This window comes from Coenobita brevimanus, chromosome 28 (assembly GCF_032717465.1).
Source record: "Coenobita brevimanus isolate Jiangsu-jjx chromosome 28, ASM3271746v2, whole genome shotgun sequence".
Classification (NCBI taxonomy): domain Eukaryota; kingdom Metazoa; phylum Arthropoda; class Malacostraca; order Decapoda; family Coenobitidae; genus Coenobita; species Coenobita brevimanus.
In genome coordinates, this window is record NC_136981.1 from 20,669,101 (window position 1) to 20,741,189 (window position 72,089).

The window sequence follows — 72,089 nt, forward strand, 5'->3', positions numbered from 1 at the left end:
ATGTCGCCTGTATGTTTCCATGCTAATGTAACGCATGCCTCAGGTCTATGAATGCTTCTGCGAATCATAGCGAATCACAGGATGGGTTTAGGAAGCTACAATACACACTGTCAGCGGCGCCAGATGATTTTCTTCACATGTGTAAGAAAAATAAGTTGATTTATGAACAATGAGCAAATGGCCCAGAAGCCGGCCAGGAAAGCACAAAAATTTCTGAAGGCATGGCCGATGAAGGGGTTATGCTTTCTCCTTCCCTCTTTTAAAATTCTTCTAAACCTCCTGGACTGCCCCATTTATCAGTTCTTTAAAGCTCTACTTTGTTATCTTTAGCCCTCGTTTGTCCAGCTCGGCCTTTCTACCTTCCAATTATCTTGTCGTCACGTCAGGTTGTTGATGTCCTCATTTGTTATATTTACTCCCCTCCTGAGCCTTCTTGACCTCGCTCACCCTTATTTGTCTCCTCGTAAGTCTTTCTAATGCATTTCTAGCCCCCTTTTCCAAGCTTTTTACACGCCTCTTCCCCCTTCACTGCTCTCACCTTCGGGCATTTCTCACTGGTACTTATTCCCATTTTGGGCTTGTCACACACATGTAAAGAGAACTTGTACTACATCCGACGCTGCTACATATAGGCCTACTCCATAATGCTATAAATCCACCTGACGCCTGCATCCTTAAAAACTGATAGGGCCTTGGTCCGCGAGGCCCTAATTTCTTAATTACTGCCGGTAACATATGGAACATTTTAAAATACATGAATATATATATATATATATATATATATATATATATATATATATATATATATATATATATATATTATTTTATGCAAGAAAGAAGGAACCAAAGGCCAGGAGCCCGCAAGCCTTTCCTTCCAAGCAAAAACAAAAACAATACAAAAGAGAGCCAAATTCAAGAGTCATTTCGAGATGCCTGGACACAATGCGTTTAAAAGACTGGAGATCATAGGAAGTAGGAAATACAGACAAGGGGGGAGAGTTCCAGAGCTAGACCTGTTGCATAAATGAAAGACTGGGAATAACGATTAACTCATGCAATAGAGAGTTGGACAGAAAAGGGATGAGAATTTGTTGCTAAACGGGTGCAACGCACCTGTCGTAGAGGTGGACAGATGAAAGCAGACAGTTTAGAGAAGGAATGACAATTGAAGTAGCGACATAAAAGTGATAAGATGCAACAGTGCGGCGAAGAGACAGAGGTTGAAGGGAGCCCGTAAGAGGAGGAGAGTTGATGAGATGAAAAGCCTTTGACTCCACCCTATTGAGCAGAGCTGTATGTGGGGAGCCTCCCCACACATGAGAGTCGTACTCCAAATAGGGACGAATAAAACCCGTGTATAAAGTCAACATCTGTGCAGGGGTAAAGAAAGTACGGAGTCGGTTTAGCACACCTAATCTCTTGAAGCAGATTTTACAAAAGATGCAATATGATTTTTCAAGATAAGCCCCTAGAGAATGAAACCCCAAGCATGTTGAAGGATGATGCAGGATTGAGTTGGATATTTCTAAACCTTAGAGGGTACGCTTCTGGAAGATTGTGTCGGGTTGATAGGTGTAAAATCTGAGTTTTTTATGTATTAAAAACAAGATTATTTTTGCCCCAGTCAGAGATACGAGCCAAATCAGACATTGGGTGTGCCATAACCTCATCGCTTGTTTGTTGAAATAACTGCTGAGGTGGACGTTGCAGGAACCGAATGGAAAGGTTAAGGGTGGAATCATCAGTGTATGAGTGGATAGGGTTAGTTGTACAGCTTAGAAGGACAGTGATAAATAAAAGGAAGAGAGTTGGTGATAGGACAGAGCCCTGAGGAACACCACTGTTGATAGATCGAGGAGTAGAACGATGGCCGTCTGCAACAGCAGCTAGAGAACGACCAGAAAGGAAGCTATTGATGAAAGCATAGATAGAAGGATAGAAACGTAAGAGGGCAGTTTGGAAATTAAAGATTTGTGCCAGACTCGATCGAAAGCCTTTGAGATGTCAAGTGCAATGGGAAACCTTTCGCCATAGTACCGAAAGGAGGATGACCTGGGATCTGAAAGGTAGGTGAGAAGATTGCCAGTGGAGCATCCCTGATGGAACCCATACTGACGATCAGAAAGAAGGTTGTGATAGGAAAGATGCTTTAAAATTTCTCTATTAAGAATTGACTCAAAAACTTTTGAAATACAGGATGTTAAAGCAATTGGACGATAGTTAGAGGGTTGGGAACGGTCACCCTTCTTTGGGAATGGCAAAATGAGAGCAAACTTCCAACAAGAAGGAAAGGTACAAGTTGAAAGACAAAGGCGAGAGAGTTTACCTAGGCAGGGTGTAATCATAGAAGCACAGTTCTTGAGGACACCAGGAAGGACTCCATCAAGCCCATATGTCTTGTTAGTAGTGAGGCCAGTGATGGCAGAAAATACATCAGCTGAAGAAATTTTAATGTCAGCCATGAGGAAGTCTGAGGGGGGAATGATGGAGGAACAGCACCAGAATCATCTAAGGTAGAACTGGAGGAGAAAGTCTGAGCAAAGAGATCTGCCTTATCAGTAGAAGAAATAGCTACAGAGCCATCAGAATAGAAAAGAGGAGGGAAGTTGTTAGAAAGGTTTTTGGCAAGGTGCCAGAAGGAGCGGGAAGAATTCGAGTTGGAGAGTTGAGACCACTTAATACTGATGACATTATTTTTAGCAGTGCAAAGAACAGACTTAGCACGATTCCGGGCAGAAACGTAAAGAAGATGTGACTCAGGAGTGGGTTGGCTCTTGTACCTTTTATAGGCCCCTTGTTGAGGACAGCATTAGAACAAGCGTGATTAAACCAAGGCGTTCTTGCATTAGTCAAAGGATATGAGATAGGAATGTGTGTTTCCATGCCCGAGAGAATAACTTCCATAATGCGCAAGGCACACTCAGATGGCTCCCGGCCATGGAAGCAATAATCATTCCATTGAAAATCAAAGAAGTACTGCCTGAGGGCCTCCCAATCTGCAGCTCCTATGTGCCACAGAAGACGTTTCTTTGGAGGATCCACAGGTTGTACCGGAGCGATAGGATTGGTTAAGGTAATAAGGTTGTAATCGGAGGACCCCAACGGAGAGGAAAGATTAACAGTGTAAGCAGAAGGATTAGTTGTAAGGAAGAGGTCATGTACGTTGGAGCTGTCTCCATGGCAGTCAGGGATATGGGTAGGGTGCTGTACAAGCTGCCCTAGGTTGTTAAGGATAGAAATGATGTAGGCTTGTTCACCAGGTGGATCAGTGAAAGGAGAGGAGAGCAAAAGGTGGTGGTGAACATTGAAATCTACTAGAATGGAGATTTCAGAGAAAAGAGAAATGGATAGAATGTGTTCCATCATAGAAGTAAGATAGTCAAAGAATATTTGATAGTCAGTAGAATAAGGGGATAAGTAAACAGCGCAGATATATTTAGTCAGAGAATGACAAGAAAGCCGAAGCCAGAGAGCAGAGAATTCAGAAGAATCATGTTCAGGAACACGAGAGCAAGATAAATCGTTGCGTACATATACACAACATCCACCTTTGGCTTTGAAATGAGTATAGAGAATGTAGGAGGAAATAAAGAAGGGTTTGCTGTCAGTTACCTCAGACAGCTGAGTCTCTGTCAAGAAGAGATTATGAGGTTTACAGGAGAAGAAGTGGTATTCGACAGAGAGAAAGTTAGAGGAAATGCCGCGATTGTTGCCGAAATGAAGAAGAAGTGAGTCAGACAGTGGTTCCAGGCATGTCTCTGAGTTGTCACCGGGAGAGGGGCTGATGGTGGGGGAATTTATGGTCCCCCCCCCCCCGGGGACTCCGAGGCCTGATTTTCTGAAGCCATTTTACTTTTTTAATTTTGAAATGGAAGTGTAGTATGTACTGTGCATGTAGTTTGGTGTTGACAGATAGAGAAACTTGTACTGGAGAGCATGCTGGCCTACTCTCTGTGTTAATGAAACACTGAAAAAGTTCAGCAAAGGGGGATGGTCAGAAACTAGTCCCGAAGGCTGATGAAACGGGAGCTCAAGCTCTCCTTGTCCCCAGCTTTCCATCCACCTTGGGAGTACTTTCCTGCTCGACTGGTGTTACAGTCTACTGCATGCTGGTTGGCCCATTTTACGCAGTTCGTGTCTAAGATACGAGTACATTGCTGGAAAAAGATAGGGAAAACAGTGAAAGGAGCTCTCTTCCGTTTACCATAAGTACTATCCACAACTGACAGAGAAAATTAAACACACGCACACACACACACACACACACACACACACACACACACACACACACACACACACACACACACACACACACACACAATCCCGAATAGAAAAATTAGCAAGATAACTTCGTAGAAGAAGAAGGGAACACATGTTTTCCGTGCGATATCCTAGAAACATAAAGGGGAAATCATTTTGTTCTGAAAGTCTTAGTGACTGGAACGAGTTATAGCCTACTGAGGTCTTCCGAGTCGTATACCTTTTTAGAATATTCCAAAGACTCTCAGTCGACACAGCATCCACTACTAAAAACCCAAACCCTCCCTTACCGGCCTTGACAGTAAATACATACAGTATATCCACATTAGGAGTTACCTGTTAGTGTTGTAGGTGTGTTTATTTTGAAGGCTGCCAACAAGGATATATAATATTCTCATCCACTCAACCACCTTAATCGCCTCTGATTCAGCACTTTTCTAGTGAGTGCAGTTCAATTTGATTTTTTCGTTTTATTATAAAGAATTTCAAAAGCGAAGAATTATTCTAAACTTCTGCCAGGCACATTTTCGAAGGAATTTATAACTATTAGACGAACACCAAAACTGTAGCCAAGTTGGGCCATACTCAATATGGTAGTGTTACTTGATGTCCGTTTATCTTTTTCTACACTTAGAAAACAAGCCTTGAACAATATTTACTAAATTTTGTGCACTGAGACCATTTTACAGCTTTTGGGTTATTGCCAACCATAATTCCTTCAATTATTCACACTCTTATTAACTAATATCCATGTTATGTGATTTGTATACAGCGTCTCAAATAAGGTTGCTCATGTTAAGATATTTAATTATTCAGTTTGCCCAGCTTCTCTCAGTTTGTAAAAGTAACTTCTTTTTCAAGGCAAACGTTTGCAGGCCAAGGCAGAAACGCATTTATAAGCTTGACAAGAACGACAAACTCGTTGGGTATCACAACTTTCAGAAACGGGTTTGCATTATCTCTGCTGTATCTGTTATGAGGCACTGGAAAGGAAAGCTTTCACGTGTTGATACTGATGAGACAAAGCGACTCTACTACCCACTTATACAAACGTCCCTCAATTTCCTTCCTATCCCCCAAATTAAGAAGCATTGGCGTCATTAGAAGGACAACTTTAGCCTGCAGTCCACCGGGTAGACGCTTCTGTTGAACATATAAGGCTACATCCACTGCTACTCCACCTCTTCCTTTTCCTCTTCTTCCTCCTTCTCCTCCATTTCCTCCTTCTCCTCCTCCTCCTCCACTTCCTCCTCCTCCTCCTCCTCCTCCTCCTTCTACTACCACTACTACTACTACCATTACTACTAGTAGTATTCAAATTATAACGTTAGTCTTAAAATAACAGTTCCTTGGCATAATGTATGTACAGTAAATTTCATAAACATCAAAAAATTTGCTGATATCACAGACTTCACCTATCAGCAACATTAAATTATTATTATATTTCAGTAAAAGTGCCCAAGATTAAGTTACTGCATTGACACAGGAAACAAGCATGAGTCTACTTAGTTACTGGGCACAAGTAAAGAACAGGATAACTGTTTGGATTTATTCAGTGACTTGGAAGAACTAGAAAATTGATAGTCATGTCTATACTCGCGCAGTTGTCAATAATTTCAGTGTATATAAAACTATGCAGCAGGTGCACAGGTTAAGATATAGGAGGTGAGCTCGTGATCATCATATCGGAGCCAAGACGTGTGTGGCTGTGCGCCTAGGAAGATTATGATCTGGGCCGACACAACGTCCTTTGTGTGAAAGTGTCCGCACTCGAGCTTGTACATCGTCATCCACTGTGGTTTTTCGGTCACCTGATGAGCCTTTGAAATCACGGTAATTTTTTCTTTTACTTGTGTACATGGTTGATACGACGTTTTGCAAGGATATCCATGTCCAATCAGCCAAACATGAGGATCACTGGTGTTACAGAAAGCTTTACATACAGTAATACTGTTATGTATCTAGCCTTCCGAACAACTGAAGCAAGATTTCAATCCTTCCAACCAACCTACATATCCCTGAATGTTTAAAACGTTTTGATTAGGTTTTTGGCAGAGTATCGAGATGGTGAAAAAGAATTACTGACCGCCTTTAATCTTTGATATTGGTGGAGTGGAGAACCAAACACCACACCCACCTTTGCCACGAAATGTCTACCAGAAGTTTGATGAAAATTGTTTAATATAGTGGTAGGAAAAATAAAATGGAATACGCGTCACCGTATTAATGCGTAGAAAAATTAAGAGCACGATCTTGTAAATAAACTCTCGATTTGGACTGTCAGTTGTGGAATGTATTATTAAAACCGACCGATCTGGATCCTAAATATCAGAGTACATCCAGCCATGATGCATAAACGATTGATACATATTATCTTACTCAAGTATTTCTAAAATAATGGAGAAAAATAAGACGCTCACCTCTCCCTTCACAGTTAGAGCTCCATAATAACAGATAATTTTTGTTGATAATTTCTTCCTACCCTCAGATGCGCTTATTCAGTTTAGTAGAGACTTTTCAGACCGTAGGAGTAAGAGTTTAAGTCGATAACCTCTTCTGTACAAGGGATCTTTCCTTAAAATGAATACAATTAACCGGCTATAGTAAAATCAAACAAGGAGGAATAATCGAGTTAAGCATAATTATGGAGATCTGTCTTTTTTGAGTTTTACAATTCCTCGCTCTCCTTTCCAGTCTTTCACATTTCTTTTCCACCGTCTGACCACTCCACAATATTTCTCTCTCCCCCATACCAGCACAGCTGCTCCTTTCCACTGTCTCTAACAATTCTTTTGGTTTTCCTCTCTCTCTCTCTCTCTCTCTCTCTCTCTCTCTCTCTCTCTCTCTCTCTCTCTCTCTCTCTCTCTCTCTCTCTCTCTTTTAATATTTAACCCCAACAGACAGTCTCTTTTCAACTTAGGTTCTCTTCTCCCAGTTTTCTTAATGTTCTCATTCCTTCTTATCTTCTCTTTTTTCTTGTAAACGCCTTCTCGCTGCTTTACTTTCTCCCATTTGCTGTCCCTCACATTCCTCTTTATTTTGTCTTAACCATACATACCGTCACTTTTCAATAAAACTTCCTTCCTTCTCTCTCTCTCTCTCTCTCTCTCTCTCTCTCTCTCTCTCATGCATTTGGCCAGTCATCCAGCATAGGAAATCCTAGAATGTCTAAGCCAGACTAAGCGTCAATGAATAAAATATCAGACAGCCTAGAAAATTTGTCGAGAGTCGGTGAATGCCAAACTTGTATACAAATCAGTAGTTTTAGTGTAGCAGAACATAGCGGTTTAGTTGAAAAGTAAAGATATGAAAAGAATTAAAGAATGTGTTTCTCCACTGTAAGGATTTGTAAACTCATGTTTAGGTTTTTTTTACTGCCTTGCATAAAATGGTAGAATCTCATACCCCCTTAAAACTGAATATACATTTTCGTTGTATACAAGAAGGTAACATAAACATGAAATAACTGAAGGGAAGACAAAGAATAATTGACAAGCATGTAAGCCAATAGCTGCTACCTCGTGTAAGTTCCTATATTACGACCACAGCATTTGAATTTCTATTTTCCCTTAACTGGCCTTCTAAGTAGACCAACTGTGTTAATACTTTAGGAACTCAGGGGACTGACGGGTTTACTGTCCGGGGAGTAATACATTCCACATTCAGGTTTGGATAAAGAATCTTGCAAAATTCAGTGCCTAATTATTCATTTTATATAATTCTCTGCATAATTATTATGTACGTCATTCGATGGTATTACGTGATACAAGTACAGAATTTTTACCTTTTATTCACTGAGATTTCATTGAGCGTCTGGCAGTACAGTGCGTCCGAAGCAATCTGAAACTCTGCCATCGCTTCTTGGGGCGATTGTACACCACGATTCATGCCGCCCTTAGTGACTAAGTTTCATTTTTCCTCTTTTTTCTAAAGTTCCGCTTGTTACTCTAACTGCTTTCTTCGTTTCAGAAATTCTCCATTCACCTCCTTTTCCCTATATTTATACCTCAGTTTTCCTCCTTTCTTGTCATTTAATTGTTTCACCATAACATTCCGTTCTTTACTGGTCACACATTCTCTCTCTTCCCGACTGATTTCTCATCATCCTTCTTTCTGTATTATTATCCTTTCCTTCCCGTTTATCTTCCCTCATACCTCCTCTCCTTCCCTACCTCTCTCTTGCTTGTTTTTCTTTTTTTCTATCTCTCCGTTCCGCACTCCCACCACTTACCTCTCCGTTCATTATCCACCCTCTTACCAACCATTTTCTCCCCTCTCCACCAATCTATGCTAAGCTATATTTTTTCCCCTCGTAATCTCCCCGCTTGCATGCTACCATTTCATCCCCCTTTTCTGTTCATATTTTCTCTCTTCAGCCTCACACCTTAACCTTTCTTCTTGCAATCTGCACACATTTTTCCCGCACATACGTTTTTTCACCTCCTCTGTGATTACTACTCTCTCTTTTATATCTGACTTCCTTTAAAGATGGGGCAGCTTCCCTGGGAGTGCCCCTTCCTCCTGTCACTCACTAACGCTTCACATTCATAGGCTTTAAAAATTTTGTGAGGTCACACTCAACCATACGAGACTACACTACACAACAGACCATACCAACGTGTCATACACCACACCACATAAAATCACACTCCCACACCACACCACACCACATCTCACCACACTACACCATGCCAAGGTAATAAACGAAGGACCCTGTATTTGTTTCCCTACTACTCTGGTTCCTATTATTTCAACATTCATCTTATTTTGCATCAATCATTTATCACCCCCAACAATATCTTTCTCAGGTTTCATCCTTACCTCGTTGGTGTAGCCTATACACATGTTTCTTATTTTTTTCCACCCTTACATACTTCATAAACTCCTTCTGCCCCAACCTTCCACATTTCAACTTGCCTCCTATCTTACATTCATCTATCTATCTATCTATATACCTAGGCTGCTTCCCCCAAGGAAAGGGAGGTAGCCGAGACAGGACGACACACTCCCCATTTACTCATCCATTCAAACACATTCATTCGCATCTTAGCCCCAAAGGGGAGAACGGACAGATCCTCACCGCACCACACCGCACAAGGGTCAACTGCGCAATGCAATCAGTGACATCCGCAGCAGGGCCCGACAGCAGAACTGGTTTACCCCTGCCACATCATAACAGACCCATCCCCTTACCCGCACCTGACCTGACTAGCTGATCAGACCAAATGCGGGAGAATATCCCCTCAGGGCTGCGTCATCACTTATTCATTCACAATTTCTCTCCATTTATTTCTGTCACGCACAGCCACTCTTCCTTGCTCAACAGACATCCCTCTCGCATCCAACGCTCTCTTCACACTGTCCATCCATCCTATTCGTGGTCTTCTTCTCAGCCTTACACCACTCACATCAGATCTAGGTATCTTTTTCACCAATCGCTCATTATCCATTCTCTCCATATGCCCAAACCATCGCAACACCCTCTGCTCATAACATCACCTTATACCCATCTGTTTCTCCAATTCCATTTTCAGCTCGCTCTGTACCATACATCGCCCTATTTCGCACATTTTCCCTCCAGTTCTCCTTCGTCTATTGTGTCGCTGCTGCCTTTGCCTCCTGTAACGTCAGCTTGCCTGCCATCCTCCTTCCATGATCCATATTACAATTCATCTCCACATTAGTTTCATTCCTACCTCAGCTTGTTCTTGCTCTTTTCAAAATACACATCCTTGCTGCTTATGTGCATCACTAGCAGGATTTCTGCAAGCGAGCAGATGTTTGTTGCTTAGTTGTCATGACTCAGAAGTTGTCAGAATGTTGTGAACTGGCAGAGGCTATTGCTTCTGGCCAAATCTGCTGAGAAGACTATTTTATGTGTGTACAGCTTACAATACCTTAACTAAGCGTAGTCATTGCATTGGGTGACACAAAAAGGAAACTCTTTTACCTTTACCCCAAATGATTTTAAGGAGAGACAAAGATCGATTTGACTCCGGAAACGTAACAACTCTCTCCCAGTAAAGCATCCAGTATTGACATGGAGTCTTTAAGAAAAATCTGAAATCCTGATGGTACAACTATGGGCCTACATCTCGCATTTTTTTTCTACATCTACTTTGGCTCCATAATATCACTAATTAATGGCTGACTCCACTACAGTTCGCCCACTTTAACTTCGTGGGGGTTTTCGTCGATTTGCAGTGTATTTCCTGTAGCTCGGTGGGACAATAAGACAACACTACTGCTCTAAATCCTCTCAGTAATACTTTTCATGACTGATACCATATTTTCGTTTTAATTTTGTGTTACAGATATGTATTCATGAAGGAATATATGAAATTTTTGGTGTAGTTATTGTGGACAGTATAGTTTCATTCTGGCCACACTTAATATACGTCAATATCGCATCCACCTCTTCTTACCCAGAACCCTTCCTCAGGCCTATCCCTTGCCTTTCATATCATCGTCATCCATCCCTCTATTCTGTCTTCTTTCTACCTGTTCTCGAACCTAACAAAGTTACCCTCCTAAATTTTTATTTATGCTTTTTAGGAAACTTCCTTTTCATGTCGTTTACTGGTTCTCAGTCCTTACATCACAAAGCTCTTCTCTGCCTCTTCAATCTAACCCGAGATTTATAGTTTCTTCCTATCTCCTTGTCAATTTGCCTCAAAAGAATGACTCCTGAAAGCAGGCGGACGTGTGTTTTCACCTTTATTTCTTTACACTATTACACATTATGTGTAGAAGCATCATGAAAAATGGCCATGTATCAAGGCTATTGGATGTTATACTTTAATCCGGTAAAGTATTGACAAAAAGTAATGACAATCGTACTTTTAAAAAGATGGAAATCCCTGCATTGCTGAAAGTTACTAAACCACGAGCCCAACTGAATTTTAACTCATTTCTTCACTGAATTTTCTTCTTTTCCAGTTTTGCTCATCACATTGCTCTGACTTTTATCCTCCGCGCCTCATACACATCAGTAACTTCTTGTATCATGAAATTACTTCTCTCATTCAGTTTAATATTCTTGCGCGTCTCAGAAGTTCCCCATTCTGTTCTCACGAACCCCTCTCCTGGGCTCAAACTCGTGCCGGCGTCATGAAAATGGTGTCAGTGACTCGAGGCTTCCCTTTTTCTCACTCAACAGCTTCATCCCCTTTTCTGTCATAAAGGTCTTCCCTGCCTGTCTCACAGATTTCCAAATTACTTGCCTTGGAAAGCTAAACTCCTCCTTACCTGTTTTACAACTCATTCTCACCTAACCCATCCAGCTCCCACTTTCTGCCTCATAAAGACCACGTTACTTGCCATATAAAGACCCCCCCTTTGCCTGTCTCATGAAGCTCTTCTCTGCTTAACAATGTCTGCCCTGTCTGTCCTCACTAATTCATTCCAGGGTTTTATCTGGAACGAACACTTCACGAGCAAGTAACCCGTTGTTCCGGGAATCCTTGTGTTGTGTAGGGCTATGGAATTTAGTTTGGAGTAATATGGTGTAGTGTGGCACAGTATAGTACGGTGTAGTAGAGTGTGGTGTGGTATAGTGTGGTAGTGATGATATATGGTGCGTCGCGGGATGGTGTGGTGGGAAGAGAGAAAAGAATTATGATAAGAGAGAAACGGAAAAAGAAGAGAGAGAATAGATACTGAGAAAATGATTGACAGAAAGAAGAAGTGGATCCAGTGTAGAAGGAGGGAGGGAAGGGGAGATGAAGAAGAATGGAAGACAAGGTGTAATGAGGGTGGGAGTGGGCTTGGGGAGGAGAGAGTGAGACAGATGAGGAGTGAGTGATGTGGCATGGAGGAAAGTGAGAAAGGAGAACATGAGAGGATAGTGAGGGAGAGGAATGAGGACAGGAAAGGATAGAATGAGGTGAATGAGGAAGCATGGAGGGGTATCAAGGAGAGGGGCATATGGAGAGTGAAGGAGGGGGTGGTGCTTGGAGGGGAGTGAATGACGGGAAAGGGTGGCGCGGGAGAGTGCGGGAGGGGGCCACTGAGAGCAGTATGTTGAGGGAGCATGAAAAGAAGTCGGGTGGGGGGTTCATGGAGGGAAGTAAAGGAGGGAATGAAATGAGTGAGTCGCGGGGTGAAAGGGCATACATTGGAATGAGGGCAGGCGCATGGACGGAATGAGGAAGGGGACATAGAGTTACTGAGGGAATGGTGGCATGTACAGTACATATCCTATAATGTAATTAAGTAGTTAAAACTAATTTAATGTAACTTTTTAAGGGCCTGGATGATGGCGGAACCTCCCAATTATCAAGGCACAACGAATATGGCCATATATCTTAAGGGCACGTTATTTTGTCATATTAGTTTTCGTGCGATTATGACACAATGTATATGAAATTTAGGCGGTTTATCTCCTTTGGTATTTTATTCTCTGGTGCTCCTGTGCTTTTCGAAGAGACAATATATTAAAGCTTATATTTTGGTCTCCATATTCCATTTAAGTTTTGACTCTCTCTGTGTCTGTCTGTCTGTCTGTCTGTCTGTCTGTCTCTCTCTCTCTCTCTCTCTCTCTCTCTCTTTCTGCCCCAATCAGGTTATATTAATGCTTCCTGCACCCATTTTTTTTCTTTCTATTACTCTACAACAGAGTTCTTGATTTGGCTGCCGACTGTCCTGCCCTCTGTTACCATCCTCGAATCCACTTTCCTCGTTTTCATCTGAGTTTTTCTTTGGTATAATCATCACTTTGTCCTCCGTACCTTGTTCTTTTTTTTTTTTCCAATATCACTCATACTTATATCACTGCCCCTCCTGTCTTCTCTGCTCCTTTCTTGAGTTCTCCCCTTATTTCCTGCTGATAGGCAGAGAACAGAAAGTAGATAAGGTTTGTGGAAGAAGAAAGGGGAATGGCATAACAACTACAACAATAAGAACAGCAGCGAGAGCAACAAAAAGAAACGAGGTTTGGATAGGAGAGGCACGAGGCATACTGAAGAGATATCAGGACTCCATATTATAATTACAAATCATAATAGATAGATAGATAAATAGATAGATAGACAACTCTATGAGAGCCTGGGAATGGGAAATGAGCTTATCCTTTCCAGGATGTCCTGCATGTGGGCTGTCGTGTATCAATCGTAATACTTGGGGTATCATGTCATTAGGTACTACCAACTGGTTAGTATTTCTTTGGCGTTTTGGTTGTTTAGAGTTAATTTTGTATAATGTATTATTGACCATTGTGAATTGTTCAAGTGGGACATGCAGTTTGGGTAATTGTATGTCATCTCCACTTTCTAACTTGTATATTACTTTAGACCATATTGGGTCAAGTCTTTGTGCCTTTGCGATATCCTCGTGGTTTGGGATATTTCCTTTGAGATCTAACACCGCGACCTGAATTGTGTTCGGGTTCCTAGATAAAGCGTCAGCTACTATGTTCATTTTACTTTGTATATAATGAATTTGTACATTGTAGTTTTCAACTGTACATTTCCATCTTGCTCTCCTCCCAGAAAGGAGTTTTTCTTTAAACATACTCACCAGTGGTTTATGGTCGGTGAATAAGTGGATTTCGTAACCATATACCAAATCTCGAAACTTTTGTAATGCAAAAACCACTGCAAGTGCCTCTAAGTCTGTAGTGCAATAATTTTTCTCCGCACCTCTTGTTTGTCTGCTGGCAAATGCAATTGGTTGATTCTTTCCTCTTTTATCTTCCTGCATCAGTACAGCCCCTAATCCTTTAACTGATGCGTCTGTACAAATAAGAAATTATTTTGTGTAATCCGGATATGCTAAACAAGGTGCATTTGTTAGTTTAATTTTTAGATTGTTAAATGCCCTTTTTTGTTCTTCTTCCCATTGGAATACAGCATCTTTTTTGAGTAGTTGGAATAGAGGAAAGGCTATATGAGAGAACTGTGGTACGAATGACCTATAGTACCCAGCCAGACCTAAAAATTGTCTAACTTCGTCAGTCGTAGTGGGTTCAGGAAAATCTCTCACTGCTTGTATTTTGTCATCAGTGGTGTGAATACCATCAGAACTTAATTTGTGGCCTAAGAAATTTATTTCCTTAAAGCAAAATTTGCATTTAGAAAGTTTAATTTTTAATCCAGCATCACTAAGCTTTTGTAAGAGTAAGTCTAATTTCCTCAGATGATCCTTAATATTCTTCGTTGCGATTATAATATCGTCAAGATAAACAAATATTCCTTGTCCTAAAATTCCAGACAATACGTAATTCATAAGACGCTGGAATGTGCCTGGGGCTGTCCTCAGTCCCATTGGCATTCTTGTATATTGATAATGGCCTCTGTTTGTTGAAAAGGCAGTGTATTTACGTGACTCCTTAGATACCGGAATCTGATAGTAGCCGTTTAGGAGATCGATGTTCGAGAATATATTATTCTCAGGACCAATATTCTGTAGAACATCGCTTAGCAATGGCATGGGAAATCTGTCTGGGATTGTGTGATTATTTAGTTTACGGTAATCTACTACCGCACGCATTTCTCCATTTCGTTTGGGCACGAAGAATAAGAGGGCATTCCACGGGGAGACTGAAGGCTCAATAATTCCATGTTTTAACATTTCATCAACATACTGATTTGCAAGTGTACGTTGGGAGTGTGGTATGCGGTAAGCTGGTACGAAAATTGGTGGTGTTTCTGGGTGCACATTAATCATGTGATTAATCAAGTTAGTACACCCTAATTGTTCTCCGGGCAATGCTACGGTGTCCCTGTGTGTTTCCAACAGGGTTAACAAATCATTTTCTTCATCAAATTCACCTGAGTGAATTAAATTCTCTTTTATTCTTTCTCTATCCGTAGATTTTATCTCACTTGTTACTCCGGCTATAACTATTTCCTTCACAGGGGCGGGACATTTTTCAATATTAACTATGCAAATTCCCTTTTTCAACTGAACTTCCCCATTCATGTGATTAATTATGAATATCTGAGTTTGCCCTTCGTCGTTCGTATGACATAATGCGTTTTCTACTGACAATCCCTTTACATAATTCTTCTAAGACAAGAACAGTACTATTCCGTAATTTGCTCTTTATGGTAACCTTCATGTATGAATTAGGTGGTATAACTAAATCATTAGTGAGATGGGCTGGAAAAATTGATAAATCAGTACTGTTATCTGGGTCACTAATTCTGGAGGGCGGGGTTGGTGGTGGGAGTGGATCTATACACTCATCTGTTTGTGTATGTTTGTTTAAGCCTTTAATATTACCAATTCTTTTTGGCTCTCTTCTACCAATCGGTGAGGGCTCTGAAGTTATTTCCTCTATGAATTCATTATCAAAGTCTATTCCATTCATTTGTGGGAGTATAGTTATGTTCTCAGCTCTCATGGATCTTAAGCCCAGTAACATATGAGCTTTAATTGCTAAGTTTTCAACGATATAGAAAAATGCAGAGAATGGTCTTGTAGTTTCTGTGAAACTGAGATTTAATCTTATCATACCCTTCACTGTAATCTCTTGTCCATCTACTGTGTATAAATCTAAATCAGCTTCATCCAGAAAAGTTACTTTCTTTTTATTTTTAAGAATTCTATTTAGTTCTTCATGTGTTATTAAGTTCACTGGAGAGCCTGTATCTAAAAATAAGGTAACGTTTTGATCCTCACATACAGCTGGTATCAAGATACACTCATTTCCCAACATGCCTCCTATGTGAAGTTTAGCCTTGTTCTTCTTTACGTTTGTTCGTTTTTTGTCATGACTTGGTCTTCCCCCGATTTGAACATAGACACAATTTTTTCTACTGTTTTGCAATCACTGGTCCAGTGCCCTTGGTATCTATGATGCCTACAGTAAGGACCAAATCCTTGTGTCTTTTGTTGGTCCTCTTTTGCCTTGATAAAGCATTCATACCTTGTGTGTCCTGGTTTTGCACAATAATGACATAGAATGGACCTATCCCTTGACTGTGACCTACGAGGTGATTTCCCATAAGAAGTGTTGTTTATGGCGCGAGACCTGCTCAGGCTGCGCGAAAACTTATGAAACTGCCTGTAGGAAGGCGTCTGGGAACGAGGCCTTGGCGCGTTTGCTTGTTTGGCCTGCCTGATTTCTGGTCGCGATCGATTTTTGTTGAGGGCCCATACAGAGTAATTAACATAAAAGCAAACAAAGTTTTAATTAAGTCACTTTCAAGTGGCGAGGAGAAACAAGTTCATATTGACCATTTAAAACGAGTTTCAAGGGAATTATCACATAATTATTCAGCCTCGGATACAACCAAACAGGCGAACGTACCTCAAGAAACCAAGCAAGAACACAACAATGATTACAAAAAGAAATTAAGGTCATATACCAAACAATCGAACATAGGTGCAACTGTTCAAATCAAATCTACAGTACATCATTTACGAGAATTAAATATCGATTTAAACTCCTTCTATAAATGAAATAACAATCAACCATAACGCACATCATCACTATCATCGACCACAGCATTATAGGAAATTAATAGATTTTTTTTTCGGTAGGTTACGATGAAGGGACTTATGCTATGGATTCTCCTCTACATAGCAAGAGGATATGCGCACTTAGACCCCAAACATATAGTACGACAAGGATGCCTCATAGCTCCAACGGCCACGACTACAATCGTTAAGGACGTCATGAGTACTGAAATAAGTCTAGATTACTTGTATGACTTACCTACTTATCTAGACAGACTTGCGACGCCGATGCGAACTCTGGACTTCATGATAGGAAATTATGTTTCACAAGCACATAACACCAAGGAAGTGAATGAAATGGTAAAGTTAGCGAAATGGAAACTAGAACAGGCGAAGTCAACTATGCTCGTCATGATCCAAGATCTCCCATCTTATGGAACGGAGGTACTGAGCGACAGGAACAACATCACACGTACTCGCCAAAAGCGCGGTTTGTTCGACCTGGGTGGCGCAGTTCTTGGGAACATCTTTGGATTGGCTACAGAGGATGACCTTAAAGAAATAAACAACAAATTTAATAAGATAGCTCAGGTACTAACATACCAAGATAAATTCATCACAGGACAGAACTCAGCAATGAAGACAATTGTGAAAAATCTGAAACAAGCAGAAAACATAGCTCTCGAGAGTGTAGATAAAATAAATGAATTGGAGGGAAACGTTACACTTTTCCAACACTTCTCCATCATCACAGAACATATTGACACGATTCTACTACAATTAGAGAACACTAGAGATCGTTTCAGGGCACTTATGCAAGGAATTTCGAATGCTGGTGATGGCAAGATCACAATTAACTTACTCCCAGTTCATGAGCTACGTCAGATAGTTAGTCAAGGCATACATAAACATAAATTGAAGCCGTTGTTCCGCAGTAGGGAATTTATGCAATATTACCCGTATTTAGAAGCAACACTAACACCAACATCAGTGGTAGTTCATGTACCATTCATCACTGAAGACCTGTTCACAGTATACCAAATACACCCCTTCCCCTATAAAAATAACAACACTTTGGTCATCATCAACATCAACACAGACACCGAACTCATCATGGTCTCCAAGAGACGGGACACTGTCACTTTCGCAAGTGAATCAACGATTGAACGAAAGTGCCGCACATCCTTACATGCTGTTCATCTTTGTCCTGCGTACATTTTCACGTTTCAGCCTACTGATACAGTCCCTTGTGAAATGGCTATCATCAGAAATGACAATATTCATCATCATTGCAACTTCACTTTTGCTCCAGATAAACTTGTACACCATCAACGCATTGGACACTCACAGTTTTTTTATTTCCCTCATAACACATCAGTTTACATAGTCTGTCCAGATATACCACCATCTCATACATCAGCATCAGGATTATACATAGCACCAGACTACTGTGCGGTATTTACACCAGCCATGTCTACTTTATCCACCATCAATCACTACGCCATTCTCAATCATACACACAAACATTTCCACCCACTGCCTGATATGAACTTAAACATGAGCACAAGTATTAAGCTGACTTCACCTAAGTTTGAAACTATGCAGCTGATCAATGAAACAATGAAGCCCTGGGAAGATTTGAGTTTGAGTATGTTCAACCCATATTATGTGTATAGCCCAGCACCTACTGTTTTTATAATCGTCTGCATTGTAGTTGCAGTACTGCTGTTCGCAATGCACAGAATGCATGCAAGAATTGCTAATTTGGAGTCATTATTTAGTGGGGGGAGAGTTAACATCAAAGTTAACCCACTGAATGAAGTGTATATTTTTTGTATATAGTATTAATTATATATATATATATATATATATATATATATATATATATATATATATATATATATATATATATATAAAAATTACAAAGAAGAATGACCCATGTATGGCAGACCAGTACCATTATCTTTAAATGAAATATTAATAACTCTTACCATAATCTTAATTTTAAACTATTTTTTTTCTTCCATTTTTGCATTTCACTACAATCACCCAAGTACATACTGTATTACAGTTCAATAATTTACTTTAATGCATTTATTCAAATATGTATACAACTTGTTTAAAATGTAATATTACTGAATAATCACTATTTACTATGAATATTATATGTATACAATATTCATACAATTATGTTACTTTTACAATATTATGTATTTCACTTAATTAGCTTATAAGTTCATTATAATGTGTATATAATATGTATTAATATGTTAGGACTATTAACTGTCGATGGTACGCCATTTTCGCATGACCGAGCAGATATCAGGACTCCATATTATAATTACAAATCATAATAGATAGATAGATAAATAGATAGATAGACAACTCTATGCGAGCCTGGGAATGGGAAATGAGCTTGCAAATTACACTGAGGAAAGCTGACGACAGTGGCCAGTAAGGAGATGATGCAGTTAGTTGTCAGCAATCCACCCGTGAACAAAGCCCTAGTGACCATACACACACATACACATATACTCACACACAGGCTTCTTAAACTTTCCATCCACAAGGAACACACGTGATTCGTCTCCTGTTTCACCAGAATTTAGGAAAGAGAGCTCAGAAGGAGACAGGCCATAGAAGAGACAGGTCGCAGGGAGAAAGGCTTGGTAACTTGAGAGAGAGACAGAGAGAGCGAGACAGAGAGATAGCTAGCGGAACTGTACTTTATATTCCGTTCTGTGTGAGAGACTCGTTAATATTTCCAAGACAAATAAAAATAGTCCCATATTCTTTACCTCTCCTGTCACTACATGACAAACGGGAAAGAAGATTATCTACTACAAGCTACTCCGGTATAATAACCGCTCGTCCACAAGTCTAATATATATATAACTCAACTACAAGTAACCACAAAGGAACATACAAAGTCTTTTATGACAGGGTCAGGAGTTATGTAGGGAGCCAGAAAGTATGGCAAAGAAGCAAGGGTGAGACAGGGAAGCAAAGAAAGAGGTAAGAAGAAAGGGAGTGAGTCAGGGAAGAAGGTAGTGAAACATGGAGACACGGAGGTAAGGACTGAGGCAGGCAGTGTGGCAGGGAATCAGGGAGAAAGGCAGAGTGTGAGGCAGGGAATAAGCACGGGAGGCAGTGTGAGGCAGGGAATGAGCACGGGAGACAGAATGTGAGGCAGGAAATGAAGCAAGGTCACGGTAGGAAGCAGAGTATGAGGCAGAGAGTGAAATAAGGTGGGAGACGGTGTGAGGCAGGGAATGTGACAAGGTGGAAGGCAGGATGTGAGGTAGCGAGTGAGGCAGGGCGGGAAGCAAGGAATGAGGCAAAGTAGGAGGCAGAGAATCAGGCAAAATAGAAGGTAGAATATGAGGTAGGGAATGAGGCAAGTTGAGAGGTACAGTGTGAAGCAGGAATGAGGCAAGACGGGACGCAGGGAAAAAGGCAAGGTGGGAGGTACGGAATAAAGCCAAGGTGGAAGGCAGATTGTGAGGCAGGGAACGAAGCAAGGAAGGAGATAGAGTGTGAGGCAGAGAATGAGGCAAAGCGGGAGGCATAGAGGGTGTGAATGGAAGACGGCAATCACGCAGCGAGAAGACGTGAGGCAGGAGGGTCACTGTGACATAGGGAAGATGAAATAGGTCAAATGAATAAAGCAAGACTGAGTGTGGTATGTGTGACAAGGGTGAGGAAGGAGGTAGGCAGGGAAAGAAGACTGTAGGGAGGTAGGAAAATAGTTAATAATGTGACGGAAAGGAATGAGTCAGGTTAGGGAAGGAGAAGCAGGTATCTGTGACTATAATAAAACACTATGAATTACCCACACGAAAAGTAATATGAACGTGCATAAGATTTACACGCACACACACACACACACACACACACACACACACACACACACACACACACACACACACACCATTGTACGTTGTATGTTGTATAAGTTAAATAACTGACAATACCAGAGCACCCAGGAGGCTGAAAGTTGGGGTACAGGGGTAACTCAGCATGGGGAATAACATAGACATGGTGGCGTAGGCATCCAAGGTCGTTTTGAGGCCACTACAGTACTGGCCTCAAGGCCACAATGGGCAGAACTGCCCTTATGGGGCCGAATTATTCGTTAGTCACTAAGGCCTTTTTTCTAATTTGTATTTAGATCTTTGTATTTCCCTTTTTTTTTCTGACGCAATAGGTTGAGCAAGTGTGTCCGTGTTAAAGCTGTGGCAACGATTCCAGCTGTCAACCTTTTCTGGTGAGAGCACCGTGGCATCAAAGAGAGAGAGAGAGAGAGAGAGAGAGAAGGTGGGGGGGCGGGGAGCCTCCAGCCGGTGGTGGTGGTGGAATATTAACCTCAGCGCACTGAGGTACGGGCAAACATGAGCCCGTTAAGTGGGATGCCTTGCTTGCATCATCATAAAATTAGCGAGGAGGAGGGTAGTTGGACACCACCCGGAGCAGCGTGGAGAGTGGCACTCTTGATAATATCTCTGGGGCATCAGTGATGTCCACCCCTGTACATATAAAGTCGGTACCCAGTCGCGAGCGGAAGGCATGTGTGACTGGGCATCTCAAGATATAATGTAAGAGTGGCTCTTCCTCCACTTCGTGACAGTGCTCACATGGGTCTGGTCGGGTATGAGCAATTTGATTGTAGGACAGGTATCCTAAACGGAGGCGGCGCAGATGCACGAGAACATTATTGGGGACGGCAGACAGAGATGGCAGTGGCTCATATCTCGTGGCTACCGCGTACCAGGTAGCCGATCGGGAGGCTTCCGTGACACAGAGACGATGGTCATCTCGAGCCCACTGCCACACTGTTGCCTTAGCTGTATTAAGTGTTCTGCGTCGACCTTCCCTAAGAACAAAAGTGATCTCTGGGAGGGAGCACGCAGAATGCGCCGCCTGATCTGCACGCTCATTACCCGCCAGACCAACGTGCCCTGGCACCCAGTGGAGGATTACCTTATTTCCACGGCTCGCTATGCGAGCTGCATATTTGTGAATGGAGGACAACAAAAACTGATTGTCCTCCAGGGAGCGTGAACAGATGGTCTGGATCGCTGAGAGTGAGTCAGAATGAATCACCACGCTGTCATATTTCTGTCTGTAGGCATGCCGCCTCCAGCCGTTTTCCACCAATATTAGGACATGCAGCTGGATGTGCCAAAAAACGTTGCAAGCAAAAATTAATTAAACTCTATTCACTTTAACGGGGGCTGTTGGAGGGATAAAGTGTTTCAACATTTGTTGAACACTTGACCGCCGCCAGGCGTCAACGGGTGTGACGTCACCGCGGCTGCCAAAGGCTGCGCCGCTAAGGTCGATATTCTTATGGCTAATGGTGCCCGCAGCGCTTAAAAACTACCCGCCCGCCTCAGGCTCAGACATCCAACTTCAGAACTTCATATCTATTCTAATTTAGTTTATATATATATATATATATATATATATATATATATATATATATATATATATATATATGCACAATTTATAAGATACTTATCGCATCGACTAAAGGCTGAAGCGATGGAAGTCTGACTTTGCCAGGTTAAAGTAAACGCAATAGATACGTGTTTCAGGAATAAATGCGAGCGTAATGGAATGTATGAATTATTAGTAGCAAGCTCAGTGAGTGAAATTCTAAGAAAATGCATAGAGAAAACGCATTAGGTGTTTCGAGGATCAACAGAATCAGTTTGGCTAATGAAGGAGGGTGAGAAATTGGAACATACGCAGGTGAACGAAGGAATGGAGAGGTCAGTGAGAAAGAAAGGTGTAAACAGAAGAAAAGAGAGGAGGGGAGGGCATGGAAGAGAAAGAAAAGTTGATAAGAGAAACAGGAGAAATATGAGACAGAGAGATGCAGACGAATTATTGTGGGATGCAGGTATAAGAACAAGAGTAGGTGCAGTGTACTTACGGAACGACTGGGCACGAAGGAGAGGAGAAGGATAAAGTTAAAGAGATAAATAAAGGCAAAAGGAATTATATAATGAATTGGAAACTGGAAAATGGCAAGGGGAAGAGGGATACGCAGCGTGAAGATAACGGAATGGAGTAAGACAGGCAGGAAAGGAAGAGACTATGTAAGAAGAGACAAGGACTGTGGTAGGGAAGAAAAGCAAGGCAAGGAAAGCAAAACGGGGAGGTTGACAGATCCTAGTGATGTCAGGAGAATGTAATTTGGAAAGAGACAGAGAGACAATGAGGCAGATGCAAGAAGAAATTGTCACATGGAGAAAGAAAGAGTGGAAACTTGGGATGGAGGAGGACCAAGAGAATGAAGAGAGCCTGGGAGGAAGGCGGGGGTGGGAGGGGTGATAGGGAATCTGCAAACAGGAGAAGAAAGAAAGGAGGAAGGAAAGAGAAGTAATAGGAAGGCAGGGTGTCAGGGGAAAGAAGCAAGTAGGGGAGGAGGGAAACAGGAAATAAAGGGAAGAGATATGGGGAACGAGGGAAGGGTAGATTGGCAGGAATGAAAGAAGGAAACACGGACGGGGGCTTAGTTCGGGATGATGAGGATGGCGGAAAGTTAAGAAAAAGAGCAAACGACAGGACAGAAAGTGCAAGGGGAAAATAAAAAAGCGGGAATGAAAATTACAGAATAGGAGAAAAGGAGACAGGGGGAGGACAGGTAGAAAAAAAGGAGGCTAATTGGGAGACAGAGAAGGGGATTGGGACAAATAAGAGGAAATAGACAGATGAAGGACAAGGAAGTAGTAATATGGAAGGCTGGAGACGGAAGAGAAGAAAGCAGAAGGAAGGGTGCGAGTATGTAAGACAGGGAAAGGGAAGGAGGGAGCGTGAGGAACAAAACTGTCAGAGGGAGGAGACATGCTAGCAGGGAGGGGAGGAAAGGAAGCAAAGAAAGACAAAGAAAGAAGGATGGGAAGGGGATTAAGGGATATGAAACAGGAAGAAGAGAAATGAAGGTAGGGAGGGAGGGTGGAAGAGTTATATAGAAGGGAGGAAAGAGGAAACTAATGCTGGGCTAGGGAAAAGGAGGATGAGCTGTGAGTATAAAATCGCGCACTGGTTGGGATTGGAAAGTAATACCACAAATAACTAACTGGGCGGATCAGGGAGACGTTTATGCTGCTGTCTAATAGGATAATGATTATAGGTAGAATTTTGTGGTGGCGGCAGGAGTGAAGTGGCTGCTCTTTGATAATCGTTTTTTAAATTGTGGTAGTATGTGGTTGGTGGGAGATTGTGCTGCGACTTGTAACTGATTCTCGTTTCTAATAGTTTCAGGATTTCAATTTTTGCGGCGTAAGTAGGCGTTACTAATGAGTTTTGGACTCAGTCCAAATAAGCATCGGTTCGCACCTCTGTAAACACAAAGTATGGTTACGTCAGTCACTGCCCTGTGTGTGTGTGTGTGTGTGTGTGTGTGTGTGTGTGTGTGTGTGGTGTGTGTGTGTGTGTGTGTGTGTGTGTGTAGGTTTGTTCTTTCCCCCTTTTTTTTGCAGTCTAAATCTTTATGATCTCTATATTTCGTCTCCCGTGTTATTTTTTATTTCCACTCGGCTCCCTCGACGGTATCAGGTAGGGGAAGAATTAGTAGTATGAAATCAGACCTCTGACTGAAGTACTCCAATAAACCGAAACAATTTAGGGGACAGGTGCAGAACCGTAGCAACAGACATTAATGGGGGCTGCGTAAAAATCGCTGAAGGATTTACTGAGACAGCAAAGGTCCCGAAACATAATCACTCAGTTCAACACAGATATGATGAGAGAGTTTGTATAATCAAAAGCAGGACACGTGTTAGTGATCGGAGTAGTCTTGTTATCTTCATCTTTCATATTTCACGTAAATACGCTCAAATCGAGGTTAGATTCCCTTCCAAGTGACGCAAACTGAGTATAAAACATGACACGGCAGGTGGTGGTCTGCGCCATTTGTGGAGCACCTTATCTCGTTTTTTTTCATTTATTTGTTTGCTTGTACCAGATAATGGTGCCACTCCCCAATAGAACTGTCCCTAACACCTTAAGGATAATTTTGGGCGGAACAAACCACGGTTGTGACCTTATTCAAAATGGAGATCCACGTCGGGTTAAATAATGAAAACAATAAAAGGTTCAACTGACTGTTTTATTGGGTGAGCGTAGATAAGCCAGACCAATTTTACACTGCAACACTGGCATCCACCTCACATCACAGCCAAGGAGTTTACGTGGACGATTTCCTCAGTCACTCTGGGTATGAAACTGGGGAACTACAGGTTTCCCTATAGAGAGTAAAATTGTGTGACATTAGCCAGAGATATGTCAGTCATTTACGTACTGGGATTTTGGAATCGGAAGTGGTGATAGTAGCGGAGAGAGAGAGAGAGAGAGAGAGAGAGAGAGAGAGAGAGATCATTGGCACCATCACTTCATCATTACCATCATCACCATCATTATTGTATTTCCTACTGTTACATGGGAAGAAAAAGATCCACATTAAAAAAAAAAAAAATACATCCACTTTCTTATAATTCAGGCATCCTATAAGAAAGTTTTGTGCTGCTCGTGTTCATTTTAATTACTGAAATTTTAACGTCTTCTCTGTTTGAAGACGATTTTCTTCAACATTGAAGAATTAAATATAACATTCTTTAATTCTTTTGCTTCTTGGACGTTCTCCTAAACCAAATAGAGAGAGAAAAAACTTCTAATAACAAGATCATATTTTGTCTTGGTCACAGTTTCTTTCTGCGTCTTTTTCTTCCTGCAGTCATATAATTTATTTAGCTTATGAGACTCCTCTGGAAGTTCAAGGTGTAGTGAAGGCTGTGTCCAACATCCACAGTTCAAGAAGTCGTTCCACGGCAGAATAAATTCGCCAGGTAATGGCAAGAATAAATTATCATTGACGTCTTCGAGGCGAAGTGGTGAAACTGTCATCGTATCGAAGGTTGATGCAAAATTTTTTGTGCTTCAGGCACGACATAGAAGTTTTTAATTAACCAGGATTAAATAAGCAGCAAGTTGAAATCAGTAAGCAACTCCCGGGCTTGTAAACAGGAAACTTTTAGGAAGCTAATTAACTCAGACTTGTGAAAGTGATCTGAGAGCTTCACTGAGATCAAGCCGTAAGGGAAAGTGAATTCGATGCAAGAAGGGAGTAAGGGTGAAGAGATAAAGATAGGAAAGAAGTGAGACTGATGTACAGGGCTTGATCCAGCACTTTGGAAAAATGGGGAGCATGATTCCTAGCGCGATTACCAGAAGTTTCAATTCATAATGATGCATTATCAAATTATTCATTATTTTATTTCTAAATGCCATTGTCATTAAAATGATTCTATGACGACATTAATGTAAGATATTTATTGCATATATTTTGGTAAACAGCACTGTTCCTATACTATACGTAATAATTGTTTCCCTGCAAAAGTGAGGAGGGGATGGAACCCCTCAGATGCTCCCTTCCCCTAAATCCGTACCTGATAAAATCGCACAACGTTACAATGTGAGAAAGGGATAGAGGGGAGAAGAAAGGAATAGAATACGATTAAGAATGAAGAAAAAGAAATTTATAAGGTGAGAAAGGGAGGACAGATGGCCTAAGAAAGAAAATTAAAATTGGAGAGAAGAACGGCAGATGTATAAAGTGAGAAGCGGATGGAGAGGTGAGGAAAGGAAACTTAAGATGAGAGAGAGAGAGAGAGAGAGAGAGAGAGGGGGGGGGGGTATAAAGAAGGGGAGAGACTGCAGATCGGAAGGGAGAGAGGGAAGTATATAACGTAACAAAGGGGGAAAAAGGGGAAAACTTCATGGATACAGAAAATGCGTGGAGGGAATATAAAAGTATTAAAGGAAAGTAAAAGTGAAGGATGAGGGGGAGAAAGAAAAGAGAAATGGAAAGAAAGTGGGAGGAGGGAAGGCAGAGGAGGAGAAAGGCAGGAAAAAAGGAGAGAAACAGTGTGGAAAATTAGAAAGGAGAGAGGGAAATATGAGAAATCGGAGGAATTTGAGAAGGGAAGATAGAAATGAGGAATGATAAAAAGAAAGAAATAAGATATGAATGTACGAGGGCATGCTTTGGTATGAAAACCAAGGGAAGAAAGAAAAAAAAAGTTAGAAGGCGAGAGAAAAATGTGAAAGGACGGAAGAAAGAAAAGAAGGAAAGGATATGGGGTGGAAGGGAAAAAAATACTAGTGGAATTAAAGTGAAAGTCAGGCCAAAAGAGAAGAAAGGACGCAGAAAAAAGCGAGGAAGAAAAAAAAAAGGCAAGAAATAAAGTGAATAAAAGACAAGGAAAGAGTGACCCTAGGATGAAGGCATGAAATAATAAAATAAGGGGGGAGAGAAGGAAGACACGATTCTAGGACAGAGTGAGTGTGGAAAAGATTGAAGGAACGGGAGAAAGTGGAGAAAGCTAAGGGGAGAGAAGAAAAGGTAAAGGAATTAGTGAGGGAGACACTCACAAGCGTCAGAGAAAGGTTTCATACCAGAATGACATGAATAAAACCTTTATCTCCTTCCCTTCCCCTCTATCCTCACAACCAACACCATAAACCATTTGTCTCTACCTTGCCTTAAATCTTACGCTTCCACCATTCAGGATTCTCTCTCTCCTTCCGTGTATTTTCATTCCTGAGTGATTCATTTACTAGTTTTGGACTACAGGGAAGTTGAAAATACCTACTATGATAGCTTTCATATCATCAGCATCAATCGCGTTTAATACTGAAAAAAAAAAGTGCGAAAATAGCTATTACATAATACCAAATGCTTGCTGAACAATGTTATTCTTTGGTTTAACAACAAATGTGGAAAATAATAGTTAGTTTCTTAAACACTGTGCAGAGATGGACTATCTATCTATCTATTGCCAGACGCCTCAATCCCGTTTGGGGTGGCCACAAACAAATCGCCTCCAAGTCGCCCTGTCCCCCGCCATCTCACTGCCCTGCTCCCAACTCACACACCCCTCTCTCATATACCTCTTCACCCCATCCCTTCGATATCTAACCTTCCTTACCCGAGGTGAAACGAGAGTATAATATTATTCAGCAAGTACTTAAAATGTCAAAGCTATTTTCACACACACGACATTTTTCTATTCTGAAAGCGATTTCCACTAATACAAAGAATATTATCATTTTCAATATATCAGGTAAATTTTAGCTAAAAACTCACAAGTGACCAATTCCTCATGTCTGAAAATCTCAGTGCCCCACGGATGAAATATATTTGTGCTGTTCAGTACTGCACATCGAAAAAGAAGTTGAGAGAGAGAGAGAGAGAGAGAGAGAGAGAGAGAGAGAGAGAGAGAGATGGGAAAAGAAACATAGCCGATACGATAGAGGATAAGTCATGAGAAGAACTGAGGAATATGAAATGCCGGTAAGAAGTAAGTCAGATGACAGGAAGGATAGAAGGAAAATGATCGACTGATGTAAGTGACAGCAAAGAAGGGAGAGATGTTTTGGCAGAAGCCATAAAATGTTGAAGAAAAGGAAACATCAAAGTAAAAGAAGCAAGGGGTATGAGAAGGATGGCAAGGAAAAAGGGACACAGTAAACCAAAGTACTGCGGGCAAATGAAAAGAAGGAAGATGGATACTTCTGAAGAAATATATATAAAGAAAAAAAAAACATAAAAAAAAAGACAGAGAAAAGAAGGAAGAATTTTGAGGTGAAAGGGGGAAAAACTGAAAAAAAGAGTAAGGCAAAACACTGTTTGTAGGAAGAGGGAAAGGAGGGACTATACAATTAGGAAGAAAGAATAAAAAAGAAGAAGGGGAAAATGCAAGTGATGAGAAAGGACGGGAGTGTGGAAAAATAAAGAAAATGAGGTAACAATAGAGAGAAGAAAGAAGAGAAGAAAGCTGATGGAAGTCGGTAAGAGGTAGTATGTGGAGGAAAGGAAATTGGGAGTTTAAGGGATTACGAGTTCATAAAATTCAGAGAGAGGTAGCAACAAGGGCGGGAAAAGTGAAACGGAGGAGGGAGAAAAGAGAAAGTGAGAAATGGATAGGAGAGGGAGAGAAAGGAAAACTTTTATAGGAATGATTTTATCAGGATTGGGGCAGCCCTAGCGAACTCTGGAAAGAAAATACGATGATCACATCACGAGACAGAGAGAGAGAAAGAGAGAGAGAGCAGTTAAACTATGTGGTATTCTGTAACGTTCACATTTTCCCACCACATTTCCTCACCAAAATTGTTACCTACCCGTATATTTATCATTTAGCAACTTTAACTGCAGGCCATTCATCTGCACATACCTGTCATGGAAATTGTTTCCTACTGTCAGCTAGGCATAAGCCACGACAGACGGAGGAATTTTACTGTCATTCTAAACTGTTTAAAAAATCTGTGTGCTTACTTTTTTCAGCAGAAGGTATTTTTTTTTTTTACTAAATCGTTATTAATATGCCATCGCAACAAATAATCCTACAATGCCAAATTAATTTTTCAGTTCATTTCCAAAGGCATTTATATTTTCGAAATGAACAAGTAGGTGTGAGGAGAAAAAGATAGCCGGGGTAGAGATGGAGACATAGTAGCCACTGGAGGGATGTGTAGGAAGAGTAATGAGAGTGAAGCTTAGTAGCTGTGCTGGACTCTACGGGCTGGGTGTGTTGAGGTGAGCGGAAAGCTGGGTGTGGGTGCGGGGCCTGCTGACTGTGCTGAGGTGAAGTGAGAGGGCGGGTTGGTCAAGAGGAACCTGACTGCGACACTGTGCTGACGTTTGTTGGTTTGTTGTCATCAATTGTATCGTACTTAGTGACTTGTCTGCGCTTCGGTATACGTACAATGATATTCGTGTTTATTGTGGGTTTCTTGGTAGCATCGTAGAACGACCATGCCAACCGTGCTCATGCATGTAATTGAACTTTAACCGTTAAAGAAGTTAACTGTGTGCGACTGCGATGAGGGCTCTGATGCGGCTAAATGAATGAAAAGTTGTTTCTGACTACTAATGCTGCCGGTAAATAAGCTGAGTGCAACAGGGAAGAAAGGTTGCTGGTTCCTTGAAAGCAGTGATAAGAAACAGGGAAGTGAACAGCGAAGTGAGCATGGAAGTGAAAATGCTACTACATGACAGTAGTGTGATACCATCTCTAACGTATGGAAGTGAAGCTTGAACCTTTTTGGAGGGATAGAAGTCAAGAGTGAGAGCAGTGGAAATGGGTTATTTGAGAGGAGTATGTGGAGTCACATGGAGAGACAGACTGACAATTGAAGAAGTGAAGGAGAGTTGTAGTGTGGATGTGGATGTGATAGGAAGCGTTAGGAGAAACACACTGAGGTGATTTGGCCATGTGGAGAGGATGGAGGGTAAGAGACTGACGAAGAGAGTGTATGTGAGTGAGGTGGAGCGGGGAGAGGGAGGGGGAGGCCAAGGATGAGATGGAGAGATTGAGTGGAGAGGTATATGAGAGAGGGGGGGAGGTGAGCTGGGAGCAGGGCAATGAAATGGCGGGGGACAGGGCGACATGGAGGCGATTTGTTTGTGGCCACCCTTTACGGGATTTAGGCTTCTGGCAATAGATACATAGACTGAGTTAGACGTGGGTGTTATTGCGATGATACTTATTCACTGAATGAGACTATCTGTGAAAGTTTGGTGTCTAAGCAAGTTTAATAGTCTGTGAGATCTCACTGAAGACGGCAAGTTTCTCTCTCTCTCTCTCTCTCTCTCTCTCTCTCTCTGTCGATATACAGATAGACAGATACAGAGACAGATAGACAAATAGATAGATACAGAGATAGATATAACAGCAAATATATCACTAGCTATTATGTAATGTGTTATGATATTTTAGTGTCCCTACAGAGAGAGAGAGAGAGAGAGAGAGAGAGAGAGAGAGAAACCAGGTATGTTAATAGGTAGATAGATGGATAGATAGATAAACTGATATAAAGACTGATTAACTGATAGATAGATAGACTAGACAATGAAACCTGACGTGATGACAGCTTTTGTCTCCTCACTGTCTAAACTATGGGTCACTTTTTTCTCGGTTTAGTATAGCTTTAAATCTTAAGTTGAGCTGTGTTAGGAGATTAATAAAAAGTCTTGCTGAATCCTTTCTGTCTCGTTTTGTTGCTCTTAGAATTAGATGACAAGATCTTCATTTTGCACTAACCACGTCCTACTCCAACCAGCCTTGCTGCTTGACTGAGTCCATCTCCTCTCACACATGTATATGGTTAGACGTTAGCAACACAAGACAAACCAGAGATAGAATGTACAACCTAAGTGCAGACTTACACGCTGTGTGGTAGCAAAACGATGAACTGATCAGCTCACACTTACGACGTCAGTCACACGCATAATGCACATATATCATAATTATTCTGTATGGCAAGCAGTAAATATGTATGAAATACTCTCTAATACCCTATCATTACAAAATGCTCAGCCATACACCAGAGTTATCCCACCCACGACCGATAGGGATTCTTCATAGCTAAGTATAATACTTTAATGTTTGCGAAAAAAAAAAAAAAATCAGATGCGATAACAACAATGAAGTGGTTGTAAAGTACCTCAGTGCACACTTACGGTAATACAAAACAGCGTACAGAAACCCTTTGTAACTACATCTTTCTTGGTTAATTCAATCTTCCAACAGACGATTTCTGTTAGCTTGAAGGAAATTTCTCAGAGGGCAGGTGTTACGACACACAACTGTACTTAGCAACAATTTAATTCCTCGTTTGTTAATGCGTTTACCGTTAATTCATCCAGGTACCGGTACCTATCACTGACTAGATTTTACTTCCCCTTCAGATAAGATTATGTAGCATATGATTCCCTTTCACCTTTTCCTGTGAAATTTCTAATACAGCTTTTCGCTGCTGCATGGTAGTTTTTCTCATTATTTCCTGCAGGTCTCGGCATGAGAGTTTGGTGGGAGGGGTTAGGGGAACGTTCCTGCTTTGCTATCTATATCTTTCTCACACAAATACGCTTGTTATTAGGCTACCAAGCCTATAACAGACAGACTCGAGGACATCAAAAAAAAATATATATTTTTTTCTCTTAAGTGTCCTTGCATATAATTTCAAAGTAGCTTTTGTCAAGTAAAACAAAATGCTTCATGACAGTGACAATGGACGGAGGATTTAGCTCTCAAACACAATGACTTTTTACATTAATTTGACTGCCTCCAGCATGACTGTATTCGACACTGATACATCTCGAAGTGAATGGCTGTCAAGTTGTCTCCTGCAGAAACAATCTCTCTCTCTCTCTCTCTCTCTCTCTCTCTCTCTCTCTCTCTCTCTCTCTCTCTCTCTCCATACATATCTATCTGTCTATCTGGTAACTTTGTGTACTTGGACGATATCAAAATTGCAACACACATAATAGATGAACATTTACAGATTTTAGACCATCTCCTACACAAGTTAGGCAATGCTTGTTTGAAAATCAAGTTGTCTAAATGCAAATTTTGTTTTAAGGAAATATAATTCTTAGGCCACAGACTTGATGCGGAAGGCATAAACACCTCAGACTAGAAAATACAAGCAGTAAGGGATTTCCCTGAACCCACAAATGTGGTTGAAGTAAGACAATTTTGGGGCTAGCAGGATATTACAGATCATTCATACAACAATTCTCTCACATTGCAGAACCCTTTATTCCACTTACTGAAAAAACAAGTTGTATTTCAGTGGGGAGGAGGAACACAAACTACTATTTAATGAATTAGAAGATAAACTTACATGTGCACCTTGCTTGACCTATCCTAATTTCAAAAAAACATTTATAATTTGCACATATGCATCTCTTAAAGGATTAGGGGCCGTATTGATGCAAGAAGGTAAGCGTGGAAAAAATCAACTAATTCCATTCCCTAGCAGACAAATAAAAGGTGCAGAAAAATTAAATAATAATTTTCTACAGGTGTGGAAATCGCTACACATGCCCACATACACGATCCAACCAGTCATGTACAGGGGAAATTGTAGAGACATGGCAGAAGGGGTTAGGACACGATAGGAGAGAGAAGAGGCATGGTGGAAAAGGCAGGAGTAGAAGGCACGGAGTTAGCTAACATAAACCGCTCTCACCTTAGTACTGCTCTTGTCAAGATAACTTCCTCTTGAGAATAAAACTGCAGTCAAACCTCAGACTTATCTTTATCTTTCTCCTGCCATCCACGACAAAACCAACTTGAAAATTCTCTCCTCTTACAACCACTACACTCTAACATTTTTGGAAACGCCTCGGCGACGGCTATATACGATCTCTCTCTCTCTCTCTCTCTCTCTCTCTCTCTCTCTCTCTCTCTCTCTCTCTCTCTCTCTCTCACTTTTTTCCTACATAATTCCTACCTTTCATCTCGTCTTTCTTTTTCATTCCATGTTAGGAAATTAGTTAGGAAGGCCAGTCCTGCAGAGTTCTGGCCTGCATACACAGAGTTAATTAATTATTTTGTTCTACCTATTAAATTTAAGGACCCAGAGCCTCACATTTCTCCCCGCATTTCAGTTACCTTCTTATATAATTCTGTCACTTGGTGTTCTTGTATTCTTTCTTTTTTCTTCAGTATATCACGACACTGCATCAGCTGAAAGAAATTATGCTCACAAAATAAAGTAATATTATTGTGAAGATGCAACAAATTCTTACCTGTGTGTCCAAGCTGACCCTGAAATATATCATCACGGCAAGTATCCTATATTTCCCTACTGTATGTAGGTACTGTTTCGTCCTCTTGTCTATTTTTTTCAGTACGACTTTCTTGTTCCACTATTTCATATGATTTTGATTTCTCAAACTGACATGCGATTCTCCTCTCATCATTGGATGTTATCTCTTTTTCCTGCTTGTTCCTTTATATAAACTTTTTTTTTATGAATTGTGAAACATATTTAGTTTTGAAAATGCCTCCAATGACGTCCGTATTTTTTTCTTCTTACTGTGAGGTAACTATATTTATCTTAGGGAAGGTTTTGCAAACTGGATGGGTTAGACGTACTTTAACCTCCTCACTGTGAGATTTTTTGCTGAGTATAATATAGTGGTCAGGTGGTCGTAGGAAGAAGACACAAAAAGATGTCACTTATTAAACTGTATGGAATGAGTGATAATTTTGTATTTGATGAACATCTCGAACAGAAGATTACAAGAATCTAGAAAATTTCTCGTCATCACAAAGTATTTGAGTACAAAATATAATAAGTGTATATAAGCATCTCCATCACTTTTCAACTGCAGTTGCCACTACAGACATCTTCCACGAGACTGCATAACGGAAGAGACGCAAAGGAGAAGAGTAGCAGGGAGAGGGAGAGACGAGAGAGAAAAGGAGGAGGAGGAGGAGGAAAAACGAGCAAGAGGGACAGCAACAAGAGGAGGAGGAGGAGATGAGGAACAGGAAAAATAAAAAGAAAAAAAAGAGAGTATGCGGAAAATGATGATGATGATGATGATGATGATGATGATGATGAAGACGACGACGACGACGATGTTGATGATGATGATGATGACCTAGTAGGGACTAAAAGGTAAAGATTTTTGCAGGGACCAAACTGTAATGTTCGTGAAGGATAAACACTAGGAATATTATCAACAAGGAGCACTCTGAGACTGTAAACCCAGAGTCAGCCATTTGGGCCCTTTGTTGAGTATTTGACTCTTCATTATCATACTGAATTTAGGCTGATGGTTCAGATAAAAGAATTTTCTCTTTCTTCCATGACCCTTCAGCTTTCTACCAACTTGGATGCAGGTAAGATAAAAACTGCTTTAGTTGACCATGCCATGCTACCTTACATTTAACTATCCCTTGTGATCTTTAACTGACTGTTCTAGAAATTGAATCCTTGTTTCCCTGCCTTAACTTAAGTCATATTATTAAACTTGGTCTTAATCAGAAAAAAAGAAAAGCTCTTTTGTTAACCTTGCCATGTGACCTTTAAGCTTGTATTTCATAAACGATCAACACACTGGGTGAATGTAATGATTCCGTGAAGTTTAGTTCAACTCAGAAAAAACGATTTTATTTTTTTTTTTTCACACAGACATATACGGATGTAAGTATATAATGCCCTGTGATCTTGACCTTTAACTGCTCTCAGACATTACACCTTCCTGTTCTTGTCTTATCTTCAACACTTTCTCCAGGTTTGGTCTAAATCGGAATATAAAACTATTCAAGTTGACTTTGTCACCTAACCTTGACGTTTCGCCTATTGTCCTCAAAAAGTCAGTACTATGGTTAATCCTCAGCTGTTCCACTAACTTTGGCTGGATTCAAATGGAAATTGTTTTAGGTATCCTGATGACACCCAGACACAAGGATAGAAATGTGACCATCAACGGTGAGCTTCACCTTCGACTGACTGTTGTTAAAATAGAATCTATTCCTACTTGCCTTGCTCTTAGCTGGCCCCCGTGGATCAGTGTAAACTGAATAAAAACTATTTAGGTTGACCTTACCAGGCCGAGATTTGACCTAGCTCTGCGAACTTGACCTTTGATCGATTGGTCATTCTCTTGGCTGACCCTCCGCAAAATATAGATAAAATCAGGTAAAAACTGAGTTGTTTTGTTGACACCCACACATACACAGACAAACAGAAACAAAAAAACATGCATAGAACAAAACATAACACGTTTCTTGCTTTGCTAGCGCGGATGGCAAATGGCCCATTAAACAGCTCTATTTCTCCGAGCAGAATCGTGGGCACAGACTTATTTTTAATGCCCCCGACCATCGGCATAGGCTTAACAGTCAGCTTCTTAATCCCCGGCAGTCCCTCACACGTCCACATGTCACCACATCGGCGCTAACACCCATGTCCTTATTGAATCCATGCTAAGACTGTTCCATAGACAGATGAGTTGGCATTAGCGGAGGTGTTTTACGACAAATTGGTGGGTCTTATTAGATCAGTAAAGACCGTTTTACCGAAATTAAAAATATTAAACCATTCATTGGCGAAGGTGGAAATCAAACTCCGATCAGTTAAGACAGCAGGCCACCTCTCTAATTACCCGACTACCACCTCTACAGTTGTTGCTGTCTACTGTTTTTTTTTTTTATTACGTTTTGGGAAGAAAGAGATTCCATAGTTAGGTATGCTTTATTATCTTAAAAACCAGTAAACTTTCTTTGGGGATGGTGTGAATCATACCAATTTATAGATTGTGCACATCACAAAAAATGGTGAAAGCACGGGGTGAGATCAGGACGTTGGATATGGGGGAGGGGCTTGGATGTTTAGGCCTTGTCTCCAGTATCTCCCAGTGGGCTAGTGTTAAGCTGTGGCTGTCCCATTCCTCAGCATTTTTTTTTATTAATCCTGTTTCTTCCAGACCCCAGAAGGGTGACTGTGGCTGGGAGTTTCTGTCTTTTCTGATTCATGCTTCCAGAACGGTCACCTCACTTAGGGTCTCTTCGTATGAACATGGAAATCTGAGTTGGGATGGCAGTGACAATAGTAAAACACATTTGCTCATGAAGTACAGTCTACATTACAGTACACTGAGGCTATTTATTTTCTTCATGTTGTATGCAGAGTCTCTGTATCAGAAGTGTGCGAAAATTTCTTGCTATTAGATATAGAGAATATTTGGATCAGTGAAGAAAATATAAAAAACACTTAAATGAGAGTTAGTTTGCCGTTTGGGCAGGTCTGCGCGGACGTTTACTTTGGTGTTCACTTCAAACACACACAGACAAAAATGTTGGATACAGGAATACACTAGACCTCAAGACAAACAGAAAAATAAGACCGAAGCAGAGGGGAATATGGATTAGACCAAAACACGAGGATAAGTGCAACGTAGAATAAAGAAATGGGGAGAAAAGTTAATAACCTGTTATGAGAAAAGGTTGTAAGGAAACCAAGGTGAGGCTGAAGGTACTCGGTGATCTGTGAGTCCATCTTAGTCTTACTAATCCACTCACTGACCTTCTTGCTGTTCTTCAGCACTTCTCACGGCTCTGAGTTGCGATTTTTTTTCTATTACTAATATGTTTTCGGAGAGGATTCTCGTGATCGGATTTGCTCAAGACCGAAGGCTTCAGTCTACAAGATGTAAATGAGAGAGAGAGAGAGAGAGTACGGACCTAAAAAAAGCCTGTATACCTTCTTTTAATATATTGTTCTGTTTGTTATTAGCACAGGCTCATGTAGTGCGTTGGTGTAGTAAATTTTCAGTCTTTATTTTTTTCTCGTTTCTCATTTTATATTTTACTTTATTATTGCATTGTTCCTTCTCATTGTCATCTTTCTTTTACCGCCATTGTTTCTGTCTCACTATTACTACATTGTTCTTTATAATTTCTCACTGTTTTCATTATTATATAACCATTATCACTCACTTTTGCTTTATTCCTCTCTTTCATTGTATGCTACACTCATTTTTGATATTCGCTCACTACACGCCTCTCCCCTCATTGTGAACCAGTATAAATGCATCCTTACAACAGTAGAGCATCCATAGCCACACTCTCCCATTTTCACATGTGCTGACCAAACGTTGATGGCATATACTGTAGGTGGCATAGTGGAAAAAGTCTTATGTCTAAGAAGGTAATGCTTTAGCAAGTCACGGTTACAATGCAGGAAGTATCCAGAGTTATACTATTATGTATACACTGCCAGGAATGTACTTAGAGTAGTATCCTATGGCTCAAATGATCTGAACTAGAGTAATCTAGCCTCGGGTTTTACGAAATTCGTAGTAGGCTTCTGCACTGTATGTACATTAACCCGTCCCATGCCAATGACATACATGTACGTCAGCCTCTATATGCATGGACAGTGCCATTGGTGTACATGTACAGTCAGGGAAAGTTCCGCATTATCCACTGTTCGGAGCATTGGTGGTTGATGAATAGTCACGATGCAGCAGGAAGATCCCACTTGTCTGGTAACTGTGAGTGGGAGGGAGGGTGGCCGGGGGTGGGAGGGTTTGGAGAGATGCTCATCGTCGCAGTATCAATTTACGTTTACTGTAAAACGTATGCTTCTATACCTTCATTTTGTAATGATCAATAAGAATGATAGTTACAGAGACTGATCTAATAATTAGGACTTCCCATATCATTCTGTCTAAAGGAAACGAAAACCTGTTAACCTCTCATACAGATTTTTTTTTTTTATTATTACACACTACCCTAAACTCTAGGTTCGAGATGAATAATTACCAGAATAACACTGGAAATGTTTGCAGGAGGATGTTTACGTTGGGATGACAGAGGATAAACAAATAAACAGTTAAGAAGTTATATAGATAGATAGATAGATAATATAGTGGTTTTGCTTTCGAGTCAACACAAAATATAAATATATGTTATATCGTTACGGATATCTCCTGGGGAAACTTCTCATGTTAAAGTCGAGAGGGAATGAAAGTATTCAGACCTCTGTCCGAACCCAGCAAACTTCCATACCTTTGCTGACAACATTAACTCGACAAACATCTACAAAATTTTTCTCATATTATCATCTGTCCTTACTAAAGTAACTCAAACACACAGTCCAAGTCATTCATTGCAGACCTACACATGATTCCCAACCTATCAAAAACCCTCCTCTGACCCAAATCCCCCGCCTCCCCCTACTTCACACTCAGTTACTAGACACAAGAGGTCTGGATGCCGCTTCGCGTTCACCCGTCTCATACCAGTGCTTCAGGAGGTGGGTAATGCAGAACTTTCCCTGACTGTACATCAGCAATTTGATATATTTGCAAAAATTCGAAATTTCTAATTAGGTGCCAAAAAATCGGCTGGGATATTCCCGCGCCCCTATAGGCCTCTCCAGGCCTTCCTATATCATATATATACCCGACAAGAGAGTTATTGGCTCCAATAACATAGTTACCGATGAAGAAAACGAAAATCTCCTACCTCAACTCAATGGCTGTGGGAGGTGGCCGATAAAGTCTATGGGCGTTACTCCGAAGTTTTCAGCGGCATGGTCCGGGAGAATCGACCTCATATAAATCGACCTAAATGGCTTCTGTGGGTACTGTATGGTTGTTCCCCATGTTTTCTCAGCATTTCTAACCTATCTAAGAAAAAAAAAGTAGAAAATTGGCTGGTACCAAGGCTCCGTGAGGATCCAAAGTCTGCTGGCACTCGGTGGGTTAACTTGGCTCCTTTTTTAATTTGTTTGCTGCTTATTTTGCGTTGATCACTGGCAGGAAAATTATGACTCTACATTCTTTTAACAAAACTTTGTGACTCCAACGTACTCTAGTGTTAATCTGTTGTTCCAACTTGGAGTTCCAGATGGAAAAATGGCAAATTGGGTTAAGTTGTTTAAAATGGGTTTAGTAACTGTTACAGACTGTTTTGTTACCTCGACAACTACAGCCCTCATCACCATTACTTCTATAAACCACCATCCATCAGCCACTTTTACCGACACCTATCCCTACCTACCCCTTCCCACACCACCCACCAACCGTCACCCCTGCGAACCTTAATTAAACACATTTTTAATTAAACACATTTTGTAGCACGAGGAAGACATTGTAAATCGGCTGAGGTTATGGTCATGTGGCTAGAGAAGTCGCATGCTGTCTGACGGGACGTGAGTTGTATCTCAGAATGCGGTAGAGAAAGGTGTGATTATTTTAACCGCAATCAGCTGATTTTATGCAAAAATCACCGAAAGGCCTTAGAAACACCATCGCTAATTTTACTGCACTAGTCCTGAAAGAGACGTCCCTAGCATGTACTAAATATAAAGAGTGGGTGCTATGGTAACACATGAAAGTGTATAGATTTGTAAGCATCAGAGAATGCACTATTAGTCCTATGCCTAAAGTCTGGTTAGGATTATATGTATCATCATGCACTAGGACTTTCTTATTTTTGAGGAGAGGGGATGAAAGTAAGTGTGTGTGTGTGTGTGTGTGTGTGTGTGTGTGTGTGTGTGTGTGTGTGTGTGTGGAATTTGAGAGCATGAGAAGTCCAGCCTAAAATTGCTAGTATTTTGATAACTGAGGCTGTATTGAAGGGAGTAAAGAATAATGCAGATGAGGAATAAAACACAGGATACAGTACGTCTGTGTGCGTACGTGTGGAGGGGGACACAAGATAAAAGGTCAGACTGGTAGAAAGCAGGAAGTTGAGTGGAATGCACGAGAGATGCTGCTATGTCAACAGGTGAATTAAAACTGCAGCAGTGGTGAATGGCAAATTGAAGACAAAACTTTGCTTTCTTTGTTTTGTTTATACGTATGGCTTATCTGTGTGTGAATCTTCTTTGTAAATGCTTTTCGTGTCTTGCAGGAACTTTCATTTTCTTTTTATTTTCAAGTAGCATATACTGGCAAAAAATTACTGTGTTAAATAAAAATTATTTCCGGTTGAACAGAACATAGTACATTAAGTAAATAATTCATTGGCAATGAACGTGTAGTTCCCATAGCCAAAAGACGCCTTTATAATTTCATAACCAGTCCAGTGGATTAGGAGGGTATCATTTTTGGCACCTCGTCCTATACTGTTGAGCACGATTCAGTGTGTGTGTGTGTGTGTGTATGTGCTTTAACTCCTCCTGTGTTATATGTTATATGATGGGTTTGACTGAAACTTCCCAAGTGACGTCGTCTGGTTGCTCAGAAGGTCTTCCACCGTATACAATTTTCCAACCATGATTTTAGGGGGAGCAGCCCCCTCAACAAATTAAGAAATAAAAAAAAAGAAAGAAGGGCAGATATGGCTTTGATATCTTAGTACAAGCTTTACAGTGGACTTGCATCCGTAACACATTATCTGGGGAGCATGACTTCCCCAGTGATTCATGAAGGGGTCATTCCCCCTCACAGAAAAAAAAAATAAAAACTTGGAGAAAGTGTGCACATGTATTTCATGGAGATCGGTTTACATATCGCAGGATTGGGTATCCATCTTCCATGTTATCTTTGAATGCAAAGGAAGCGCTTTTCATCTACTTTATCACTTGGTAATATACATATTTTTTTCAAACAGAGAAAATTAGATACATCTTTCATTAATCTGTACAGTAAAAAAGACGTATCCTAACATCTTTGGAACGATTCATGGATCATTAGATGTCTCTTTACATACCTTTTAAAAAATCATAATTTATGTTTTTTTTTTCTTCCACCTTCTCCCATTTCTATATGGAGACGATCTGTTTCTTCTTGTTCTTTTTCTTCCATCTTCTTACACTTCCATATGGAGTCAGTGTGACTGACCAGTCTTCACCAAATGGGTCTGATCTGCTGCTTTGGTCGGGTTTTATGGCCAGATGCCTTTACTTTATGCCAACTCTCCCCATTTATACGGACTTGGGACCGGCACCTAGTTGGACTGTTTTACCCCCTCAGTGGCTGGGGGGAGTGATTTAACCCGCCTCATGCAGGCTATTTTTAGTCCTATGGGTCACCCCACTGCCGGCCATTTATCGACTTTTTTTTTTTGGCTAAAATGATAGATTTTGATGTGGAAACAACGAATTTCGCCATTAAAATGCTCACCGAGGCTCGGAAATGAGTTTTATTGAGTCCTGCATATTCATTTAAAGGTAAAGCCACTCTCTCACGCTCACCACGGACGTGAGAGAAAGCCGTTTTCTATGTAAGGTATACTCAGGAATTTATGCTGGTAAGGTATAGCAATATTCAGTACACTTTTCTGATTACTTAATACTCCAGCATCTATCACAATTTGCATGTCTTTCTCACTGTGAATGCATTATGTTACACTTACTTGAACATAGGTACAACCTGACTTCATTACGTACAGTCCTGGCACTTACAAGAAGGTATTTACAATTTGACTTCACTACATAGTCCTTACACTTATAAGAAAATATTTACAACTTGCACTTACATGAAAATATTTACAAAATGCCTTCACTACATAGAGCACTGGGTGAGGCACACAGGCAGAGTGAGGCAGAGTGCACATGAGGGGGGGAAGTGAGTGAGTGTATGGCCTTGACAGCCTGGGGGATGGTAAAGGAAGTTACCTTACATGCCTGCCAGTTTTTACCCGCGAATCTTGAATAATGCAGTCACAGTGAAGTTTTTTGTTTTAGACCATTTTAAAACGGCACTGGCACTGGTCCCGGCATTATGTCAGACCGTTTTAAAATGGCACTGGCACGCGGTGGGTTAAGTCCAACTGCCGCTAATGGGCCCTTTTAGTTTGGCCCAAGAAAATCTTTAGCCTGGAAAGGGAATAATCTTCCTGGATCTGAGCCATATATAACACCCCAATTGATAGGTAAGTTGTATAGGAATGCATCAACAAATCACATCAGCATATGAGTGATCCATATTGGAGAAAAATCATAACTTATACTATGGTCCTTTCACCGCAAGAAGTCCGTTCAGGGTGGGGCCCACCTGGTGAATCACCTCTAGCGATGCTGCCAAATCAACCGTGGTACATGCCTCTCTCTCTCTCTTATTTCCCATCTATGTGCTATTTGAAATTGTTTTTTATATTCTGTATATAGTAAAGGAAGCCATATAGTACATTGAGTATCACTTTTTAGAATTATAACAACGATTTAAATGAATTCTATGACACGTGGCAGTGCTTTTTTCCCATGTTGCCACGCCGTAGAGTTGCCTATTTGACCACCAATTATCGGATTATCACCTACCCCCATCCCACCTGTTTCTCTCTCTCTCTCTCTCTCTCTCTCTCTCGTCAATATAACAGAAAGTTCTGATGACGAAGAAAATTATGATTAAAGATCAGAGAGAGGATTAGGCCTACAGGGGAAACCTCTTAAAAATAAAACGTGCCTAGACTTTTACCTCATAAGTGGTGTGGAAAAAAAATTGGAAATAAATAATATATTTACAATATATATATATATATATATATATATATATATATATATATATAGAGAGAGAGAGAGAGAGAGAGAGAGACAGGTGTGATGGGGGTAGGTAGGGAGACAGAGTGAATCCGATAATTGGTGGTCAAATTGGCAATGTCGCACTCGGAGGAATTCCAAATTCTGCCACACCCTGAACGGACTTCTTGCTGTGAAAGGACCAAAGTTAATGATTTAACTACCTAACACACAAACAATGGATGTAACATGCGATTCATGGTTTAGTAACCCACCTTCCCCTGTTGCGCCCTTCATTATGAGAGTGATATTGTAAAATGAAGAAAGTCGCCTTTTGACCGCTGCGATTCATTGCAAAAACGTCACCAATTAAGGCCCTGATGGAGACCACACAAGAGACTCAACTCCGCATCGTGTTATGGGTGGCCTTGAGAAAAGTACTCGTGTCCCTACCCAGAAGTGATCCCCCTTCCATTACACTATAAGATTAACTATTCATCTCATCTATCTTTTTCCTCCATCTTATTTATGGTTTATCTCTTGCTCTAATTCTTCCACATAGCTGTCTGTATGTAAAACCAGTAAAGTCCTCTTTGCGAGCACGTGGCAAGTGAGCTAGAACCATGTTATCACAATTTTCCTCTGATGTATGGAGACAGGATTGCTTTATTTCTCCAGTTTGAGTCAAGAATTTTGGTTATGTCATTTCCATAGTAACACTGATGAGGTTTGAATATTCAACGGAGCAATCAACTTATTCACAAAAGAAACTCACACATGTTGTTTTCAGCTTTGCTTCCACATAATAGAAGCTTCGCATCATACAAACTACGTGGAATATTCGCAATGGCCGAGTAGATTCAACAAACTGCGGCAAATTGTTGGCAATGAATCGCAGAATGAAAGTAAGAGAGAGGGCATTTCCCCTGGATGATATATCCCTGGATGAATTTCGGCTACAAATTAAATTTAGGTTCGTTCATTGACTGTTATGGAGCACATATTATGAAGCGATGAAAACCAAAGTCCTTCATATAGCTCAGGGTTTGTTTGAGCAACTCAGATTCCAATGGTACGTGAGTGGTGGTGTAAAGCAAGGCTCCGTGTTTGTGACCATTTGTAATAATATGTAGTATGTAAGTATTGCATTTAAGTGTATTGTAAGTGTGATCTAAGTAGGGTGCCATTGATTGCTTACTAAGGTCTGGCCTGATTCAAATTCTGCTGAACCCTGAGTTTAAGACTGCACCAGCCCTAGCCGGCTCTTCCTCCCACAGTTAGCAACAGCCTGGGGAGGAGTAAGGGTGGTGATCACACAGCTGTGTGGAGATTATAAGGTGATGTTTAATATATTATCAGAAAACTACTCGAGGACTTTGAATTCACCTACGACTGATGTAAGGGGGATTTAACATTTGGTGGCATCAGTCCATATATTTGGAAGATGTTAACTGACCCAAATTTACAGGAGAGGACAGTACAGTTTCCATTTATTACTTCCTCAGAGAGGTCGAAAATGACATTCGTAATTGGCAAATCACAACTGAACCCTTAAAAGTTTCTTATCTAATGGGTCGACTACATCAAGGCAGGTCAATAATAGGAGCCGCTATTAGTGTGGGGCACTTTGAAGACTGCCAAACATTTAACACATGCCACCAGCAATTAATCTCATCGCAAAGTTAAGCAACTAGTCATTCCAACAGACTTAATTCCTGTTGCTCTTCATTTAATCCACGACACCCCTCATGCATCACACCCTGGCAAAGACAGAAGCTTACAGCAAGCACATCTGTCATATTACTGGCCTACTATGCGAAAGGATATAGAAGCTCACTGCGATGCATGTTTATCATGTGCCCATTATAAGGGAACAACCTGTCAACCTGCTCCTATATTCCAGTACCCAGTACTGTCAAAGCTTTGGGAAACTGTCTCTCTTGATCTTCTGAAGCTGTCTCTTAGAATATCTGGCTTCGTCTATCTATCAGTGGTAGTCGATCATTTCTCTAGATTCGTTATATTAGCCCCATTGCATGACAAATCTGCTAACGCAGTGGCACATGCCTTTATTAATTCAGTAATTTGCCCTTTCACAACACCAGAAGTAATTTCAACTGATATCGGGTCAGTGCTGGAAGAAATTTGTCTTCCATACTGAATTAAGAAATGCAACATAGTGGCCGATCATCCAGCCTTGAATGGCCTAGGAGAACACCAGAATAGGAAGATACTGGAGAGTCTGCACCACATAGTAGGAGATCAGACTTCCACTTTGGGACGAGTGGATTCCGCAGGTAGCTGCTTCAATTAATTCATCCATCAATAAGTCAATTGGTGAAACACCATTCTTTGTCATCTATGGCTTTGACAAAAGGCTACCTTATTCATTGTTGCAATCCAAACCTGATCAGATCTACAACTACGATGACTATATGTGAGTCCACTAGTCCAACTTCCAGAAAATTCATAAATACGTTCAGGATAATCTGGCCCTTACAAATGAAGAAATGGTACATAACCAACATGCCACTGCCTCAGGTGTTGCCATCCAGGTAGGTGACTTAGTTTTGCCATAGATCATGACCGAGATTCAAAACTAGATAGAAAATTCTTGCGTCCCTTCCGTGTAATATCTTGTAAGGGTAATAAATTCGAAATAAAAGTTCCACACAAGGCAGAGACAACATGGGTGCATGCACATAATCTCAAACGTGCATCGAAGCACGTAGTCTTGGAGGAACCACTGGGAGAGGCCACATCTTCACCTCAACAAGGAGATGCATCTTCTTCAAGTCTTTCTTCTATCACTCCTACTCCACCTTCCCCTACTACTGATAACTATCATGCCAAATTGCTTTCTGCCACTAAGTCTCTTGCATAGCGCTCTCATCTCACACTCTCATCATCCTCTGCATTAGCATCACTTCTAACATCAACTCATTTTATAGGAAAGATGGTGTGGGTCTACGTGCTGGCAGTGCTGACTCTGGTTGGGTCTGGATCAGGTGACGACGATGGTGTCATACGGCCCGGGGCCTTGGTTGGAGCAGGAGGCGAGGTAATGATGGTCAAGGATGTAGTCTCCTTGCGCTACCCCCTAGAGCTACTGGCCACCGTGGCCATTGCCCTGCCTGACTTTGCGCATCAACTAGTGGACATACAGGGACTCCTGTCAACATCCTACAGATATATTTTGGTACCCATTCTACTTACTCATCTGCTGGAAACTGGATTATATTCATTACCAGTTCAGCCATCTTCAAGATTCGTTCCCTAACCAAACACCTGTGGGCCGTTCACGAGTGAAACATGGACTCTTTGACCTTGGAGAAGTAATTCTGAGTGGATTATTTGGTGTAGCGACTGCCCACGACCTTTCTGGATATAAGGAAGACTTGGTTCAGCTAGCAAATGCCCTAGGATCTCAGGAAAAGGTAATAAATGTTCAACATTCTATGCTAAAAGAGACCACACACCATTTAAATGATGTTACAGACACGTTAAGTAATGTTACCGGAATTCTTTAGCATGAAGTGTCGAAGGTAAATATTGTATCAGAATGACTATATGTAAAATTACATGTACTGTAGATAATTTGCAAGTTTCTCTGGACTTTCTTGTCTCCCAAGTTTCTAGCATAATTCGTGTTCTAGTCAATGCTGTCGATGATCGTGTCACCCTAGATTTAGTATCTATCTCTGACATTCGCTCTACATTGGAATGGGCTCACTCCACTTTCGACTTGTCTCCTGTGATTTCATTTTCTTCTTTAAAACACTACTACCCAATACTAGAGGCGACATTCCCTGCTAAAGATATAATTGTTCATATCCCTCTTCATTCTTCTATCACATTCGACCTCTTTCACATCGTTCCCTTTCCCGATACAATAATCCCCTATTACAAGCCTCTGTCTCATCAGAGTACATCCTTCTCTCCCATGATCATCTCTATATTGCCTTCACTTCCTCCAATGACCTCGACAGATGTGCTTTTCTTACACCCAACTCTCGAGTTTGTGCTGTATACCTCCTAACAATCTTTCCTGGCAGCGTTGCTCCTTGCGAATCTGCCTTAGTTCGTAACTTCTCAGTACAACCTGTCTGTACCTTTGTTCCGGCCCTCAAGCTCCAAGTGCACCATGCTCGTCTAAATTACATCCGCTATTCCTTCTTAAGTGTCTCAACTCCTGTCAGTCTTATTTGTCCAGGAACTCCTGTCTGCTCACTATCCGCAACTGGTTTGTATAAGGCCCCTGATTATTGTACAGTAAAGTCTGAGTCAGTAATAGCCCATGCTACCATTATCACTTTGCACTTCGCTCCCACAAATACGACATCTTCTAACCTATTAATACTACCTTTCATCTACCAACAGACAATCTTTCCATCACATCAGACAACCTACATATATTGAACTTTCTAACTCAGTCTGATTTCCTTATGAACCAGTTTTCTTCAGCCTTTAACCACTCCTGGGTACATCCAGTCTTTGTATTTCCTCCAGTAGTACGGTACTCTGTCTAATTAGCCTTTTTGTTTCTGTATGTATCCTATACTGTTGTGTCAAGCGAATGGACAAAAGACTGCACGAGATCAGTGTTGCAACAAGGTTAGTGCGACAAACAAGAGACCTGGAAACTGGTAGTTCTAAGTGACACTCATTATGATTGGTGAAGATGTGAAGATCATATTGAAGAAAAAAAAAAAAATCCCTGTGGAAAATTGAAAATTGAGTTAATTGAAACAAAATGTAATAATATCAATATAATTACTACACAGTGAGTCAAGGACATGAAAGCTAGTAAAATACAAGTAAGATAAGGGAAATGAATGTATGATCACTCTCAAGGAGTGCCTTCTATGTAAGATAAACTATAGTGTATTCAGTGGTGCTATCAGTTGCTATATATTCCACATAGAAGTATCATTGTAGTTACTAGTACTTACCATATATGTACATATTCTAATGGTTCTGTAGCTACTTCTTCTACTGATAAAGCAGATCTCTTCGCACACTCTTTCTCCTCCAATTCCACCTTAGACGATTCCGCTGCTGTTCCTCCATCACTTCCCCCCTCTGACTTCCTCATGACTGACATTAAAATTTCTTCAGCTGATGTATTTTCTGCCATCAATGGCCTCAATACTAACAAGGCATATGGGCCTGATGGGGTCTCTCCTGTTGTTCTCAAGAACTGTGCTTCTGTGCTTACACCCTGCCTAGGCAAACTCTTTCGCCTTTGTCTTTCAACTTGTACCTTTCCTTCTTGCTGAAAGTTTGCTCTCATTCAGCCAGTCCCAAAGAAGGGTGACCACTCCCAACCCTCGAACTGTCGTCCAATTGCTTTAACGTCCTGTATTTCAAAAGTATTCGAGTCAATTCTCAATAGAAAAATTTTAAGGCATCTTTCCTATCACAACCTTCTTTCTGATCGTCAGTACGGGTTCCGTCAGGGACACTCCACTGGCGATCTTCTCACCTACCTTTCATACTCCTGGTCTTCCTCCTTTCGGGACTTTGGCGAAAGCTTTGCCATTGCACTTGACATCTCAAAGGCTTTCGATCGAGTCTGGCATAAATCTTTAATTTCCAAACTGCCCTCTTGCGGTTTCTATCCTTCTATCTGTGCCTTCATCCCTAGCTTCCTTTCTGGTCGTTCTATAGCCGCTGTTGTAGACGGCCATCGTTCTTCTCCTAGATCTATCAACAGTGGTGTTCCTCAGGGCTCTGTCCTATCACTAACTCTCTTTTATTCATCAATGACCTTCTAAGCTGTACATCTAACCCTATCCACTCATACGCTGATGACTACACCCTCCACCTTTCCATTCGGTTCCCGCATTGTCGATCTCAGCAGTTACTTCAACAAACAAGGGATGAGGCTATGGCACACCTAATGTCTGACTTGGCTCGTATCTCTGAGTGGGGTAAAAATAATATGGTTGTTTTTAATGCATCTAAGACTCAGTTCTTACACCTATCAACCCGACAAAATCTTCCACAGGTATACCCACTAATGTTTAATAATATTCAGCTTAATCCTGCATCATCCTTGAACATGCTTGGGGTTTCAATTTCTCGGGACTTATCTTAGAAAGACCATATTACATCTCTTGTAAAATCTGCTTCCAAGAGATTGGGTGTGCTAAGCCGACTCCGTTCTTTCTTTACCCCTACACAATTGTTGACTCTATACAGGGGTTTTATCCGCCCCCCGTGTGGAGTACAACTCTCACGTGTGGGGAGGCTCCCCACATACAGCTCTTCTCAATAGGGTGGAGTCAAAGGCTTTTCGTCTCATCAACTCTCCTCCTCCTCTTACTGACTCCCTTCAACCTCTGTCTCTTCGCCGCACTGTTGCATCTTTATCTCTTTTCTATCAGTACTTTAATGGTCACTGCTCCTCTGAACTGTCTGCTTGCATTCCTCCACCTCTACGACGGGAGCGTATCACCCGTCTAGCAGCAAACTCTCATCCCTTTTCTGTCCAACTCTCTAATGCAAGAGTTAACCGTTACTCCCAGTCTTTTATTTATGCAGCAGGTCAACTGTGGAACTGTCTCACTCTGTTTGTATTTCCTGCTGCCTATGATCTCCAGTCTTTCAAATGCAGTGTGTCCAGGCATCTCGAAATGATTGGATTTTGATTTTGGCTCTCTATTGTATTTTGTTTCTCTCTTGGAGGGAACTGTTTGCGGGCTCATGGCCTTTGGTTCCTTCTTCCTAGCATAAAAAAAAAAAAAAAACATTAAGACATTCATTTGTAAATTTGACTAAACCTATATATGTATCCTGTCACTACGCTTCTCATACACTACATGCCTAGTTCATTCGTAGCCCTACCTCTACTCGCTAACCATTCACTTATGTCTTCTTCTTTTGTTCCACAGATCGTTTCACCTGATCATTCTACCTTGCCTGTCCCTTGCACACCCTTGCATCTCTTCCTCACTCCACAAACTACCTCACATGCTGTGCCTATCTCTTCCGTGAATATCTTAAATACGTCTTCCACCCCTTCCATCTGCTCTAGTTCATACCTTCCCAATCTTTCTTCCACTATGCTTTTATACTCTGCCATTTTCTCCTTATCTTGCAAATTCTCCACTCTTCTTACAGGAGATGTTTCCTCCTGTCTTCCCCTTCGTTTCCTCAACCATTTTCTTTGCAGCTTTACCTTGGCCATCACTAAGTGATGGTCCGAGACCCCATTCCCCCACCCTCTCCTCACTTTTGCATCCAACACTTGTCTTCTCATTCGCTCATCCACACACACGTATCCTATCATTGCCTTTCGTTCAACAAGTTCACCATCCATCCTCCTCATTACTCTCCATGTATACCGGTGGATCATCTTATGCCGAAAGTAGGTGTTGGTTATTGCCAACCCCTTACCAGCACAGATGTCCACCAAGGCACTACCATTCCCATCTACTTCATCTGGCACACCCCACTGACCAACCACTCCATCCACTTGTACATTCCCAACTTTGCCATTCATGCCTCCAATCAAAAGCACTCTCTCGCCTCTCTCAAATTTGTCCATACATGCTTCCACTCTCCCATTTTCACATGTGCTGTCTCACTATTACTATATTGTTCTTTATATTTTCTCACTGTTCTCATTACCATATAACAATTATCACTCACTTTTGCTTTATTCCTCTCTTTCATTGTATGCTACACTCATCTTTGATATTCGCTCACTACACGGCTCTCCCCTCATTGTGATCCAGTATAAAGGCATCCTTACAACAGTAGAGCATCCATAGCCACACTCTCCCATTTTCACATGTGCTGACCAAGCGTTGATGGCATATAGGTGGCATAGTGGGAGAAGTCTTATGTCTAAGAAGGTAATGCTTTAGCAAGTCATGGTTACAATACAAGAAGTATCCAGAGTTTTACTATTATGTATATACTGCCAGGAATGTACTTAGAGTAGTATCCTATGGCTCAAGTGATCTGAACTAGAGTAATCTAGCCTCGGGTTTTATGAAATTCGTAGTAGGTTACTGCACTGTATGTACTTTAACCCGTCCCATGCCAATGACGTACATGTACGTCGGCCCCTATATGTGTGGACAGTGCCATTGGTGTACATGTACATCAGCAATTTGATATATTTACCAAAACTCGAAAATTCAAATTAGGCACCAAAAAATCGGCTGGGATATTCCTGCACCTCTCTAGGCCTCTCTAGGCCTTCCTATATCATATATATACCCGAGAAAGGAGTTATTGGCTCCAATAACATAGTTACCGATGAAGGAAACGAAAATCTCCTACTTCAACTCAATGGGTGTGGGAGGCAGCCGATAAAGTCTATGGGCATTACTCCGAAGTTTTCAGCGCCGTGGTCCATGTTTTCTCAGTATTACTAACCCATCTAGGAAAAAAAGAAAGTTGAAAATTGGCTGGCACCAAGGCTCCATGAGGATCCAAAGTCTACTGGCACTCGGTGGGTTAACTTGGCTCCTATTTTCATTTGTTTGCTGCTTATTGTGCATTGATCACTGGCAGGAAAATTATGACTCTACATCCTTTCAACAGAACTTCGTGACTCCAACGTATTCTAGTGTTAATCTGTTGTTCCAACTTAGAGTTCCAGATGGAAAAATGGCATTTTGTGTCAAGTTGTTTAAAATGGGTTTAGTAACTGTTACAGACTTTTATGTTACTTCAACAACTACAGCCCTCACCACCATTACTTCAATAAACCACCATCCATCAGCCACTTTTACCGACACCTATCCCTACCTACCCCTTCCCACACCACCCACCAACCGTCACCCCTGCGAACCTTAATTAAACACATTTTTAATTAAACACATTTTGTAGCACGAGGAAGACATTGTAAATCGGCTGAGGTTATGGTCATGTGGCTAGAGAAGTCGCATGCTGTCTGACGGGACGTGAGTTGTATCTCAGAATGCGGTAGAGAAAGGTGTGATTATTTTAACCGCAATCAGCTGATTTTATGCAAAAATCACCGAAAGGCCTTAGAAACACCATCGCTAATTTTACTGCACTAGTCCTGAAAGAGACGTCCCTAGCATGTACTAAATATAAAGAGTGGGTGCTATGGTAACACATGAAAGTGTATAGATTTGTAAGCATCAGAGAATGCACTATTAGTCCTATGCCTAAAGTCTGGTTAGGATTATATGTATCATCATGCACTAGGACTTTCTTATTTTTGAGGAGAGGGGATGAAAGTAAGTGTGTGTGTGTGTGTGTGTGTGTGTGTGTGTGTGTGTGTGTGTGTGTGTGTGTGTGTGTGTGTGGAATTTGAGAGCATGAGAAGTCCAGCCTAAAATTGCTAGTATTTTGATAACTGAGGCTGTATTGAAGGGAGTAAAGAATAATGCAGATGAGGAATAAAACACAGGATACAGTACGTCTGTGTGCGTACGTGTGGAGGGGGACACAAGATAAAAGGTCAGACTGGTAGAAAGCAGGAAGTTGAGTGGAATGCACGAGAGATGCTGCTATGTCAACAGGTGAATTAAAACTGCAGCCGTGGTGAATGACAAATTGAAGACAAAACTTTGCTTTCTTTGTTTTGTTTATACGTATGGCTTATCTGTGTGTGAATCTTCTTTGTAAATGCTTTTCGTGTCTTGCAGGAACTTTCATTTTCTTTTTATTTTCAAGTAGCATATACTGGCAAAAAATTACTGTGTTAAATAAAAATTATTTCCAGTTGAACAAAACATAGTACATTAAGTAAATAATTCATTGGCAATGAACGTGTAGTTCCCATAGCCAAAAGACGCCTTTATAATTTCATAACTAGTCCAGTGGATTAGGAGGGTATCATTTTTGGCACCTCGTCCTATACTGTTGAGCACGATTCAGTGTGTGTGTGTGTGTATGTGCTTTAACTCCTCCTGTGTTATATGTTATATGATGGGTTTGACTGAAACTTCCCAAGTGACGTCGTCTGGTTGCTCAGAAGGTCTTCCACCGTATACAATTTTCCAACCATGATTTTAGGGGGAGCAGCCCCCTCAACAAATTAAGAAATAAAAAAAAAAGAAAGAAGGGCAGATATGGCTTTGATATCTTAGTACAAGTTTTACAGTGGACTTGCATCCGTAACACATTATCTGGGGAGCATGACTTCCCCAGTGATTCATGAAGGGGTCATTCCCCCTCACAGAAAAAAAAAATAAAAACTTGGAGAAAGTGTGCACATGTATTTCATGGAGATCGGTTTACATATCGCAGGATTGGGTATCCATCTTCCATGTTATCTTTGAATGCAAAGGAAGCGCATTTCATCTACTTTATCACTTGGTAATATACATATTTTTTTCAAACAGAGAAAATTAGATACATCTTTCATTAATCTGTACAGTAAAAAAGACGTATCCTAACATCTTTGGAACGATTCATGGATCATTCGATGTCTCTTTAAATACCTTTTAAAAAATCATAATTTATGTTTTTTTTTTTTTCTTTCACCTTCTCCCATTTCTATATGGAGACGATCTGTTTCTTCTTGTTCTTTTTCTTCCATCTTCTTACACTTCCATATGGAGTCAGTGTGACTGACCAGTCTTCACCAAATGGGTCTGATCTGCTGCTTTGGTCGGGTTTTATGGCCAGATGCCTTTACTTTATGCCAACTCTCCCCATTTATACGGACTTGGGACCGCCACCTAGTTGGACTGTTTTACCCCCTCAGTGGCTGGGGGGAGTGATTTAACCCGCCTCATGCAGGCTATTTTTAGTCCTATGGGTCACCCCACTGCTGGCCATTTATCGACTTTTTTTTTTTGGCTAAAATGATAGATTTTGATGTGGAAACAACGAATTTCGCCATTAAAATGCTCACCGAGGATCGGAAATGAGTTTTATTGAAGCCTGCATATTCATTTAAAGGTAAAGCCACTCTCTCACGCTCACCACGTACGTGAGAGAAAGCTCTTTTCTATGTAAGGTATACTCAGGTATTTATGCTGGTAAGGTATAGCAATATTCAGTACACTTTTCTGATTACTTAATACTCCAGCATCTATCACAATTTGCATGTCTTTCTCACTGTGAATGCATTATGTTACACTTACTTGAACATAGGTACAACCTGACTTCATTACGTACAGTCCTGGCACTTACAAGAAGGTATTTACAATTTGACTTCACTACATAGTCCTTACACTTATAAGAAAATATTTACAACTTACACTTACATGAAAATATTTACAATATGCCTTCACTACATAGAGCACTGAGGCACACAGGCAGAGTGAGGCAGAGCGCACATGAGGGGGGGAAGTGAGTGAGTGTATGGCCTTGACAGCCTGGGGGATGGTAAAGGAAGTTACCTTACATGCCTGCCAGTTTTTACCTGCGAATCTTGAATAATGCAGTCACAGTGAAGTTTTTTGTTTTAGACCATTTTAAAACGGCACTGGCACTGGTCCCGGCATTATGTCAGACCGTTTTAAAATGGCACTGGCACGCAGTGGGTTAAGTCCAACTGCCGCTAATGGGCCCTTTTAGTTTGGCCCAAGAAAATCTTTAGCCTGGAAAGGGAATAGTCTTCCTGGATCTGAGCCATATATAACACCCCAATTGATAGGTAAGTTGTATAGGAATGCATCAACAAATCACATCAGCATATGAGTGATCCATATTGGAGAAAAATCATAACTTATACTATGGTCCTTTCACCGCAAGAAGTCCGTTCAGGGTGGGGCCCACCTGGTGAATCACCTCTAGCGATGCTGCCAAATCAACCGTAGTACATGCCTCTCTCTCTCTCTTATTTCCCATCTATGTGCTATTTGAAATTGTTTTTTATATTCTGTATATAGTAAAGGAAGCCATATAGTACATTGAGTATCACTTTTTAGAATTATAACAACGATTTAAATGAATTCTATGACACGTGGCAGTGCTTTTTTCCCATGTTGCCACGCCGTAGAGTTGCCTATTTGACCACCAATTATCGGATTATCACCTACCCCCATCCCACCTGTTTCTCTCTCTCTCTCTCTCTCTCTCTCTCTCTCTCGTCAATATAACAGAAAGTTCTGATGACGAAGAAAATTATGATTAAAGATCAGAGAGAGGATTAGGCCTACAGGGGAAACCTCTTAAAAATAAAACGTGCCTAGACTTTTACCTCATAAGTGGTGTGGAAAAAAAATTGGAAATAAATAATATATATACAATATATATATATATATATATATAGAGAGAGAGAGAGAGAGAGAGAGAGAGAGAGAGACAGGTGTGATGGGGGTAGGTAGGGAGACAGAGTGAATCCGATAATTGGTGGTCAAATTGGCAATGTCGCACTCGGGGGAATTCCAAATTCTGCCACACCCTGAACGGACTTCTTGCTGTGAAAGGACCAAAGTTAATGATTTAACTACCTAACGCACAAACAATGGATGTAACATGCGATTCATGGTTTAGTAACCCACCTTCCCCTGTTGCGCCCTTCATTATGAGAGTGATATTGTAAAATGAAGAAAGTCGCCTTTTGACCGCTGCGATTCATTGCAAAAACGTCACCAATTAAGGCCCTGATGGAGACCACACAAGAGACTCAACTCCGCATCGTGTTATGGGTGGCCTTGAGAAAAGTACTCGTGTCCCTACCCAGAAGTGATCCCCCTTCCATTACACTATAAGATTAACTATTCATCTCATCTATCTTTTTCCTCCATCTTATTTATGGTTTATCTCTTGCTCTAATTCTTCCACATAGCTGTCTGTATGTAAAACCAGTAAAGTCCTCTTTGCGAGCACGTGGCAAGTGAGCTAGAACCATGTTATCACAATTTTCCTCTGATGTATGGAGACAGGATTGCTTTATTTCTCCAGTTTGAGTCAAGAATTTTGGTTATGTCATTTCCATAGTAACACTGATGAGGTTTGAATATTCAACGGAGCAATCAACTTATTCACAAAAGAAACTCACACATGTTGTTTTCAGCTTTGCTTCCACATAATAGAAGCTTCGCATCATACAAACTACGTGGAATATTCGCAATGGCCGAGTAGATTCAACAAACTGCGGCAAATTGTTGGCAATGAATCGCAGAATGAAAGTAAGAGAGAGGGCATTTCCCCTGGATGATATATCCCTGGATGAATTTCGGCTACAAATTAAATTTAGGTTCGTTCATTGACTGTTGTGGAGCACATATTATGAAGCGATGAAAACCAAAGTCCTTCATATAGCTCAGGGTTTGTTTGAGCAACTCAGATTCCAATGGTACGTGAGTGGTGGTGTAAAGCAAGGCTCCGTGTTTGTGACCATTTGTAATAATATGTAGTATGTAAGTATTGCATTTAAGTGTATTGTAAGTGTGATCTAAGTAGGGTGCCATTGATTGCTTACTAAGGTCTGGCCTGATTCAAATTCTGCTGAACCCTGAGTTTAAGACTGCACCAGCCCTAGCCGGCTCTTCCTCCCACAGTTAGCAACAGCCTGGGGAGGAGTAAGGGTGGTGATCACACAGCTGTGTGGAGATTATAAGGTGATGTTTAATATATTATCAGAAAACTACTCGAGGACTTTGAATTCACCTACGACTGATGTAAGGGGGATTTAACATTTGGTGGCATCAGTCCATATATTTGGAAGATGTTAACTGACCCAAATTTACAGGAGAGGACAGTACAGTTTCCATTTATTACTTCCTCAGAGAGGTCGAAAATGACATTCGTAATTGGCAAATCACAACTGAACCCTTAAAAGTTTCTTATCTAATGGGTCGACTACATCAAGGCAGGTCAATAATAGGAGCCGCTATTAGTGTGGGGCACTTTGAAGACTGCCAAACATTTAACACATGCCACCAGCAATTAATCTCATCGCAAAGTTAAGCAACTAGTCATTCCAACAGACTTAATTCCTGTTGCTCTTCATTTAATCCACGACACCCCTCATGCATCACACCCTGGCAAAGACAGAAGCTTACAGCAAGCACATCTGTCATATTACTGGCCTACTATGCGAAAGGATATAGAAGCTCACTGCGATGCATGTTTATCATGTGCCCATTATAAGGGAACAACCTGTCAACCTGCTCCTATATTCCAGTACCCAGTACTGTCAAAGCTTTGGGAAACTGTCTCTCTTGATCTTCTGAAGCTGTCTCTTAGAATATCTGGCTTCGTCTATCTATCAGTGGTAGTCGATCATTTCTCTAGATTCGTTATATTAGCCCCATTGCATGACAAATCTGCTAACGCAGTGGCACATGCCTTTATTAATTCAGTAATTTGCCCTTTCACAACACCAGAAGTAATTTCAACTGATATCGGGTCAGTGCTGGAAGAAATTTGTCTTCCATACTGAATTAAGAAATGCAACATAGTGGCCGATCATCCAGCCTTGAATGGCCTAGGAGAACACCAGAATAGGAAGATACTGGAGAGTCTGCACCACATAGTAGGAGATCAGACTTCCACTTGGGACGAGTGGATTCCGCAGGTAGCTGCTTCAATTAATTCATCCATCAATAAGTCAATTGGTGAAACACCATTCTTTGTCATCTATGGCTTTGACAAAAGGCTACCTTATTCATTGTTGCAATCCAAACCTGATCAGATCTACAACTACGATGACTATATGTGAGTCCACTAGTCCAACTTCCAGAAAATTCATAAATACGTTCAGGATAATCTGGCCCTTACAAATGAAGAAATGGTACATAACCAACATGCCACTGCCTCAGGTGTTGCCATCCAGGTAGGTGACTTAGTTTTTGCCATAGATCATGACCGAGATTCAAAACTAGATAGAAAATTCTTGCGTCCCTTCCGTGTAATATCTTGTAAGGGTAATAAATTCGAAATAAAAGTTCCACACAAGGCAGAGACAACATGGGTGCATGCACATAATCTCAAACGTGCATCGAAGCACGTAGTCTTGGAGGAACCACTGGGAGAGGCCACATCTTCACCTCAACAAGGAGATGCATCTTCTTCAAGTCTTTCTTCTATCACTCCTACTCCACCTTCCCCTACTACTGATAACTATCATGCCAAATTGCTTTCTGCCACTAAGTCTCTTGCATAGCGCTCTCATCTCACACTCTCATCATCCTCTGCATTAGCATCACTTCTAACATCAACTCATTTTATAGGAAAGATGGTGTGGGTCTACGTGCTGGCAGTGCTGACTCTGGTTGGGTCTGGATCAGGTGACGACGATGGTGTCATACGGCCCGGGGCCTTGGTTGGAGCAGGAGGTGAGGTAATGATGGTCAAGGATGTAGTCTCCTTGCGCTACCCCCTAGAGCTACTGGCCACCGTGGCCATTGCCCTGCCTGACTTTGCGCATCAACTAGTGGACATACAGGGACTCCTGTCAACATCCTACAGATATATTTTGGTACCCATTCTACTTACTCATCTGCTGGAAACTGGATTATATTCATTACCAGTTCAGCCATCTTCAAGATTCGTTCCCTAACCAAACACCTGTGGGCCGTTCACGAGTGAAACATGGACTCTTTGACCTTGGAGAAGTAATTCTGAGTGGATTATTTGGTGTAGCGACTGCCCACGACCTTTCTGGATATAAGGAAGACTTGGTTCAGCTAGCAAATGCCCTAGGATCTCAGGAAAAGGTAATAAATGTTCAACATTCTATGCTAAAAGAGACCACACACCATTTAAATGATGTTACAGACACGTTAAGTAATGTTACCGGAATTCTTTAGCATGAAGTGTCGAAGGTAAATATTGTATCAGAATGACTATATGTAAAATTACATGTACTGTAGATAATTTGCAAGTTTCTCTGGACTTTCTTGTCTCCCAAGTTTCTAGCATAATTCGTGTTCTAGTCAATGCTGTCGATGATCGTGTCACCCTAGATTTAGTATCTATCTCTGACATTCGCTCTACATTGGAATGGGCTCACTCCACTTTCGACTTGTCTCCTGTGATTTCATTTTCTTCTTTAAAACACTACTACCCAATACTAGAGGCGACATTCCCTGCTAAAGATATAATTGTTCATATCCCTCTTCATTCTTCTATCACATTCGACCTCTTTCACATCGTTCCCTTTCCCGGTACAATAATCCCCTATTACAAGCCTCTGTCTCATCAGAGTACATCCTTCTCTCTCATGATCATCTCTATATTGCCTTCACTTCCTCCAATGACCTCGACAGATGTGCTTTTCTTACACCCAACTCTCGAGTTTGTGCTGTATACCTCCTAACAATCTTTCCTGGCAGCGTTGCTCCTTGCGAATCTGCCTTAGTTCGTAACTTCTCAGTACAACCTGTCTGTACCTTTGTTCCGGCCCTCAAGCTCCAAGTGCACCATGCTCGTCTAAATTACATCCGCTATTCCTTCTTAAGTGTCTCAACTCCTGTCAGTCTTATTTGTCCAGGAACTCCTGTCTGCTCACTATCCGCAACTGGTTTGTATAAGGCCCCTGATTATTGTACAGTAAAGTCTGAGACAGTAATAGCCCATGCTACCATTATCACTTTGCACTTCGCTCCCACAAATACGACATCTTCTAACCTATTAATACTACCTTTCATCTACCAACAGACAATCTTTCCATCACATCAGACAACCTACATATATTGAACTTTCTAACTCAGTCTGATTTCCTTATGAACCAGTTTTCTTCAGCCTTTAACCACTCCTGGGTACATCCAGTCTTTGTATTTCCTCCAGTAGTACGGTACTCTGTCTAATTAGCCTTTTTGTTTCTGTATGTATCCTGTACTGTTGTGTCAAGCGAATGGACAAAAGACTGCACGAGATCAGTGTTGCAAGAAGGTTAGTGCGACAAACAAGAGACCTGGAAACTGGTAGTTCTAAGTGACACTCATTATGATTGGTGAAGATGTGAAGATCATATTGAAGAAAAAAAAAAAAATCCCTGTGGAAAATTGAAAATTGAGCTAATGGAAACAAAATGTAATAATATCAATATAATTACTACACAGTGAGTCAAGGACATGAAAGCTAGTAAAATACAAGTAAGATAAGGGAAATGAATGTATGATCACTCTCAAGGAGTGCCTTCTATGTAAGATAAACTATAGTGTATTCAGTGGTGCTATCAGTTGCTATATATTCCACATAGAAGTATCATTGTAGTTACTAGTACTTACCATATACGTACATATTCTAATGGTTCTGTAGCTACTTCTTCTACTGATAAAGCAGATCTCTTCGCACACTCTTTCTCCTCCAATTCCACCTTAGACGATTCCGCTGCTGTTCCTCCATCACTTCCCCCCTCTGACTTCCTCATGACTGACATTAAAATTTCTTCAGCTGATGTATTTTCTGCCATCAATGGCCTCAATACTAACAAGGCATATGGGCCTGATGGGGTCTTTCCTGTTGTTCTCAAGAACTGTGCTTCTGTGCTTACACCCTGCCTAGGCAAACTCTTTCGCCTTTGTCTTTCAACTTGTACCTTTCCTTCTTGCTGAAAGTTTGCTCTCATTCAGCCAGTCCCAAAGAAGGGTGACCACTCCCAACCCTCGAACTGTCGTCCAATTGCTTTAACGTCCTGTATTTCAAAAGTATTCGAGTCAATTCTCAATAGAAAAATTTTAAGGCATCTTTCCTATCACAACCTTCTTTCTGATCGTCAGTACGGGTTCCGTCAGGGACACTCCACTGGCGATCTTCTCACCTACCTTTCATACTCCTGGTCTTCCTCCTTTCGGGACTTTGGCGAAAGCTTTGCCATTGCACTTGACATCTCAAAGGCTTTCGATCGAGTCTGGCATAAATCTTTAATTTCCAAACTGCCCTCTTGCGGTTTCTATCCTTCTATCTGTGCCTTCATCCCTAGCTTCCTTTCTGGTCGTTCTATAGCCGCTGTTGTAGACGGCCATCGTTCTTCTCCTAGATCTATCAACAGTGGTGTTCCTCAGGGCTCTGTCCTATCACCAACTCTCTTTTATTCATCAATGACCTTCTAAGCTGTACATCTAACCCTATCCACTCATACGCTGATGACTACACCCTCCACCTTTCCATTCGGTTCCCGCATTGTCGATCTCAGCAGTTACTTCAACAAACAAGGGATGAGGCTATGGCACACCTAATGTCTGACTTGGCTCGTATCTCTGAGTGGGGTAAAAATAATATGGTTGTTTTTAATGCATCTAAGACTCAGTTCTTACACCTATCAACCCGACAAAATCTTCCACAGGTATACCCACTAATGTTTAATAATATTCAGCTTAATCCTGCATCATCCTTGAACATGCTTGGGGTTTCAATTTCTCGGGACTTATCTTAGAAAGACCATATTACATCTCTTGTAAAATCTGCTTCCAAGAGATTGGGTGTGCTAAGCCGACTCCGTTCTTTCTTTACCCCTACACAATTGTTGACTCTATACAGGGGTTTTATCCGCCCCCCGTGTGGAGTACAACTCTCACGTGTGGGGAGGCTCCCCACATACAGCTCTTCTCAATAGGGTGGAGTCAAAGGCTTTTCGTCTCATCAACTCTCCTCCTCCTCTTACTGACTCCCTTCAACCTCTGTCTCTTCGCCGCACTGTTGCATCTTTATCTCTTTTCTATCAGTACTTTAATGGTCACTGCTCCTCTGAACTGTCTGCTTGCATTCCTCCACCTCTACGACGGGAGCGTATCACCCGTCTAGCAGCAAACTCTCATCCCTTTTCTGTCCAACTCTCTAATGCAAGAGTTAACCGTTACTCCCAGTCTTTTATTTATGCAGCAGGTCAACTGTGGAACTGTCTCCCTCTGTTTGTATTTCCTGCTGCCTATGATCTCCAGTCTTTCAAACGCAGTGTGTCCAGGCATCTCGAAATGATTGGATTTTGATTTTGGCTCTCTATTGTATTTTGTTTCTCTCTTGGAGGGAACTGTTTGCGGGCTCATGGCCTTTGGTTCCTTCTTCCTAGCATAAAAAAAAAAAAAAAACATTAAGACATTCATTTGTAAATTTGACTAAACCTATATATGTATCCTGTCACTACGCTTCTCATACACTACATGCCTAGTTCATTCGTAGCCCTACCTCTACTCGCTAACCATTCACTTATGTCTTCTTCTTTTGTTCCACAGATCGTTTCACCTCATCATTCTACCTTGCCTGTCCCTTGCACACCCTTGCATCTCTTCCTCACTCCACAAACTACCTCACATGCTGTGCCTATCTCTTCCGTGAATATCTTAAATACGTCTTCCACCCCTTCCATCTGCTCTAGTTCATACCTTCCCAATCTTTCTTCCACTATGCTTTTATACTCTGCCATTTTCTCCTTATCTTGCAAATTCTCCACTCTTCTTACAGGAGCTGTTTCCTCCTGTCTTCCCCTTCGTTTCCTCAACCATTTTCTTTGCAGCTTTACCTTGGCCATCACTAAGTGATGGTCCGAGACTCCATTCCCCCACCCTCTCCTCACTTTTGCATCCAACACTTGTCTTCTCATTCGCTCATCCACACACACGTATCCTATCATTGCCTTTCGTTCAACAAGTTCACCATCCATCCTCCTCATTACTCTCCATGTATACCGGTGGATCATCTTATGCCGAAAGTAGGTGTTGGTTATTGCCAACCCCTTACCAGCACAGATGTCCACCAAGGCACTACCATTCCCATCTACTTCATCTGGCACACCCCACTGACCAACCACTCCATCCACTTGTACATTCCCAACTTTGCCATTCATGCCTCCAATCAAAAGCACTCTCTCGCCTCTCTCAAATTTGTCCATACATGCTTCCACTCTCCCATTTTCACATGTGCTGTCTCACTATTACTATATTGTTCTTTATATTTTCTCACTGTTCTATTTACCATATAACAATTATCACTCACTTTTGCTTTATTCCTCTCTTTCATTGTATGCTACACTCATCTTTGATATTCGCTCACTACACGGCTCTCCCCTCATTGTGATCCAGTATAAAGGCATCCTTACAACAGTAGAGCATCCATAGCCACACTCTCCCATTTTCACATGTGCTGACCAAGCGTTGATGGCATATAGGTGGCATAGTGGGAGAAGTCTTATGTCTAAGAAGGTAATGCTTTAGCAAGTCATGGTTACAATACAAGAAGTATCCAGAGTTTTACTATTATGTATATACTGCCAGGAATGTACTTAGAGTAGTATCCTATGGCTCAAGTGATCTGAACTAGAGTAATCTAGCCTCGGGTTTTATGAAATTCGTAGTAGGTTACTGCACTGTATGTACTTTAACCCGTCCCATGCCAATGACGTACATGTACGTCGGCCCCTATATGTGTGGACAGTGCCATTGGTGTACATGTACATCAGCAATTTGATATATTTACCAAAACTCGAAAATTCAAATTAGGCACCAAAAAATCGGCTGGGATATTCCTGCACCTCTCTAGGCCTCTCTAGGTCTTCCTATATCATATATATACCCGAGAAAGGAGTTATTGGCTCCAATAACATAGTTACCGATGAAGGAAACGAAAATCTCCTACTTCAACTCAATGGGTGTGGGAGGCAGCCGATAAAGTCTATGGGCATTACTCCGAAGTTTTCAGCGCCGTGGTCCGGGAGAATCGACCTAAATGGCTTCTGTGAGTACTTTATGGTTGTTCTCCATGTTTTCTCAGTATTACTAACCAATCTAGGAAAAAAAGAAAGTTGAAAATTGGCTGGCACCAAGGCTCCATGAGGATCCAAAGTCTACTGGCACTCGGTGGGTTAACTTGGCTCCTATTTTCATTTGTTTGCTGCTTATTGTGCATTGATCACTGGCAGGAAAATTATGACTCTACATCCTTTCAACAGAACTTCGTGACTCCAACGTATTCTAGTGTTAATCTGTTGTTCCAACTTAGAGTTCCAGATGGAAAAATGGCATTTTGTGTCAAGTTGTTTAAAATGGGTTTAGTAACTGTTACAGACTTTTATGTTACTTCAACAACTACAGCCCTCACCACCATTACTTCAATAAACCACCATCCATCAGCCACTTTTACCGACACCTATCCCTACCTACCCCTTCCCACACCACCCACCAACCGTCACCCCTGCGAACCTTAATTAAACACATTTTTAATTAAACACATTTTGTAGCACGAGGAAGACATTGTAAATCGGCTGAGGTTATGGTCATGTGGCTAGAGAAGTCGCATGCTGTCTGACGGGACGTGAGTTGTATCTCAGAATGCGGTAGAGAAAGGTGTGATTATTTTAACCGCAATCAGCTGATTTTATGCAAAAATCACCGAAAGGCCTTAGAAACACCATCGCTAATTTTACTGCACTAGTCCTGAAAGAGACGTCCCTAGCATGTACTAAATATAAAGAGTGGGTGCTATGGTAACACATGAAAGTGTATAGATTTGTAAGCATCAGAGAATGCACTATTAGTCCTATGCCTAAAGTCTGGTTAGGATTATATGTATCATCATGCACTAGGACTTTCTTATTTTTGAGGAGAGGGGATGAAAGTAAGTGTGTGTGTGTGTGTGTGTGTGTGTGTGTGTGTGTGTGTGTGTGTGTGTGTGTGTGTGTGTGTGTGTGTGGAATTTGAGAGCATGAGAAGTCCAGCCTAAAATTGTTAGTGTTTTGATAACTGAGGCTGTATGGAAGGGAGTAAAGGATATTGCAGCTGAGGAATAAAACACAGGATACAGTAGGTCTGTGTGCGTACGTGTGGAGGGGGACACAAATTAAAAGGTCAGACTGGTAGAGAGCAGGAAGTTGGGTGGAATGCACGAGAGATGCTGCTATGTCAACAGGTGAATTAAAACTGCAGCCGTGGTGAATGGCAAGTTGAAGACAAAATTTTGCTTTCTTTTTTGTTTATATGTATGGCTTATCTGTGTGTGAATCTTCTTTGTACATGCTTTTCGTGTCTTGCAGGAACTTTCATTTTCTTTTGATTTTCAAGTAGCATATACTGCCAAATAATTTCTGTTAAATAAAATTATTTGCACTTGAACAGAACATAGTACGTTAAGTAAATACCTCATTGGCAATGAACGTGTGGTTCCCTTAGCCAAAAGACGCCTTTATAATTTCATAACCAGTCCAGCAGATTAGAAGGGTATCATTTTTGCCACCTCTTCCTATACCGTTGAGCGAGATTCAGTGTGTGTGTGTGTGTGTGTGTGTGTGCTTTAACACCTATGTTTTATGGTATAAGATGGGTTTGACTGAAACTTCCAAAGTGACTTCGTCTGGTTGCTCAGAAGGTCTTCCACTGTATACAGTTTTCCAATCATGATTTTAGGGGGAGCAGCCCCCTCAATAAAATAGAAAAATATATAATAATGAAAGAAGGGCAGATATGGCTTTGATATATTAGTACCAGCTTTACAGTGGACTTGCATCTGTAACACATTATCTGGGGAGCATGACTTCCCCCGTGATTCATGAAAGGGGTCATTCCCCCTCACAGGAGAAAAAAAAAATCAAAACTTGGAGAAAGTGTGCACATGTATTTCATGGAAATCGGTTTACATATCGCAGGACTGGGTATCCAGCGTCCATGTTATCTTTGAAAGCAAAGGAAGAAAATGTTCATCTACTTTATTACTTGGTATTATTATTTTTTTTTCGAACAGAAAGAATTAGATACATCTTTAATTAATCTGTACAGTAAAAAGACGTATCCTAACGTCTTTGGAACGATTCATGGATCATTCGATGTCTCTCTACATACCTTTTAAAAAATCATTATTTATGTTTTTTTTTTCTTCCACCTTCTCCCATTTCTATATGGAGACGATGTGTTTCTTCTTGTTCTTTTTCTTCCACCTTCTTACACTTCCATATGGAGTCAGTGTGACTGACCAGTCTTCAACAAATGGGTCTGTCCTGCTGCTTTGGTCAGGTTTTCTTGCCGGATGCCTTTGCTTTACGCCAACTCTCCCCATTTACACGGACTTGGGACCGGCACCTAGTTGGACTGCCTTACCACCTCAGTGGCTGGGGGGAGTGCTTTAACCTGCCTCGTGCCGGCTATTTTTAGCCCTATGGGTCACCCCAGTGCTGGCCATTTTTTGACCTTTTTTTTTTTTTTTTGCTAAAATGATAGATTTTGATGTGGAAACAATGAATTTCACCATTAAAATGCTCACAGAGGCTTGGAAATTAGTTTTATTGAGTCCTGTATACTCCTCTACAGGTATAGGCGCTCTCTCAAGCTCACCCCATACGTGAGAGAAAGCCGTTTTCTTTGTAAGGTATACTCAGGTATTTATGCTGGGAAGGTATAGCAATGTTCAGTACACTTTTCTGATTACTTATTACTTCAACATCTATCACAATTTGTGTGTCTTTCTCACTTTGAATGCATTATCTTACACTTACTTGAAGATAGGTACAACCTGACTTCATTACGTACAATCCTGGCACTTACAAGAAGGTATTTACAACTTGACTTCACTATATAGTCCTTACACTTACAAGAAAATATTTACAACTTACACTTACATGAAAATATTTACAAAATGCCTTCACTATGTACAGCACTGGGTGAGGACACAGGCAGAGTGAGGCAGAGCGCGCATGAGGGGGGAGCGAGTGAGTGTATGGCCTTGACAGCCTGGGGGATGGTAGAGGACCAGTTACCTTACATGCATGCCAATTTTTACCCGCGAATCTTGAAAAATGCGGTCACAGTGACGTTTTTTATTTTAAACCGTTTTAAAACAGCACTGGCATTGGCTGCGGCATTATGTCAGATCATTTTAGAACGGCACTGGCAAGCGGCGGGTTAAGTCCGGCTGCTGCTAATGGTCCCTTTTAGTTTGGCCCAAGAAAATCTTTAGCCTGAAAAGGGAATAGTTTTCCCAGATCGAAGTAAAGATAATGCTGAGCTATATGTAACACCCCAATTGATATGTAAGTTGTATGGGAATGCATCGATACATCACATCAGCATTTGAGTGATCCATGTTGGGAAAAAATAATAACTTATATTAGTTATAGGTCCTTTCACTGCAATAAGTCCGTTCAGGGTGGGGCCCACCTGGTGAATCACCTCTAGCGATGATGCCAAATCAACCGTAGTACATGCCTCTCTCTCTATTATTTCCCATATATGTGCTATTTGAAATTGTTTTTTATATTCTGTATATAGTAAAGGAAGCCATATAGTACATTGAGTATCACTTTTTAGAATTATAACAACGATTTGAATGAATTCTATGACACGTGGCAGTGCTTTTTTCCCATGTTGCCCAGAGTTGCCTACATCTCCACATGTCACCACTTCGGCACTAACACCCACCGTCCATCCCACCTGTTTCTCTCTCTCTCTCTCTCTCTCTCTCTCTCTCTCGTCAATATAACAGAAAGTTCTGATGACGAAGAAAATTATGATTAAAGATCAGAGAGAGGATTAGGCCTACAGGGGAAACCTCTAAAAAATAAAACATGCCTAGACTTTTACCTCATAAGTGGTGTGGAAAAAAAAATTGGAAATAAATAATATATATACAATATATATATATATATATATATATATATATATATATATATATATAGAGAGAGAGAGAGAGAGAGAGAGAGACAGGTGTGATGGGGGTAGGTAGGGAGACAGAGTGAATCCGATAATTGGTGGTCAAATTGGCAATCGCACTCGGGGGAATTCCAAATTCTGCCACACCCTGAACGTACTTCTTGCTGTGAAAGGACCAAAGTTAATGATTTAACTACCTAACGCACAAACAATGGATGTAACATGCGATTCATGGTTGAGCAACCCACCTTCCCTGTTGCGCCCTTCATTACGAGAGCGATATTGTAAAATGAAGAAAGTCGCCTTTTGACTGCTGTGATTCACTGAAAAAACGTCACCAATTAAGGCACTGATGAAGACCACACAAGAGACCTAACTCTGCATTGTGTTATGGGTGGCCTTGAGAAAAGTACTTGTGTCCCTACCCAGAAGCGATCCCCCTCCCACTACACTGTAAGATTAACTATTCATCTCACCTATCTTTTTCCTCCACCTTATTTATGGTTTATTTCTGGCTCTAATTCTTCCACATAGCTGCCTGTATGTAAAACCAGTAAAGTGCTCTTTGTGAGTGCATGGCAAGTGAGCTAGAACCATGTTATCACAATTTTCCTCTGATGTATGGAGACAGGATTGCTTTATTTCTCCAGTTTGAGTCAAGAATTCTCGTTATGTCATTTCCATAGTAACACTGATGAGGTTTAAATATTCAACGGAGCAATCGACTTATTCACAAAAGAACTCACACATGTTGTTTTCAACTTTGCTTCCACATAATAGAAGCTTCACATCATACAAACCACGTGGAATATTCGCAATGGCCGAGTAGTTTCAACAAACTACGGCAAATTGTTGGCAATCAATTGCAGAATGAAAGTAAGAAAGAGGGCATTTCCCCTGGATGATTTCTCCCTGGATGATTTTTGGCTACAAATTAAATTTAGATTCGTTCACTGACTATTATGGAGCTCATATTATGAAGCGATGAAAATCAAAGTTCTTAATATAGTTCAGGGTTTGTTTGAGCAACATAGATTCCAATGGTACGTGAGTGCTGGTGTAAAGCGAGGCCCTGTGTTTGTGACCATTTGTAATAATATGTAGTAAGTAAGTATAGCATGTAAGTGTATTGTAAATATGATCTAAGTAGGGCACCATTGATCACTTACTAAGGTGTGGCCTGATTCAAATTCTGCTGAACCCTGAGTTTAAGACCACACCAGCTCTAGCTGGCTCTTCCTCCGGCAGTTAGCAACGGCCTGGGGACTAGTAAGGGTGGTGATCATATGGCTGTGTGGAGATTATAAGGTGATGCTTAATATATTAGCAGAAAACTACTCCAGGACTTTGAATTCACCTACGACTGACGTAAGGGGGATTTAACATTTGGTGGCAGCAGTCCATATATCTCGACGATGTTAACCGACCCTAATTTACAGGAGAGGACAGCACAGTTTCCATTTACGACTTCCTCAGAGAGGTCGAAAATGATATTCGTAATCGGCAAATCACAACTGAACCCTTAAAAGTTTCTTATCTAATGGGTCGAATATATCAAGGCAGGTCACTAATAAGAGCCGCTATTCTTGCGGGGAACTTCGAAGATTGCCAAACATTTGATGCATGCCACCAGCAATTTATCTCATCGCGAAGTTAAGCAACTAGTCATTCCAACAGACTTAATTCCTGCTGCTCATCATTTAATCCACCACACCCTGGCAAAGACAGAAGCTTACAGCAAGCATGTCTGTCATATTACTGGCCTACTATGCGGAAGGATATAGAAGCCTACTGCGATGCATGTTTATCATGTGCCCATCATTAGGGAACAACCTGTCAACCTGCTCCTATATTGCAGTACCCAGTACCGTCAAAGCCTTGGCAAACTGTCTCTCTTGATCTTCTGAAGCTGCCTCTTACAGAATTTGGCTTCGTCTATCTATTAGTGGTAGTCAATAATTTCTCTAGATTCGTTATCTTAGCCCCATTGCATGACAAATCTGTTAACGCAGTGGCACAAGCCTTTATTAATTCAGTAATTTGCCCTTGCACAACACCGGAAGTAATTTTAACTGATAACAGGTCAGAGTTCAATGACTCAGTGCTGGAAGAAATTTGTCTTCCATACGAAATTAAGAAATGCAACATAGTGGCCGATCATCCAGCCTCGAATGGCCTAGGAGAGCACCAGAATAGGAAGCTATTGGAGAGTCTGCATCACATAGTGGGAGATCAGACTTCCGCATGGGACGAGTGGATTCCGCAGGTAGCTGCTTCAATTAATTCATCCACCAGGAAATCAATTGGTGAAACACCATTCTTTGTCATCTATGGCTTTGACAAAAGGCTACCTTATTCATTGTTGCAATCCAAACCTGATCAGATCTACAACTACAATGACTATATGCGAGTCCACTAGTCCAACTTCCAGAAAATTCATAAATACTTTCAGGATAATCTGGCCCTTACAAATGAAGAAATGGTACATAAGCAACATGCAACTGCCTCAGGTGTTACCATCCAGGTAAGTGACTTAGTTTTTGCCCTAGATCATGACCGAGATTCAAAACTAGATAGTAACTTCTTGTGTCCCTTCTGTGTAATATCTCGTAAGGGTAATAAATTTGAAATAAAAGTTCTGTACAAGGCAGAGACAACATGGGTGCATGCATATAATCTCAAATGTGCGTCGAAGCGCATAGTCTTGGAGGAACCACTGGGAGAGGCCACATCTTCTCCTCAACAAGGAGATGCTTCTTCTTCAAGTCTTTCTTCTAACACTCCTACTCCACCTTCCCCTACTACTGATAATTATCGTGTCAAACTGCGTTCTGCCATTAAGTCTCTTGCATAGCGCCATCATCTCACACTCTCGTCATCCTCTGCATTAGCACCACTTCTAACATCAACTCATTTTATAGGAAAGACGTTGTGGGTCTACGTGTTGGCAGTGCTGACTCTGGTTGGGTCTGGATCGGGTGACGACGTTGGTGTCATACGGCCTGGGGCCTTGGTTGGTGCAGGAGGCGAGGTAATGATGGTAAAAAATGTAGTCTCCTTGCGCTACGACCTAGAGCTGCTGGCCACCGTGGCCATTGCCCTACCTGACTTTGCACGTCAGCTAGTGGTCCTACAGGGACTCCTGTCAGGTATTAAAGATCAACATCCTACAGATACATTTTGGTACCCGCTCTACTTACCCATCTGCTGGAAAGTGGATTATATTCATTACCAGTTAAACCATCTTCAAGATTCCTTCCCTAACCAAACACCTGTGGACCGTTCACGAGTGAAACGTGGACTCTTTGACTTTGGAGGAGAAATTCTGAGCGGATTATACGGTGTAGCGACTGCCCATGACCTTTCTGGATATAAGGAAGACTTGGTTCAACTAGCAAATGCCCTAGAATCTCAGGAAAAGGTAATAAATGTTCAACACTCAATGCTATAAGAGATCACACACCATTTAAAAGATGTTACAGATACTTTAAGTAATTTTACCGGAATTCTTAAGCATGAAGTGTAGAAGGTAAATATTGTATCAGAATGACTATATGTAAAACTACATGTAGATAATTTGCAAGTTTCTCTGGACTTTCTTGTCTCCCAAGTTTCCAGCATAATTCGTATTCTAGTCAATGCTGTCGATGGTCGTGTCACCCTAGATTTAGGACCTATCTCTGACATTCGCTCTACATTGGAATGGGCTCACTCCACTTTCGACTTGTCTCCTGTGATTTCATTTTCTTCTTTAGAACACTACTACCCAATACTAGAGGCCACATTCCTTACTGAAGATATAATTGTTCATATCCCTCTTCGTTCTTCTATCACATGCGACCTCTTTCACATCGTTCCCTTTCCCTTCTGGTACAAAAATTCCCTAGTACAAGCCTCAGTCTCTTCAGAGTACTTCCTTCTCTCCCATGATCATCACTATATTGCCTTCACTTCCTTCAGTGACCTCGACAGATGTGCTTTTCTTACACCCAACTCTCAAATTTGTGCTGAATACCTCCTAACAATCTTTCCTGGCAGCGTTGCTCCTTGCAAATCTGCCTTAGTTCGTAACTTCTCAGTACAACCTGTCTGTACCTTTGTTCCGGCCCTCAAGCTCCAAGTGCACCATGCTCGTCTAAATCACATCCACTATTTCTTCTTAATGTCTGAACTCCTGTCAGTCTTATTTGCCCAGGAACTCCTGTCCGCTCACTATCCGCAACTGGTTTGTATAAGGTCCCTGATTATTGTACAGTAAAGTCTGAGTCAGCAATAGCCCATGCTACCATTATCACTTCGCACTTCGCTCCCACAAATATGACATCTTCAAACCTATTAATACTACCTTTCATCTACCAACAGACAACTTTTCCATCACATCAGACAACCTACATATGTTGAACTTTCTAACTCAGGCTGATTTCCTTATGAAACTGTTTTCTTCAGTCTTTAACCGCTCCTGGGTACATCCAGTCTTTGTATTTCCTCCAGTAGTACTCTGTCTAATTGGACTTTTGGTTACTGTATGTATCCTATACAGTTGTGTCAAGTGAATGGACAAAAGGTTGCACGAGATCTGTGTTGCAACAAGGTTAGTGCGACAACCAAGAGACCTGGAAACTGGTAGTTCTAAGTGACACTTATTATGATTGGTGAAGATGTGAAGATCATACTGAAGAAAAAAAAAAATCCCTGTGGAAAATTGAAAATTGAGCTAATTGAAACAAAATGTAATATCAATATAATTACTACACAAAGAGTCAAGGACATGAAAGCAAGTAAAGTACAAATAAGATATGGGAAATGAATGTATGATCACTCTCAAACAGTGCCTTCTATGTAAGATAAACTATAGTGCATTCAGTGGTGCTATCAGTTGCTATATATTCCACATAGAAGTATCATTGTAGTTACTAGTACTTACCATATATGTACATATTCTAATGGTTCTGTAGCTACTTCTTCTACTGATAAAGCAGATCTCTTCGCACACTCTTTCTCCTCCAATTCCACCTTAGACGATTCCGCTGCTGTTCCTCCATCACTTCCCCCCTCTGACTTCCTCATGACTGACATTAAAATTTCTTCAGCTGATGTATTTTCTGCCATCAATGGCCTCAATACTAACAAGGCATATGGGCCTGATGGGGTCTCTCCTGTTGTTCTCAAGAACTGTGC

The 72,089-nt window shown here is 41.1% G+C and overlaps 1 protein-coding gene across 1 annotated transcript; it reads right to left on the reverse strand.

Annotated features, from left to right (window-relative positions):
* Nucleotides 1–21,096: 21,096 nt before the first annotated feature.
* LOC145394756 (uncharacterized) lies at nt 21,097–44,838 on the reverse strand. Its single transcript, XM_080268536.1, has 2 exons — nt 44,830–44,838; nt 21,097–21,834 (listed from the first exon to the last, which is right to left on the reverse strand). Exons 1-2 carry the CDS (start codon nt 44,836–44,838, stop codon nt 21,097–21,099), a joined length of 747 nt encoding a protein of 248 aa, XP_080124662.1.
* Between the last annotated feature and the right edge of the window lie 27,251 nt (nt 44,839–72,089).